The sequence below is a fragment of the Populus trichocarpa genome, chromosome 1, assembly GCF_000002775.5.
Source record: "Populus trichocarpa isolate Nisqually-1 chromosome 1, P.trichocarpa_v4.1, whole genome shotgun sequence".
Lineage (NCBI taxonomy): Eukaryota > Viridiplantae > Streptophyta > Magnoliopsida > Malpighiales > Salicaceae > Populus > Populus trichocarpa.
This window is the reverse complement of record NC_037285.2, coordinates 14,622,165-14,683,577: the sequence shown is the minus strand read 5'-3', so window position 1 is coordinate 14,683,577 and position 61,413 is coordinate 14,622,165. Positions and strand designations below refer to the sequence as shown.

At 32.3% G+C, this 61,413-nt stretch overlaps 3 protein-coding genes across 5 annotated transcripts; all 3 read left to right on the top strand.

Annotated features, from left to right (window-relative positions):
• The first annotated feature begins 1,089 nt into the window (after positions 1-1,089).
• Positions 1,090-7,382, top strand: LOC7490953 (protein Brevis radix-like 2). Of its 2 annotated transcripts, none has more exons than XM_024602949.2 (6): positions 1,090-1,245; positions 1,638-1,800; positions 2,464-2,840; positions 5,537-5,672; positions 5,985-6,376; positions 6,958-7,382. In XM_024602949.2, the coding sequence occupies exons 2-6, from the start codon at positions 1,666-1,668 to the stop codon at positions 7,034-7,036; spliced, it is 1,119 nt and encodes a 372-aa protein (XP_024458717.1). In that variant the 5' UTR covers positions 1,090-1,245; positions 1,638-1,665; the 3' UTR covers positions 7,037-7,382. The 2 variants fall into 2 exon arrangements, with proteins under 2 accessions (XP_024458717.1, XP_024458722.1); XM_024602954.2 differs by lacking the exon at positions 1,090-1,245 and adding an exon at positions 2,073-2,245 and having other exon boundaries at positions 1,652-1,800.
• A 12,330-nt stretch (positions 7,383-19,712) lies between these two features.
• LOC7490952 (uncharacterized) lies at positions 19,713-28,806 on the top strand. 2 transcript variants are annotated; one of them, XM_002299561.4, is made up of 9 exons: positions 19,713-20,151; positions 21,493-21,536; positions 22,349-22,617; positions 24,455-25,017; positions 25,680-26,013; positions 26,461-26,725; positions 26,904-26,996; positions 27,396-27,839; positions 28,339-28,806. In XM_002299561.4, the coding sequence occupies exons 1-9, from the start codon at positions 19,938-19,940 to the stop codon at positions 28,675-28,677; spliced, it is 2,565 nt and encodes an 854-aa protein (XP_002299597.2). In that variant the 5' UTR covers positions 19,713-19,937; the 3' UTR covers positions 28,678-28,806. The 2 variants fall into 2 exon arrangements, with proteins under 2 accessions (XP_002299597.2, XP_024441707.1); XM_024585939.2 differs by having other exon boundaries at positions 24,452-25,017.
• A 13,700-nt stretch (positions 28,807-42,506) lies between these two features.
• Positions 42,507-44,333, top strand: LOC7490951 (protein BIG GRAIN 1-like B). Its single transcript, XM_024599429.2, has one exon. It carries the CDS (start codon positions 42,910-42,912, stop codon positions 44,278-44,280), a length of 1,371 nt encoding a protein of 456 aa, XP_024455197.2. The 5' UTR covers positions 42,507-42,909; the 3' UTR covers positions 44,281-44,333.
• Positions 44,334-61,413: the final 17,080 nt, after the last annotated feature.

Below are 61,413 nucleotides of genomic sequence, written 5' to 3'. Positions count from 1 at the left end.
TATTAGGTCTTAAGATTTCTTATTTTTTATACTTCTCCTTTCTATAGAGTTATCCCAAGTTGTAGGTTTGCTAGGTTAACCCAATGTGACTTGAGTTTTTTTTTTCAAAATTTTGTTTTTGTTTTCATTTAGCTTTGATCATTTTTTCTAGGTCATTTTTTTTAAAAAATAATTTTTTTATTCTAATCTCATGTCATGGGTGGTGGGTTAGTAGAGTGAACCCAAGTTGACTCAGATGGTTTCTTCCTAAAAATTATTTTTTTAAAATTTTATCCTTTAAGATTAGTTTTGTGGGGTCTTGAGTTTTTTTTTTACTTTCCTTCTTCTAATATTATTTCAGGTCATAAGTTAATCAAGTTAACCAAATTCACTCAGATTATCCTCATATAAAAATTTGTTTTTCTATATTAGAAAAAAATTGACCCACATAATGATGCAGCGAGAGCAAAAATATATAATTTTGAGCTGAACTGGGTCAAAATTCTGCTAAACTTTTAACACATTTACTTTATAATACTATCACAAGATAAATAAATAAAAATCAAAGTCTTCCATATATGTTCATGGGCGAGCTTCTAAAATTTTGTCTTTAATGAAGGTAATTGAGTAACTATTTATTTATGTTAACTTGTTCGTGATCTAAATTTTAGCCGAGTCATGAATAAGATCAAGTTTTATAACTTTAATTTGATCAATAGTGAGTTGAGTTTATGTAATTTTTTTTCACCTTTAGAATGTTCTCCTTTGTAGCTTATCGAGGTTCTTTTAGATGGATGGGTATTTTTCCCATCCAAGATATACTTTTTTTTTTTTTTTTAATAAAAGTGAAGGCAGAAGCCAAAACAAAGCTTCAAGGAAAAGGATCCCTAGCATTCATGAATGTCAGTGCAATTATTTGTTTGATTTTGTATTTTAAAAATATTTTTATTTTATTTTAAATTATTTTTATATAATGATGTAAAAAATAAAATAAATATTATTTTAATATATTAAATTGTTTTTTTAAAATACTCCTGCATTAAGAACACAAACAATGAAAGGAAAAGAAACCTTACATCCAAATTACCCAAACCCAAAAAAAATAAAAAAACATAAAACAAAAGCTCGCGCGCACGCATCCAATTCCACACCAGCGGACACACAGCGGCTACCTTTGCTTTGCCTCTTAACTCCCACCCCCTCACATTCAATTACCCACTTGCACATTCAAGGTGGAATGTGCTTTTCTTGTTTCTGTGAGAGAGAGTGAGTGAGAAGGCGTTGTGTGTGTCTTTCTTTCATAGCATTTCTTAGCTGTTACTCATTCTGACTAGCAGTGTAGACTTTGTAGTGCAGTAAAGAGGAATTGTTTTTAAAGAAAGGAGCCCGTTGTTTCTTTTTATTAACACTTCAAAAACCTCCTCTCATTCCTCCATTAATGGTCACCTCTCTCTTTCTCTCTCCCTCGACATTTATTTTGCAAAGCAAACCGCGGGATCTCAAAGAGACTGAACCCATCTGCAATTCAATCTTTCCTTTTTCTCATTTTAAGCATTGCATACATTGATTATATATGGAACATGGTGCTCATTTTGGTGTACAGTTTTTTTTCTTTCTATGTATAGCATGCCTCTGATCTGTGTTTTTGGGTCAAATAGATTGTGGGTGTAGAGGAATCGTGAGGCGATGTTGACTTGTATTGCGTGTTCAAAGCAACTTAACAATGGATCTTTGCAACAAAGGGAGAGAGAAGAGGATGTTGATGTTGCTGCTTTGGAGACACCCAGGACTAAGCAGGCCATCAAGGCTCTCACTGCTCAAGTATGTATAACTCTTCTTGCTCTTCGTTCACCTTTTTATCTTTGATTGCTGCAATAGAGTCAGAGATTTGAGTTTTTTTTTTTTTTTTAACTAAAGCCCAGAAAGCACCGAAGCATACAGTAATGGAAGAAGGTTGAATTATACTGTGTGTTTTGACAATTTGGATTTAAGGGGTTATGTTTTATTTCTTATATTTTTGGAAAAAAATAGTGTGAAAATAAAAAAAAAATCCCATGATTGCTCTTTTTTTTTGTCCTTTTGTTTTTGCCTAGTTTCCGCAAAACCCAAAATTTTGCCCTTTGGCTTTCATCAAGGGGGTAAACGACGTGGAGGGGCTGCCCGGTTTCTTTTGCATTGCCACTTGCCGGAAACAAAAACAGTGAAAGAAGAATTGGAATTAATCACCGTGAGATATGGGTCTGATTTACTACCGTGTAGCACAACGGTACTTCTTTCAAATTTATTTTAAAAAAGAAAATTATAATGATTGATGGACTTGGGTTTCTTTTATGGATTGGAACCAAAGACCAGATCAGCAACATGGGTTTCTTAAATTCATTTTTTCTAGATTTTGGGTGCGAAAGGCTGATGAATAGAATTGGACCTGGAATTGTCTTCGTTTTATTGCAAAATGATGAAGGATTATTGTTATTATTTTTTTAGATAAAGGATATGGCAGTCAAGGCATCAGGAGCATATAGAAACTGCAAGCCATGTTCAGGATCCTCGAACAATAACAGTAACCGGAACTATGCCGAGTCTGATGCTGCCTCAGACTCAGCCAGGTTCCACTGCTCGTATCGTAGAACAGGAAGTTCCAATTCGACCCCGAGAATGTGGGGGAAAGAGATGGAGGCAAGACTAAAAGGGCTATCAGGTGGTGAAGGCACACCTGCTTCAGTAAGTGGCCGGACAGAGTCTGTGGCTTTTATGGAGGAAGATGAGCCTAAGGAGTGGGTTGCACAAGTTGAGCCAGGCGTGCTCATCGCTTTTCATTCATTGCCTGATGGTGGTAATGATCTGAAGCGGATTCGATTCAGGTACTGATGCTGTACATTTATTTTCTGTTGTCTTTTATCTAATTTGTTTGAATGCAATCACTAGTTTTCTGGCTGTGCGTGTGAATGTGTGTGTGTGTGTGTGTGTTGGGGAGGCGGGGTGTTGAGATTGTTGTTTGTAGTCGACCTCTTTCTTGATGCTGAAAGGTTCTTCATTGTTTGGTGGTTGGTGTGAAAGTGGGAATTGGGCCATACCTGGATTGTCCTTTCTCTCTTGTTCCTAGTATGGTGTTGAAGGTTTTGATTTTTATGGGTGTGATCAAATTTCTTTGGTGTGGTGGTGGTGGTGAACTGGTGATTAAGTTGAGAATTGTGGGATTCTCCATTTTCATGATGTAGGTGCGTACAGATGATTTTCTTATTGCATGAACAATATGGTCGGGTGGCTCTAAATATGCAGTGGGTGTCTTGCTAACATTCATTACAGCTTGGTCATCCTGAATGGTATCTGATTCAAATTTAGGGTTAAAAATTAAATTAGGTCCCTTTTCTTGTGTTCTACTCATACACTGATAGATAGGGAAATGGCATCCCATCCTTTATACAGGCATGTCGTGATTTACTTTGGTGTTTGAGATGCTGCAGAGGGCAAAAACTTGTGAGTCAGCTGTATCGTAACAATAGAAAACTACGAACCCGATCAGTGAATTCCAGTGCAGAAAAAGGACCAAAGATGCGTCTGATGTGCTTGTGGGTATGGGTTCCTGAATGCAATGTACTAGCAGAATTACATTGCCTGGTGAAAGGAACCATCCACAACACAAATTGGACTTTATTTTATTACACTTATGCAGGCCTTGTTTGTTTCATTAGTTTACTGAAAACTATTTTATAATCTTTGCCCTGTTTGCTAATCATTTAGAAAAATTAGTTAATAGAAAATATTTTTTAGTTAAAAAAAAATTTAACTTGATTTTAAAAAAGTGTTTTTATTTTATTTTGGATGGAAAATACTTTTCAAAAGTTGGGAAAAATTCAAAAACATTTTGTTATTTTTTGATTATATCAAAATTGATCCTTAATCTTATGATTGTTATATATTTTATTTTGAATATTTTTTTTAATTTTATCATTTCAAATTTTTATATTAACTTTGATCCTCATTCTCTTTATTGTTATTTATTTTTCTCCTATCTTTTTCTTAATTGAAATTTTTTATTTATCAGATTTGATTTCTATTTTTTTATTGCTATTTATTTTATTTTAAAATAATTTATGAATTTTGTTTTCAATTTTATAATCTTTTAATTTTTTTATCTATCAGATTTAGTTTCTATTCTTTTAATTGTTATTTGTTTTATTTAAAATAATTTATGAATTTTTTTTCAATTTTATTCTTTTTTAACTTTTTTATCTGTCAGATTTGATCCCTATTATTTTAATAAACTTGAAAAAAAAATTAAAACATAAATAAATTATTTTTCATGTCATTTTATATCACCATATACTAGAAAGTATTTTCCAATTTATTTTTTTATCAAACTACCAAATATCAAAAAATAATTTTTTTTATAGGAATTCACTTTTTATAGAAATTACTTAAAAAAAAAACTACTTTCCAGCAAACAAGCATGACCTAGGTTTTGCTTGTCTACTTGCTCTTTTTCTGGAATCAAGAACTAGCTTATGCTTTACTATCTGCAATTCTGCATTTGGAATCATCCATCATCCCCCACCTTTCCTAGAAGAAATGAAAAGATAGAAAAGAAAAAAGAAATAGAGAACTTTAAAGAATTATGAATAATGTTCCGTGTTTTAACTTGTGGACTTTCTGGAGAACATCAATGGACTCGTTTAATTCACCTTCTATCCAACAATTATGAGTTAATGAGGAATATTGCCTACGGCTCCAGAAGGCTTGAATAAGCAAGATAATTTTCATTTCTTTCACTCTTGGTTGATTCTTTGTGCTCAACCTATCATTGCTTTGGCACTTGAAAAACAATAATAACTTTTGTAATCTTCTTATGATCAGTGAATGTTAAATTAGCTGACAGACAGATACAATTTTATTTGTCCAAATGCAAATTACAGCAATATAATATATCTTAACACCTGCAAGGATTTCCATGTTTGATGACCCTGGCTTGTGCACAAGATCTATAGAATACTTTGCTGAGGAATCTGTGGCCAAATTACAGTGTCATTGCAACGATTTTGTGCCAGAAGTTATCTCAATTAATTATTTTAGTCTCAATCAGAATTTGCGCTAATTTATTTTCAGTTTGAAATGTTGAATGAAATGAGCAACAATCCACCTGTTTACTGTAATGATAGCCCTGCTACTTTTATGCAGGCCCTTTTTCCTCAAGTTTTTTTTTCCTCTTGACCTAACACTTTTTTCACTTATAACAAGATTCATGTGTTGTCATGCCAACCTAATTACCGTTCATACTTGTGATGTTGTCAATTGTATATGATTTTTCTTCCTGATAAGTATATATGATGTTTTGAATTGTGATAATATGGTCCTTTGGTTCTTGCTGTGGGGACAAACTAGCTTCCCTCATACAATAGCCATGCGAACCTGTTAGATGAGCAACCATCAATAACCAGCTGCTTTAAAGTTTTAACACCAGAAAAAATTGGATGATTCATCCTTCTCCAACATTTTACTAGGGATGCATAGATGTTCACAGGCCCTATTCATCATTTTGACGTTTTGATGTTTTGATTAGTCGTGAAATGTTCAACAAATGGCAAGCTCAAAGGTGGTGGGCTGAGAACTATGACAAGGTCATGGAATTATACAATGTTCGACAGTTCAATCATCAAGCAGTCCCACTTCCAACTCCGCCAAGATCTGAAGATGAGGTGAGTGTGAATTAAATTTTGAAATTTAGCAATATTTGGTTGGGGATAGGAAATGTGTGCTCCTGATTTACTTGGAATGGATCATTTTCTACTCTATAGGAATCAGCATGAATCTTGTTAGACTGTCGATGAGCACTATTGGAGTCCTCTATTCTTTTTGATGAACTTCAGTTTTGTAGGATTTCATTTGATATAGAATGTCGGTGGTATTTAGTGCTCACATTTACTTCACTGTACTTTGAAGAACTTGCGAACTGACATTGATGATAGAACTAGTTACATCGTTTAATTTTACCTCATCTCCTTTTGCAGAGCTCAAAGCCTGAATCTGCCAAAGACAGCCCTGTGATTCCTCCATTGGGCAAAGGATGCCCGCACAATTTCCACCTTCCAACAGGAATGGATTATTCTTCATCAGATTCACTTGACCACCACCCAATGCAATCCCACCAATATTATGATCCAGCTGGTCTTGCTTCAACACCAAAGCTCTCTGGCATTGCTGGGGCTAAAACTGAGACATCATCAATAGATGGTTCTGTGAGGACTAGTATGTCAAGAGAGTCTGATCGCTCAGAAGAACTTTCCATCAGTAATGCAAGCGATATGGAGACTGAATGGGTTGAACAGGATGAACCAGGGGTATACATCACTATCAGAGCTCTGCCTGGAGGCTCTAGGGAGCTTAGACGTGTCAGGTTCAGGTCAGTGGGTTTTAATAATTTAGAGTATGAAACTGCTTATCATTTTAGTTATTTGGCCAATAATTGAACAAGATCATTGCTGACTGAACTGGCTTTTCTAGCACCTGCTTTGCTGGGCTAGAACAACTCAACAAGGCACTTCGTAGTATATGGGGTATATTGATTAGATTTTGGAAGACTTTTAGAGCTAATAAAATATAATTTGATCCTTCCATTTATACGAGTCAAATCCTACCTGCACTACAGGCTCATGCCATCTATCATAATGGCTTAGATAATCTTATTTGCTTGTGAAAATTTGTCATGGAGTCGTGGATTTCTCATGGATGATCTAGAAACCAAGGCTGTCTTTTAGGCATTATTTGTGATTACACTGTTCTCTGATTGATATCATACTGTTAAATGGGCAGTGTTGTATATTTCCAAAGTTTAGTGATCGGGGCTCTCATTTTCCAGTTTTACATTATCCATGAATGAACCAACCACATAGGGATTGATATTTGCTTTGCCCGTAAAATAATCATCAAAATCATCTGTCTCTCGACGTGGATGTAAAATTCATTTTTATATGCTTGATGCAGCCGAGAAAGATTTGAAGAAACGCAAGCAAGGTTGTGGTGGGAAGAGAACCGAGCCAGGATACAAGAACAGTACTTGTAGATTAGCAAACAGATGAGATGGTGGTGCTAGGAAAATGTGTCTACCTTCAACTATACAAGTAGGCATTCCATGGATCTTGTGAGCTGAATAGATGAAGCTTCTTGTATCACATGTGCCCAGTCCCATGTTTTGCTTTAATATTTCTTTCTTGATTCTTTCCTTTCTTCTTCTTCTTTTATCTGGGTGGATAATGTGCCATTATTAGGTGGCTTTGGAGTTTGGTGAATGGGGTGTAGAAATTAGATAGTCCATAGGAAGTGTTAGTTATGGTTATGCTAGATGGTCTTTAGTAATATACACTATCATTTCGCTCATAATTTAAACTGGTCTCATCATTTTAGTACTCTCTTTTGAATTATAACTATAGGAGCCATTGTTGTTCATAAAATTAAAACCCAGTAGTCATTTCATTGCCGCTAAATGTACAAAATCTTGACACCTTGTTTTTCATTGTTTTTGGTTTTCAATGAATCAATGATGAGTAGTTAGCTGATTTCCTAGTACTTCACTTGATTGGCATGAACGAGCAAGAACCTTGAACCTTTCTCTCCCTCTTTCTTTCTCATATTGTTTTCGATAAAGAGTTGATAGATGGATTTACGTGCTGCTCATTTTTACATGCAGACCATGCTGACTCATTTAGTTTTTTTTTTGTTTTATTATTATTAAAACACACATTTGACCATCATCAAATCACTAATTCGAGAATTAACATTTTCATATGAACTTAATTAATAAGATATTATTGGTTACTATTAGTCAATAAAATAATTTTATCGTCTCTAGTTTTATGTAGTGAATCTTGTAGAATCTAATATAGATTTTAAAAAAAAAAAAAATTAGAATTGTTTTTTTTTAAAAAATTAGCAAAATAATACAATTTGAAGTGAATTGGTGAGATAGCACACAATCACGATTGAAAAATATGATATTAAAATTATTGTTGATGGGAAATGCTATATGTCAAAAATGGTTAAATGAGCTACACAAATTATAACAAGGAAAAAGAAAAAAATAAAAAAATAAAAAAAAGATTTCAGAAGTATATCGAAACTCCAATTACAATATTATTTGTACCATTATAAGGATCTCAACGAGACATCCAATGACACCAAAAATGGTCATCGTTGGTAACGTTTCTTGGTATTATTGGATTTGTCTCCTTGAGATCTTTTTTAAAGTAATGATGGTGTCATAATTAAAACTTCGATGTGTTTTCAAGATCTCTATATTTTTCCCCTTCCTTTCTCTTTTCAAAGTAATTGCTCATTTGTCTCTGGACAAAGAGTGTGACTCACTCTAGTCATTGTTATTGATTTTATTTGGTATTATTAGATTTATCTCGTCGAGATCTTTCTGATGATACTGGTGATGTCATGATTAGAGTTTTGATGTGCCAATGAGGTCTCTTTATTTTGTTTTTTTTTTTTCTATATCATCTCTTCTTATTGTAATTTCTTACTTGCTTTTAGGCGGAGAATGTGTCCTATTCCAATCATCATTGGTGACATTTCTTGGTATTGTTGAATTTGTTTCGTTGAAATCTTTTTAATGATATCAGCGATGTTAGAATCAAAGTTTCAGTGTGCCTTGGTCTCTTTCTTTTCGTTTTTTTTTTCTATTATCTCTCCTTGTTATAATTTATACAGTTCATTTAACAATTTTTTTAACCTATTGCATTTCTCATCAACAACTTTAAATGTCATATTTTCAAACCTCAATATATATCAAACTGTGCTATTTCACAAATATTTTTTTTACTTGTGTTATTTGACCATTTTTTTTTTCAAATGGTGTTAATAAGTAAAAATACCCCTTACATAGCTTAGTTATAAAGCTTAACTAGGAAGTTAATCTGGTTCAAGACCAGGGTCACGAGGTAGGCGTTTCGATTTGTGGGTTGGTAAGTAATTTTATGGTGCTTAGAGAGTAACTAGTGACATCTTATTAGTTACTTTTCGAGACTCATTTTAAATTAATAAAGAGATATAATTAGGAAAGGGAAATCATTTTTAGAGATATTTCTAGAACTTTTGATGGATCATTAATTTTATATTCTCTCTCTTTTTTGTATTTCTTTTTCAAAATGAATCCTAATAAATAATTAATAAGATACTACTAACACCATAGAACTTTTTGTGAGTTAGTTTGCAAACTTAATCTATATTTTTTAAAAAAAATATTCATTTTGATAAAAAAAAAAAAGAGAGAGAGAGTTGGATTTACACCTAGAATGCCATGTCCGTGACGCTATCAAAATTAATGGGTCATAATATGTAAATGAGAATTCAAACCTTTAGTGCACATTATACCCCTTTGGGCTAGAATTTTTCGATTTTTTTCCACACCCTTAGTTATGAGATTTAATACCCTTCATAATCATGATGGCTTACATAATTTTCTAGAATTATAAAATCTTGTTTTTTTTTGCATTTAAAATGTAATTTTAAAAAAATTATTTTTTTAGTTTTGTTTTTCAATTAATTTTTTTATATTTTTATATCATTTCAATATACTAATATTAAAAATAAATTTTTTAAAATAATTTTTTTTTTAATATATTTTTAAATAATATAATAAAAAAACGATCGCTTAATTACTCAATATACTCTCCGTGTCTAGCAGTTGATTTTCAACTTTAAATATTTCCATATTTTCCAAACATAACCGGGCTCATAGCATTGTATTACAGATATCCATGTTTAAGTAGATTACCTAAATGACAATGTTATTTTCTCTCAATAATTCTATATAATTATTAGGGGCTATTACCTCAAATTACAAAGAAATTTAAAAGAGATTCGAAAACAATGTATGTTCACTCACAAAACATTTAGATTGCGCCAATGTTTTCCTTTTTTTTTTTTTTTTTTATCCTTGAAGCATTTTCTCCTCTAGTTGCTGAACTTTTTTTTTAATTTTGTTTTTTATATTATATTGATTAAGAATTGAATTTGATAATTTATTTTAATTTTCTTCTTACGAAGTTCTCATGTTATTAAAAAAAATATCTTAATATTAAGTTGATGCTCAACTTAATAAAATCAAATTTGATTTTATTGCTTATGAAAAATTAAAACTACAGAGACCAAAATTGACACTAAAGCAAAAAATAACCCCCTTTTCCTTTTGTTTTCTTAACTGTACATGAGACATGTTTTAAAAAATTTTGGACCTCAAAGTTTTTTTCTTTTTGATCCCTGTTTATTGAGGTTTTGACATGTCGGTCCTCCACTTCATTTGTTTTGCATTATAATCATTGAATTTTATAAGGAGAGAGAGAAAATTAGTGAAAAATGATGGAGAAGAGAGAGAGAGCGGTCGAATGACCAGATTCTAGGAGCAAAAAAGCCGAATTTGGTGTTATTGAGTTCTTTTTTTATGAGGAATGCCATTAGAATGTTTTTGAGCTTCTATATCATCGAAAAACATAAATCAAGGTTGATAAAGAATTGTTTGGGTTTTGTTTTATGTTTTTGGACTAATTTAATAGTATTTTGAGTTAAGAAATTGATTTATAGAGATTCTAAAGGTGTTTATTAGGTGAAAAAAAGTTTAAAATAGTTTTTTTAGTCTAAAATTCCCTAGCTCAACTTTTTGGCCATCTTTTTTATGGTAAAAATTTGGGCAAGCAAACAAAGTATTGTTTGCCATAGCAAGTAGAATGTTGTTTGGATTGTTTGATTTTTTTAAAGAATGGATGACATGTAATCCGTTCTTGAAAAAAAAACTAAAAAAACAAGTTGCACGAGTTTGGCCTTGTACACTCATGCAAGTAAAATCTTTTTTTTGTTGCTCAATGCACGCGAGCCCTATCTCTTTGGCCTAGATGTCTAGCTTTTTTTATGGGTTTTTTTAATAAAAAAATGGATTTTGATTAAAATACACTATAAAAAAATGTTTAACATAATATTTAAGTTATTATTCAATCTAGCCATGATTCTTAAACAATATTATAAGTTTTTATGAGAATGTTAACAATTTCTTTTTCAAGTATTATGTACCTAATAAGAAAAAAAAATTACTTAAGAATATTAAATGAAAATAAAATTTAAGTTCATTAAAGTTTTTAATATATTTTTTACATGATTTTCTCATATTTATTACATACAATTTACCTTCATTCATATACAGAATATTGAAATATTATTTTAATATGTTTTTTAGAACTTGCTTTTGAGACCATGATAGGTTTTTCTTTAAAAAATAGTGAACACAATTAAAAATCATGATTTTGTTAAAATAATAAAGATATGTATTAATAAGAAAATGAAGTTTAAATTGAAGAAATATATTTTTTATACTTCTTTAAAATGGCTGAAATTTTTTTACAGACTTCTATTTTAGTTGTCGTCGTTTCTTTTTATTCAATAAAAAATGCACTTGAAAAAAGAATATGACTTTCTCATTAAAAAAACTGAGACTTTTTTATGATAATATTATTGATTACTACGTGGATAATATGAAGAGTTTTTAAAATAATTTACTCATTATTATTGAATGAAAATAAAATATTTGTTTTCTTAATTTTTTTTGTAGTTCTTGGAATTTATTGTTCTCATTTTTTTTAAGAGAGTTACATATAAATGATCGATTCTTGATTTTATTACTTTTTAATTGATTGTTTTTTACGATCATAATAAGTTTTTGCTTAAAAAATAATACTTGTCATAAATATCAGAAGTTTTAGAAAAAACTAGTAAATAAGAAATTTTAGTTTTTTTTTATTAAAAATATATGCCTTTTCCTTTTTATTTCAAATCATTATAGCTTTTCTCAACTTGGTTTTTTTGGTGTTTCTTTTTATTTAATGAGCTATGCTGCTAATAAAAACAATTATATTGTAAGAAAAATTCACATGAATTAGAAAAGACAATTTTGATTAAAAAAATACATTTCTTCTTGACAAATTTATTCATTGTCTTCCTTTCAAATATATATTTTTATAATAATTTAATTAAATAAAAGTTGTATTCTAAAAAGCAAGGTTGTTAAACCCGGCTAGGGCAACGACCTAGATTAGGGGTTGAAAGAGTCAATCTGGTTTGATCTAAGTTGACATAGTGTGATCCGGATCATTCCAAAACATCGTTATTTCAAAATTTTAAAAAAATATTAAATTAATATTTTTGTTTTTAATTTTTGTGAAAAGTCAAATCAGGTTTTGGCGAGGTTGACCGAGTCGTGGATGCACCTACCAAGTGAGCTAGCCACACTAGGTCAACTCCAATTTATTTTAGTTTGAAACTGAGTCCAGTCTAGAGATTGAGTCAATATCAATTTTTTTTTTCTAAAATGTAAAAAAATATTAAAGTATGGAGAATGTTTTAATAGTGTTATTAAACCTAACCAAGTGGATTAATTTTTAAATCTTCACTCAACTTTTTACCAGACCCAAGACATGTGGGTCTAGCAGTTATACCATCCCAAACGACTTGTGTCTGATAGTCATACTAGACCCAAGAGCCTTGGCTTTGACATATAAGTAATTTGGGCCTGATATAGTGACTAGACCCAAGTAAAAGTGAAAAAACTACCATACCCACGCTCAAACGTTTAATGACCAATTAGCCTATGAAAAATACTGAAATACCCCCACAACCAGGGCTTCAATTTTTTCAAACAGAGGGCATAATGATAATTTAACTTTCTATGAAAAGACAATATTAGCCTCATCATAAGCCTTCAAAGCTTGAAAAATACACTATGCAAGTCTATAGTGAACTATGTCTTGATCCACAATACACTTGCACAGGGGTGCCAGACGCAAGCCGCTTGGGTCTAGCGCCTAGGATATCAAAATACTCAAAATACTATAATTTTCATTAGTCAAACAAAGGTAATGGTTTTGTTGAGTATCAAAATACTCATGTAAATGTGTTGAATGGTCTTAGGATATCAAACTAATAATTCCTTGTGGACTTCTAATGTATTGTTAAGTAAAAAAGCAACAAATACCTTGTCAGACCCAAGCGTTTGGGTCTGGCAACAATGCCAGCCTCGAGCCTGGGTCTGGCAACCATGATAGACTCGTGTTTGGGTCTGGCATGACCCACGCGCCTGGGCATGTCAACCATGCTAGACCAATGCTTCTTTTTTTTTGAAAATATAGGAATACACTTGTAATTGTTCTAAAAACATATTTATTTTATATTTTTTATCTTTGTCTTTTTAACCAAATATTTTTTTTATCTTTTCTATATTTTTTTCTTCTATTTTGGGACATTAACCACATATATCCCTAAAATTTACTCAATTTTTTTTTATTAATCTGTAATTTTAGTGAAGAAATCATCTACAAAATTGCACAAATAAAGATAGTCAAAAGGACAGTAAGTCTTTTATATATACAATATTTTCTTTTCCTACAACATAATGTATAAATTCAAAAGTTCAAAAATTTTCTCTTATGATCATATATTTCAAATTTTCGTATATACTAATAGTTATAATGTAGAATAAACTCTTCTTGTAACAAACTTTGATAATTAGATCATGCAATAACATCTCAAATTTAAAAAAAAACATGAACCCTTTAAAAACTGTCCAACACTTGGATAAAAACATAAAATTAATATTTTCATTCACAATGCATGTAAAAAAAAGAAGTTTTTTTTTTAAGACTTGAAATAAATTACTTATAACTCAACAATTTTTTTCCATTCTTTCCTCTTCGAATATAACAAATTTATAAAATAAGTTGCACAAATAAAAAAGAGTTTAAAGTTAATGTCTACTACATATGAATGAAAAATTCTACTTGAATGAGGCAGTGTTTGTTTTTACAGTTTAATCGTGCATTTGAAAAATTTTAAATTTTTTTACCTAGGTGCGTGGGTCTAACATGGTTGACAAATCCAGGTGCGGGCTGTCAGGCCCAGACTCGTGGGTCTGGCATGGTTGCCAGGTCTAGGTGCTCGGGTCTAGACCCAAACTACTTAGGTTTGGCACAATGTCAAACCCAAACACCTTGGGTTTAGCAATCATGCCTGATTTTAAAAACAATAAACAATTAAGATAATTGTGCACTTTAGCTGTCAGGAGAGAAAAAAAAGAAAGAAAAAAAACACAAACAATTGATCACCGACGATAATCCAACCATTATTTATCTACATGTGTCACACCATGTGGAAGAGGGCACGGTTGTACATTCAGTGAGACAACGGATGACCAAATTTGGCCACCAGAAAGCGTCACATGCACCTTCTTTATGGCACGGGCTCCACCCATTCGCTGTGGAAGAAAAAGAAAGCAAAAGAAACGTCTCACGAAAAGATGAGAAATTGAAAGTGAAACTACTATTACAATCCATAATAAAAGGCCTCTTGATTTACAGTAATTTCCCCACACTATTTAGCTTTTGTTATATTATGCCTTAATGCAATAAGAATCTCATAATTATAACCACTTTATAATTTTCTTTGCAAAGTATTTTTATCTCAAGAACTTTATCTTTATTTTAGATTTATTAATCAAATATAAATAAATAATAAAGATAAAGAAAAATTTTAGGGTATTGATGACAATTTGTTTTATGAAAAACCAAAATGTAAGTCTTCTTTTAAAAGGACCAATGTCAAGATTCAATTTTTTATGAATAACCAAATTGGAAAGTTTCCTATTTTTAGGGATTGGTATCAAATTTTCCATAAAATAATCAAAAATAAATTAAAAACAAACTAAAAATAATTAGGATAATTAAGGGCAACCAAAAAGATTAATGTAAGAGAAAACACATTATAAAGGTAACATTTCATAATAAAAGATGTGGTAACGGTGACATTGTTCTTTTCTTAGGCATAACCAACCCCTCACATGAATAACTGGAACCAATGCTAATTTTTATGATTTTCAGTTCCTTCTAATTACTAGGTGGCAACTTCTAATTTTTCTCGATATATGCTTTTCCTTTCAAATTTGAAAAGTCTCGGTCGACATCACAGTGTGACGCCGATAATTCATTATATATGTTTGATTTAAAAAAAAACTCAAATAACATACATTCAACAACAAAAGTTCATTTCTAAACTTATCTATTTCTCATTTAAAAAGCTAGGCTTATTTATATGAAATAAATAATTTGCATGAATAAAATGAAATATTATCATACAATAAACTAGAAGAACATATTGTTTTACTATTTATTTTATTATTGTCCAACATTCATTTGCAGTTTGGACAAAACAGGGCAAATGAACGGTCCTTTACTTTTTTATTGTCCATGGTTTGCTATTCATTTTCAGTCTTAAACTTTATTTGTTTTACGCTTCAGTCTTTAAAATTTAAGAAAAGAAAGACTTGCTAAAAATTTGGAGAGAAGAGAGAAAGTTATTGGTTGATCATATTTCGCTCATTAAAAAAGTTGATTTTTGTGTGATGAGTTTCTCTCGACGAGAGAAGTGCTATTAAGATTTTTTTTTTAGCTTCCATGTTATCATAAAATGTAGATCATGGTTAAGGGATAGTTTTTTTTATTTAATTTTGTGTTTTTGGAATGACTTAGGGGTGTATTGGGGTTAGAGACTGGTTTATCATGTTTTTTAGGGTGTTTATTAAGTATTTTAAGGTAAAAATAGGTTGATAATTATTTTGAGGCCTCAAAATCCTTGACCTAGCTTTTTAGCTATTTCTTTGGTGCTTTAAAACTAAACTGGAAAATGATGGGTTACCTGCTTCCAGAGACAACATGTTATCTTTTTTTATTTTTTTCATAAACAATAAAAAGATAAATGACATGTTTGTCGTACTTAAACTTAAAAAAAACAAAAAAAACTAGGTATGTAGGCTTGCATGTGCTGAGCCTTTCTCTGTTTGGCAAGATACTCAGGCTCAATTTTTTAGGCCCAGGCACATACCTTTTTCTATTTTTTTTTAATTTTTTTTTTATTGAAATCCACTATAAATAAATTGTTTGTCATGAAATTTTAATTAGTATTCGATGTTGGTATAGTTCTTTAATAATGTTATGTGTTTTTATAGGAATGTTAAAATTTTGTTTTTCAATTATTACATGCATACGTAAAAAAAAATAATTTTAAAATTTTCTTAATGGATACTAAGTGAAGATAAAAGAATTTTAATTTATTTTTAAATAGATTTTTGAAATGGTTTATTAACATTAATTAGTTTTTTTTCCTTCAATCACATGTAAAATATTAATACATTACTTTAATATTTATTATTGAAACTTGTTTTTGGGATCATAATAAGTTTTTGTTTAAAAAACAGTATTTGTAATTAAAAAACATGCTTGCATTTGAACAATAAATGGATTCATTAATAATGGAACGAAGTTTAGATTAGAGAGATACAATTTTGCTCTTTATTTTCAAATGGTTGAACATTTTGCAGTCCTTTATTTTGTCATTGCTGTTTATTTAAAAAATGTGCTGCTAATAACATATTATGTCATTGTTTTTTTTTTTTTAATGATTGTATTATCAATGGTTTGTGGAGAATTATGTATTAGTCTTATATACAAAAATTTTAAAATAATTTGCTCATCAATATTGAATAACAATAAAATATATTTTTGCTTAATTTTTTGTTGTATTTTTTTATGTAATTCTCTCAAATTTATTAATTCATTATTTTTATTTTATTTTTTAGTTGAAAATTTCTTTCAAAATCAAAATAATTTTTTTCTTAAAAAATAATGATTCTTATATAAAAAATATATTTTGTCAAAATAGGAAACAATACGTGAGCTTGAAGATTGAGTTTTTTTTTTATCAAATATATATGCTTTTTCCCTTTTTTTGTTCAATCCATTTTAGTTTTTTTTAAAATATTTTTTCTTATTGCTTTTGCTTTTTATTCAATGAACTTTGTTAGTAATAAAAGAGATTATTTTTTTTGTGAATCATTTTTACAGGAATTAGAAAAAAAATTATGAAAAAAAATACTTTTCTCCTCCATAATTTTATTTGTTGTCTTTCTAGTGAATATTTATTTTTATTAATATAAAATTAAATAAAAAATAAATTTCATAAAATAAATTTATTAAATTTGATAAAGTTCATGAGATCATAAATTAAACGAGTTGACCTTTGTCAAATTAAAAAGTTCTCGTTTTAATATTTCTGTATAAGAAAAAAAATGTTAAAAAGATGAGTATTTGGATTTCTTTTGAAAAAGAGTCAAATTAAGTCCTAATGGTTTGACTAAGTTGCGATTCGCCTACTAGATTAATTGAGTCACAAATTGACCCTCGCCCAATTTAATTCAAGCACAACATAGGTTGAAAGCCAAGTTGATTGCTACATCTCTCTTTCATGATGGAATGAAAATATTATTCATAGTTGGAATTTTGCATTTAAAATGACGATTCTATGATGCGTCAATATAGTAAATTTTGTTTGAGATTTACTATGGTAGTGTTTAGTATGCTATATAATAATGGACTAGATAATATAATTTTTTTTGTGAAGTTGTTTGGTGTATTTTTTAACAGCACAAAAATTATTTTTTATCTCATTAAAAAAGATAGGACAAGTTTGTCCAATTCTTTGCACAAAGATTAAACTAGTTGATTCGGGTCAACGTATAAATAAAAATGGTTGTTATTATAGTTTTAAAACTCAATTAGGAGTTGACCAGAGTCACCGGTCGAGTTGACCATTGACCGATTCAATGTAAGGATAAAAAAATTATTATCATAGTTTTAAAACTTGACTCAAGGGTTGAACTAGGGTCAGACCCGGGTCATGGGTCGAGTTGACCATTGACCTGAGTCAAACATAAAAATGATTGTTATTACAGTTTTAAAACTCGATTCGGGACTTGACCCGAGGTCAGGCCTGAGTCGCGGGTTAGGACCATTAACACAAGTTAACATAAGGATAAAAATAGTTATTATCATAGTTTTAAAAACCTAACTTGGAGGGTCGACTCTAGGCCAGGCCTGAGTCACAGTCCGGGTTGATCATTGATTCAGACAATGTAAGGATAAAAATGATTATTATCATAATTTTAAAACCCGACTTGGGGGTCGACCCGGGTTAGGATTGAGTTACAGGTCGGGTTGACCATTGACTTAGGTCAATATAAGGTTAAAAGTGGTTATTATCATAGTTTTAAAACTCGACTTGGGGTCGATCTAGGGTAAGGTTCGAGTCACGACTTGAAAGGATCAACCTGAGTTGACCCAAATAAAAAAATAATAATCAAAGCAACATTGTTTTGACAAAAAAAAAGTCAATAAATTTTTTACTTGTGTTTTATCTCAGGTTGACCGGGTTGTAGGTTGACCTAAGTTTTTGACCGAGTCAGATCAGATCAATCCTTCCTCTATTTTTATTAAACTCAAAATATTTTAGACCTTGAGTTGACCGACCCTGATGTTTAGCAAACACAAAATAAAATTGTCCAATTCAATCCAAAGCGCACAAAATAGAGGACAAGACAATTATTTGTCCAGTCCAGTCCAGTTCGGTCAATATTATCTAGCATACAAAACATTATCTAAATATAAGAAATTTTTCATTTATTATCAACAGATTTTAACTCACCAATGAATAAATTCTTGATTTCATATTAAGATGGACTACTATGTAAAATACTTTTTGATGAACATGAAAATATTTACACCAAATTGTTAAATTTTAAATAATTAGGAAATAAGGTCAAGAAAAATGATGTACTAGGTTGTGGGAATCAACAAAGTATAGAAATCACTAGATTATTTGCTAGTGTTGAGTTGCGGAATGGTTTGATTTTGTTTTTAATATAATAAAATATCCACACATTACTAATATGTCTTATAATAAAAAAAACTAATAATAAACTTAAAATATGATGCATGTTATATGATATTTTTGTTTAATTATTGATATGGTGACATATTAAATAATATTTATTTTTAAATTTTGAGACAATAATATATTGAATTAATCCTAGTTAACTTTTCAAATTTTTAACTCCAATTTTAAGACCGTCAGAAACCTATAGTTAGAAAATCAAAATAAATTATGAAAATTAATTTCTAATCAATTTAATATTGAATGATAACATTAGAAAAACTAAATAAATAAAAGAAGATTGAGTTGTTAGAGAATGAAATTAAAAAAAAATTAATTAAAAAAATGAACCGAGTCAATCCAGGTTAACTTGCCAAACCCATAACTCGAGTCATGAGATCAGGGTAACCTCATAGAAAGCAAATAAAGAAAAAATATAAAGCCCAATTAAAAAAGGAGTAAAAAAAATAAACAGAGTCAACTTGAGTTAACCAATTAAACTTGTAACTCAAATTATGAAATCGACATAATTCTATTAAAAAAAAATAAAATAAAATCACAAAACTTAATTTTCAACTAACCTAATATTAAATGATGAATTAATTTTTTTTTTAAAAATAGCTAAAAAGGACCTGAATCAATCCAGATTAATTTGTTAAACCAATAATTTAGATCATCAAATTGAAATAAACTCATAGAAAGTACCTACTTAAAAAATTTAATATTAAAAATTGAAATAAAAAAATAAAAAGTTAAATACATAAAACCAACATATAATTGTTAAAGTGGATGTTTTTTTTTCATAAAAAAGAAAAAGCAATAACATAAATTTCGAAAAAGAAAAGAGTAAACAGGGAATAAAAGAAAAAAAAAGGAAGGGCAAATCCGGATTGAAAAAAAGGCATTAAAAGAGAGCTAAAAAAGATTTTCAAAAACCCTCTTCCAAACAAACACGTAACATAACCCCCTCCCCTCTACCCTTTTCTTCATCTAAAGCCGTCTTCTTTTCCACCTTTCCCTTCCCTTCAATAATTAAAAACATAAAACCCTAATCCCAAACCTAACCCTAATCTCTCTCTTTTATTATTATTAAACCCAGCAATTCTGATTACTATCTAATATTTTCGATTTTGATATTTGATTATTGAGAGTGTGTGAGAGAGATGGTTACCACAACTGCTGCTGCTGCTGCTGGTGGTGGTGGTGCTAGTACTAGTAGTGGACAGCAGCAGACGCATACACTGTCAGCGAAAGTGAGGAAAACTATACAATCGATCAAAGAAATTGTGGGTAATTTCTCCGATGCTGATATTTACATGGTCCTTAAAGAGACCAACATGGATCCTAATGAGACCGCTCAAAAACTGCTCAATCAAGGTTTATGCCTTTTCTTTTTCGCTCTTTTTTTTGTGAAAAACATTTTGACTTTGCAAGGTGGAGAATAATGCTAGAGGATATGGTTTTGTTTTTAAATTCTCGCTAGCAAGTTATTTTTTTTTGCCTTGGTTTTGGTGTTTTTGGCATGTTTTGAGTAATCGATGTTTATTTCCTTTTGTTGTTTTTCAGCTTGGTTGTTGAAAATTATGGTTTCTGTTGGGTTTTTCAAAATCACATTATGTTTAGTTTTGCTGCCATTCTCTATGTTTTTGGTGTTCATAATGTGTTCTGAGTAATGGGTATTAGGTGCTTTGTGCTGATATTTTAGTATTGAAGTAAGAAGTTTAATAGTAGTGCATAGTTTTCAATATGCTAAGAGTTGAAAGAAAAATTGTTTATGATATTTTTATTCCCTTGGAAGCAGTTTGTAGTTGTTGGTATGTAATTTGAAAGTAGATTGCTGTAGGGTTCATTCCTAATTTTTTAATTTGCATTTGGGATTTTAGAGTGGATGGGGAAGGGAGGGGAACTATAGAAGGGGGAAAATACCCTCCCATTATTTGGGTTTAGATGTAGTGGAATGAAAGGTTAATATTTTTCCTTTGTTTGGTTAGAGGATGAAAGGGTGAGGCAAAAATAATCTGATTACATAAATGCTATTAAAATAGATGTTTTTTTTCTTACATAAGGTCCTTGATAATTGTAAATATAGCATAAGCCTTCAGCACATCGTTATATAATGTGAGAATACTGAACTATTGTTCTGATGTGCAATTTCTAGAACATGATATTAATGTGTTTGGCATGTTATGTTCATTCTGGTACTTGAGTCACTGCAGTGGTCAAGAACGAGATTCGTCTATTGATTATCATTGCTCTATGATCATCTATTATCCATGCTCTGAGCTGCTTTAATGTGAGACTGCACAACTAGGTGCATTATAGTTCTCTGTTCTTAGTCCATGGTGCATGATCACCGAGCCATGGACATTGGCTTATGGTACCTGTTGTGGAAGTTGGATAAGTAGGTTGGTTGTTGAGCTTCAATTCTTCAACGTTGTGTGTGGTTATCACTTGAGTTGTAGGAAGGTTCGGAAGAATGCTGCAGCTATCCATGATTTCTTTTTGGAAAATCTCTTAGTTTGTTACAAATAAAAATATGGGTTTCTTGAGCCTTTTGATTGGTCCTCTAAGATGGTGTCTTCATGTGCTGTGATTTTTCCCTCTTTGACTTGTGCTGGCTACTTTGTTGGTATGGTCATAATTTAAAGTTTTCTTGTTTTGCGTGTTAGTGGTGTAACTCTCTTATTCAGGTGAATTTTTATTTGGTTTTCTTACCAGATCCGTTTCATGAGGTAAAGAGAAAAAGAGAAAAGAAGAAAGAGGTATGAAATTGTGAACATCTTTCCAAATTGCCTCGTTGAATGCTGTCCTGTTGTTTTGGTCATCTTTTTTCCCTAATTGATAATTTTGCTATTGTTATCGTGATCTTATAAGTGAATTATTACTTATTGTGGTGGAGGGACAATATGCTTTATGCTTGGCATCTGGAAAGTGCTGACCTGCTAAATTCTTGTTAAACATGATTGCCATGATCACTTGACTTTTGATTCTATAAATTCATTAAAGTTGTGGAGCTAACATCTTCCATTACATTATTTTCTGTTTTTTCAGATTGAATTTTGCACCATATAGTTATGGCCAATAAGTCCAATATGTATTTATTGTTTACACATAATTAAGAATTTGCAACTGGTCAAATTTAAGGAATATATCTCTGCTACCTGTAAAATCGATTATGCATGCGAGATTCAAGGAAAATTTGCCTCAATTTAATTTGGAATTTCAAAAATTCAGAGGGTGTTGAAGGCTCTTTTGTTTTGATATGTCATTGTTGTATTCTGCTTGTGGTGAGTTTGTTGTTTGGAGATTGTGTTCTCATCTTTCTCATATTTATGCTCTCTTACATCTCCATTAGTTATTTTTTTTTCTGTCAAAAAGTTTTTAAATACACTAGAGAGAAAAGCTACTAAAACTGAACATAATTTACGGTTTTAGGTCTTTTTTTAAAAGGTACACAGTCCTGTTTCCAGTTGAAGTTCAAGAGTTTTATATTAGAGCTACTGTGTTTATTTCCCTGGCAGTGCTTGTGCTGATCTAACATTTTACTCACGAGTATATATGCTTATGGCTTCAGAATACGAGTTACAGAGGCTCTGTTGATTCAAGAAAACATTCTGAGAATTTTGGTCAAGGGATGAGACCTCATACATTTTCAGATCGTAATGCTCAACGAGGAGGCTATACTCGAACTGCTTCACCTGGTAATAGAGGAATCAACAGAGAATTCCGTGTTGTGAGAGACAACAGAGTTAACCAAAATACAAGTAGAGAACCAAAGCCTGCTTTGCTGCACGGTTCAACATCAGCAAAGGAGCAAGGCAGTGGAGTTGTTACCGAAAAAGGGTATGCCTTTTCAGGTTCTTTCACAAATTTTTAATGCCACCCCTTATCTGTTTGTTTTCACCCTCTTACCCCTATTATCAGCATGGCTGACGCAAAAATGTTTTGTTCTTGTTTGTCAGAGACTGATAAACAATCAAGATTCTTTACTTAGGCAGATCTGATCTGATCATGACCTATTAATAAATCATAATCCTCAGTTTGAGAGGTTCCGTGCTACAAGCAATGGTCATGAAGTCACTGTTAATTAGTTATAAGCATTCTGATGCAGGCCAGCTTAGGGGGGCTGTTCTGGTTCTGACTTTAGGGGCTGTTTAGGGCTGTTTCAGTCTGTATTGATGTGGTTTTGTGCTAGAGTCACACTAATAGGGTTTCTAGGAATCACACTTAGAGGATAGAAAAACCTAAGCTTCACTTCATACCTATTTATAGAGTGCTAATAGTCCAAATCCAATAAGGACTTAGATTCCTAAATAAGAAAATACTAACTCTATGTAGAATAGGGAAAACCTAATAAACTAATTACTTCTTAGGACTAATAAAGTACTAAATAGAAAATAAAACCCAGGCTTGGACAAATTTCCAGATTTTCCAGAAATCAAAGAAATATCCTTGTCTACAAGAAGACACAAGTTTTTCTTCTTTTGCTGTCCACATCACATTTGCTTTTATGCTTACATGCTAGGATAAATTTTAAATTCTACTTTTACTTTTTTGAAAAAGAAAGGTAACAAGCTCCGAAAGCATTTGCTGTCATCCTAGTGTGAAGAAGGGTTCAGTCAATGCAGTTAGTGTTACTGTTATATCATGTGTGTTTTCATCAATTTGAAAGTATCTGCAATCAAGCCAAATTACTAGCTTTCCGAACCTTCAACCTTAGGTTATTAGGAATCGTGTTAAAAAGCCCTCAGAGCCAATTCATTTCTAAGCTCCTAGGCTAGGCACTCTTACCTAGGCTCACCTGAGGTGACCAATGAGCATCTAGGGTGCGAAGCTCTTTAGTTAAATAGGTGGAAAAATGATCAATTCTCTCTCTTTCTCTCTTGTTTCTTTAGGCAAATATTCTCTCTCTATTTTGTTCAGTTCCTGTATCCTCTCTCCCCGCTCTCTTTCTCTCCCTCATGTCCATTTTTTTTTCCTAGGCATAGTTGTGTGTTTTTTTAGCCATTTAGCCTTTTTCTAACATTTGAGCTAATTGGCTATTTTTTTTTTGAAGTAAAGTGTACACCTGTTCTTGTTGCCTAGGTTCTAAGAGCTTCTTGGTGCTTTAGCACACCTGGTTTCTTGTAACAAAACTTAGCTGGTGAAGGGAGGCCAAGCTTTTGCAGTTTCTGGTTTTTAATTGATAATTATTCTGGTTTTCAATGTTCTAAATGATGAATTGTAGATAATGAAGAAACCTTTAATTTCCACATGGGATGTTCTTATGCAAACTTAAGGAAGCTTGGGTAAATAGGACTTTGAATTAGGTATTGTGGAAAGGAATAAAGAAACTGAGGGAGCAGAGGATTTTGGGTATTCTTTCTAATTTTATAAAGGTCATTCTTTCTCCATTTACACTCCACCTAGAAAGTTCTTACGATTTTGAGGAAATCTTTGGTTATTCGGGTTTCTACTTGGAATGTACAGAAGAAAAAAAGAAATCTAGTTTATATTATTAAAGAATTGAATATCATCTTTACTGAAAAAGAAGTGACAAGGGAACTCCACTTTGTGGTTTTGCTTTGCATCATACTAATGATGGATCCTGTGTTTTATGTTGTATCATTATATTTTCAGTTGAAAACCCATCTTACTATTTTTGAGGCATTGAACATGATCCTTATTTTTCTTTTAGCAGTTCAACAGGAATTTCAAGCAACTTAAAGCCTTCCGATGCACGGAGTTCACACCAAGCTTCTAATGGACCTATTGATTCAGAACCTAGACACAACAGAGATGCTAATTCAAGTGTTGGTGATAGGAAAGTGGTATCAGAGGAAAAGCGGTCTGTAGCTTCTAATGCTACTACTTCAAGGGTACAAGTGGCGAAATCCAATAATTCTCAACAACACAATGCATTGCAAGCTTCAAGCAATCCTGTTGTTGGGGTGTACTCCTCCTCGACAGATCCTGTGCACGTGCCATCTCCTGATTCCAGGTCATCCGGTGTTGTTGGGGCGATTAAGCGTGAGGTTGGGGTGGTGGGTGGTCGCCGCCAGTCCTTTGAAAATGCAGTCAAAGATTTGTCATCAAGTAATTCATTTTCAGAATCATTTCGTCCTTTCACTGCAATATCTAAGACTGATCAAGTCAGCCAAACTGCTGCAATTGAACCAATGCCCAGCGTCCCTGTTAACAGATCATTCTTAAACAATCAGTATAACAACAGGCCACATCAACAAGCCGTGGGTCATCCTAAAGGTTTTACTTCTTCCTTAAGTTTTTTTTTGTTAGTTAATTGTCTTTTAAATTGTTCTTGGTGCTCTTTTGATAACAACAGTATGTGATGTCCTTTTCTGGTATGAACAATCCATTTCTGGTTCATTTATTTGACATCTCAAAGGAACTCCTTATTGGCATTTCTCTGTCCACTCATGGTTGTTATGGAGTGATATTTCTCTATCCACAATATTATTATTATTATTATTATTATTATGGCACGTGTTGCATCATTAGGAAGTAGTTATGTCTTGGTAGAAATCCAAAAAATTACACCAGGGCTTTATTGATGCCATTTCTGCGAGGGCTTAATTTATCAAGCATTTAATGTTGTCCAGACTCCAGAGTGTTTTAGTGAGACTCCTTTGCTTTTGACTTGAAAACTGATAGAAATGACCTAATGGATTTCAATATTAACCACTATTTCTCCTGTGCTTAATGTCATTCTATCATATTTAATAATTAATTTTAGTTTATGAAAATTGTTCACCTCTTGTATTTTAGTTGTGCTATTAGCTTCTTTCTATAGTTTGTACACCTACAAGTATGGGGGACATTAATGAGTAAATTGAAATGACTGGCCTGTTCTGCATTTTTTTTTCTAAAATTTCTGGGACATGATTGACCGAAAAGGTTTTTTGCAGCTTCACAACATAACAAAGAGTGGAAACCAAAGTCGAGTCAGAAATCAAGTGTTACTAGCCCTGGAGTGATTGGAACACCTACAAAATCCAGTTCGCCTCCGACAGATAATTCAAAGAACATGGAATTGGATGCAGCTAATTTGCAGGACAAGTTTTCACGAATAAACATCCATGAAAACCAGAATGTAATCATAGCACAACATATTCGAGTCCCTGAGACTGATAGGTGCAAGCTGACCTTTGGGAGTTTTGGAGTGGGATTTGATGCTCCCAGGACACCTGGATTTCAAGCAGTTGGGATTTCAGAAGAATCAAATGGGGAATCTGCCATCAGGTCTGTGTTATATTTTGCATAATTTTATACATAGGTTTTACAAATTCAGATACTAGAATTGGGAAAGCTTTGGAATTTTTTCTCCATATAATTGTCTCAAGATGACCCATGCTGTTTTCCAATGTGAATGGTGGTAAGGTTGTCATTTGCTCTGAACAAATATAGGTAATAAATAGTAATGGTTAGAGTAAGTCTAGTAATGTAATAACATCAGTACTAAGTATAGATATCACCTGAAGAGTAAGGATAGGAGTTTTAAAGTAGAGTGAAAGTACAAGAAAAGTTGAGGAGAATTATGATTAAAGGACAAGAAAAAAAAGTACGATTAAAAAGTTGAAGAAAATTTCATATTAAAAACAGTTGATCAAACATTGTTAACTGAAAATTCCAATGCTAAGTTCAGTGTTCTAATCTGAGCTAAATATTTAATAATACTGGTGATGACAGTTTACCAGCATCTGCTCCGGATTCTTCCAGTGATGATGCTTCTGGTGGAAAGCAGATTGAGTTGCTAGATGATCAAGCAAGAAATTATGGATCTGATTCACCTGCAGCCAGTTTAGAATCAGAACATCCATTGCCTGTGAACTCATCAAGTCCTCCAAACTTGGATAATTATGCTGATATTGGTTTGGTTCGAAACAGCAGTCCATCCTATGCTCCTTCAGAGTCACAGCAGCAGCAAGATCATCCTGAGTTACCAAGCTTTTCGGTGAGTTCACTTGGATTAATGAAATGTTTTATGCCAACTTAAAATGAATGCTTACCAAGTTGCTTGAGTGGTGACAAAGCTTTCATTTCATTTCAAATAAAAAAATAAAATAAAGTCTCATTACATGGGTCTTTTGCACATTTTTGTTTGAAATTCTGATGTGATTGTGTGCAAGCAGGCATATGATCCCCAGACTGGTTATGATATATCATACTTCCGTCCCCAAATTGACGAGACAGTACGAGGTCAGGGTCTACCATCTCCACAAGAGGTAAATTTACCTGCTATAATGTTTTTTAGATGTGCAAAGTAGCATGCCTATATCCCTCCCACATGTTAACATGCATGCTTGCAAAAGTGCACACAACCAGTTTTTTATATATTGATGTGAATGGGTTAGGAGCAGTTGTCGAATTGGTTCTGCAAAAGTACATAGTGTACGTGCTGGTTGAAATTGTCCTTGCAAACTGTGTTATTTGGGAAAACAATTGCCGCGGTGTTTGTATTTTACTTGTTCTCCTCCTTGTGGTGTTTTGAAGAACACTTCCCTTTTTTGGCACTTAGCTTTTTAAAAGTTGGTAAGTGATGTGCGTAAAAGAACACTTCTTTAGGCATTATATTATATTGCATTATGGCTTCAATTAATATTTGTTACCTTTTATGACTTCAGGCCTTAACCACTCATACAGCCAACGTTCCTGCATCAACAATGTCCACGGTGCAACAGCAGCCTCCAATGGCTCAAATGTACCCACAAGTTCATGTCTCACAATTCACAAATCTTGTGCCATATCGTCAGTTCATCTCTCCGGTTTATGTTCCACCAATGCCCATGCCTGGCTACTCCAGCAGCCCCGCATATCCACATCCTTCAAATGGCAATAGTTACTTGCTGATGCCCGGAGGTGGCTCCCATCTCAATGCCAATGGCCTCAAGTATGGAATCCAGCATTATAAACCAGTTCCTGGCAACAATCCTGCTGGTTTTGGAAATTTTGTGAGTCCAAGTGGGTATGCTATTAATGCTCCTGGTGTGGTTGGAAGTGCAACAGGCCTCGAAGACTCATCTCGGATGAAGTACAAAGATGGAAACCTTTATGTTCCTAATCCACAGGTAAACATTATTGATAATAACTATCTAACGTATAGTTCTAATGAGTACACAAGGAGCAATTAGGGACACATCTTGTCTTCTTAAATGTCACTGGTTTGGATCATTGAGTTTGAATATATTGTTGTAACTAAGCAACTTCGCTGAAATTGTTGTGCTCTTTTCCATTTGATGATGTGTGCAACATATTTTCCTGCCATTTGTTTGGCTTGGATGGTCTATCACATGGTATATGACATGCATATCCTTGTACATTACTGGCTAACTATGCAATTATGAATTCATGGCATGCCTATGCATATTGAGGGTGTTCTTGTGGTTTGAATGCCGCTTCATTTATCCAAATAATAAAAGAAGCAGCCCGATGTCATTCTATTCTTTAATTGATTTTCTGGATTTATGTTAACTGCTCAAAGATATGAATTGGTCCATGTTCATTACCTTTGTTGGTTGCGTTATAGTACCCGGAAGATTAATTTGACCTTCAAATTTGCTGTTGCAGGCTGAGGCATCTGAAATTTGGATTCAGAACCCAAGGGAGATCCCGGGCATGCAATCTGCTCCATACTATAACATGCCTGGGCAAACACATACTGCTTATTTGCCATCCCACACTGGTCACGCCTCCTTCAATGCAGCTGCAGCACAATCTTCTCACATGCAATTCCCAGGCTTGTATCCTCCTACTCCACAGCCAACTGCAATGCCAAGTCCACACCATTTGGGTCCCGTTATGGGTGGTAATGTTGGAGTTGGTGTTGCCCCATCTGCTCCTGGGGCACAAGTGGGTGCCTACCAGCAACCTCAATTAGGCCATCTCAACTGGACAACAAACTTCTGAAAGTAGATGTCAAATCTAATCCCGTGCTTCTAAGGGATTCAAGTGGTTATAGAAATTTAGATTTCTTTGTGAAATGTATTACCTTTTTATCTTCTTTTCTTTAATGCAATCAAAGTAAAATTTTAGGCATTCTATTTTGGTCCGAATTAGGCTGCCTTCTGCTTACCACATCGTCGAAACTCAATCCATGCACACCGATAGATATATAGGGAAACAAGGAAAAGAAAGTGTTCCATAAATTTTACACAGGTGGATTATGGCTTTTCTATGGGTGGCTTCTACGCTGACTTATCAAACCCCACTCTGTTCTTGCAAGTCAGCACGATTGGTTTGTTCTGCGTAAATGAAGTCCCTAATAAGTTAAAATTTAGTGCATTAAGTTAAAAGTTTTGGTTGAGTACTATTGAAAAAAATTTAGCAAGGTGAAATAATATATTTTTATCTTGTTATTTTTAAATGCAATAATTATCTTGTTATGATATATAATAGTTATATTTAAACATGTGTGTGTTTTTGAAGTGTTATAACTTAACATGTAGTTTTATTTTCAATTTTCTGGCTTAATTATTCGTCCGGTTGATTTAGTTGTATGAACTAGTCGACTGTTTTATATAAAAACTATAATTTTATGATTTTTTCTAATATATTTTATGAATCGAAATATATATCTTTTCTAATTTGTAGACTAAAAAAAGACTATTTAAAATATAAAAAAGTTATTGTTTTTAATTTTTCAATGTTAATGATGTAGTCGGGCTTATAATGAGTGATTCTGAGTAGTCAGGTGTGAGTTTACCACAACTAGATGAGTGCATGCTCTAAACAGTTTATATGGATGACTTAGTAGGTTCATTTATAAACTAGTAAGACATGTCTAGCTTTAAGAAAAAGTCTGGTCACGCCAGACTAGAATGATGATTAAAAAAAGCTATAACTTTTAATCTGATTGTTTGATTATGTTCAAATCTTTGTAGGAATTTACGGAGGTTGTTTTTCTTAGAATAACTATGGAATTACTGTTTTAGATTTTAAAAATCTTACACTAGTTTCATGTTTTTGATAATTTTTTGATTTTTTTAATGAACTGGTTTATCAATTAATTTTGAATTTAATTGATGTAGAAGTTTAAAATCACAGCATCCAAAAATATGTTATTTCGCCTGGATATTTTGCTACTTTGTTAATTCCATACTTTTTTAAATTCTGAATGATAATTGCCCAATTTATACTAAACTGCTCGAGTATATCAGTGTAACCTTGTTTGTTACCAATGCCTTTGTTTTGCTTTTGATCATTGTTACATAAAGAGTAGACGTGTGCAGTTGCTTACTGTCGTTGTAGTAACGCGGGTGTGGAAGAGAAACATAGGGAATAGGATATAGTTTTGTTCCTCTGGAGAGAAAAAGGGAAGGGAAGGAGGCATTTTTGTACTGTCGTGTCTTTGATTGTCTTCTTTTTAGAGTGAGATCTACTTGCTTTTGTTTCTCGGGATCGCCAATAAATTCCTTTACGTGTTCCATGCTTCTCCACGAGCACAACTCACTGGGCTCATCCCCACTCCCTACTTTAGCCAAAAGCACTCACGCAGAGGAGGACCTTCCTTTATTTGTCTCTCGTATTTTGCATCTTAAGGACATGATAACCTCAATCTGAAATCAAATTCCAACTCATTGGAATGCTACTTTACAAGTTATCTTAAGTACCCTTTGAACCTTTACACCAATATGACACGGACAGCAACTATATATCATGTCAAGAAGAAAGAAATGTAGATCGATATTCGTATCATTATTGATCCAGGTAGTCAAGAATCTGGAATTTTGAGAAAACATCTTAGTTCGAGAAGTACTGCAAGTTGTTAATTTTTGCACGAGGTGTGTTTATAGATCTTCATTTATTAATTAGACGTGCCATTGAGAACTTGTTGAAGAACTTAATGTCCTTGAAGGGTACTTCTTCATTCCAATTGTTGAAATATAAGACTTGTAGTTTACAGGTCTCAGGAATTAGCTGGTTGTGCTGTTACGTAAGTAGTTTACTGCTAATCATAAGGGCCCCAAGATTTTCCTTTATAAAATGGGAAAAAGAAAAAAGAACTGCAGTTGGTGTGCAATCTGGCTGATTTCGAGACAATCACGAGCTACTGCTAGTGGGTTTCCAAGCAATCAAGCTTTGCTTTCTAATGGGAAATCGTAAGTGGATAATTATGGTCACTCGTGCAAATATTTCAATTTGGTGGCCTGCCTGCCTGCCTGTGATTTCTGTCATGGCTTTCCCCTTCTTTTTTATGGGCTACCTTTTACTATGAAGCACCGAGACAAACGGAACATTGTAAAGGCTTGCAATGAATCAGAGAATAAAATATTAAAAAACAAAAAAAAAATCATGTGACGGCAATATTATTATGTTGAGAAATAAGCTAAACTCACCAGAAAGAAAGAAATAATCGTTAGCATGAGAAGCTTTGTTTTGAAACTAATTAGCAATATTCATGCTAATTATAATTAAACTGTTAATTGTGGTTAATGAAGAGCGAAAAGGGACCAATAACGAGTTCCAATTTGGTTTATAAGAAGTCAACTTCTTATATATATATATATATATACAAGAAAAATAGCATTTATTAATCAAATTAAATTTTAGGTTAGGTTGTCATTCTTTGAGGTATCCATGATGAGATCACATCTCCTTCGGCAGTTTGGCAATACGAGGAAAAGTTCAAAGATGGGCCAAAGCGATTTAGGATCTTGAGTGTAGCTAATGCTGGGTGACCCATTGTTGAAATGGAAATCACAAAAATAAAATAAAAATGATGAAGCATGATTTCTAAGCACAGAGGGTTATTGAACCACGGAATGGAGTGGATGCTAGGCAGTAGGGCACTTTTTCAAAATCAAATTCATGATAAAAATTCCCGTCCATTCTGGAAGCCACTATACCAGCATTTCCCAGTGGATTACGAGCTCTGTGACTGAGGATTGAGGGATCAAATCAAGCAACATGCACCCTTTGTCTTTAATTATAAATTGCACCATCGATTTTGATTAGCATGCATGATGCACAGCAATTTCGGTCCAATCTATATTGATAGCTTAGAACTACTGCACTAGCATTAAGATCCCACTAATGTGCTAAAATCTACAAAAGAGAGACAACTTTTGTTTTCTTGGTAAAATTTCCACTTGTGTTCTTGTCGATACCATAATGGAAATTTATGTGCATTTGGACAAATCAACTAATTATACACTATGTGCTAGCAAACAATGGCTTGTGATGTGTCAAATCTAATGTAGGATGGTGGAGGCTGGACTCTACGTCCACCAAGAATGTCTTCAGATTCCTTCTCATATGGGATGATGGTAGTGGGGAAAGGTGGAGAGAGCTTTTTCTTCGTTAGGGCATGTCAAATGGACAATTAGCTGGATTTTGGGTCCCCAGATATGGTCATTCCACGATCTGAATGGAATCTCCTCTTCCATTTTACTTGTATCACTCCCATGATCGGAAAGGAATCTCTCAACCTTCTTAGAAACCCTAATCCCCACTAACTTTACTAGGATAGCCGGAATATTTCCCATTTGCTTCTCTTTGATGTCTTCAACTGATCACTTTGCCATGGACCAAAAGGGAAAGCAAAGCAAGGTTATGAATACGCTCTGGGAGCCTTTCTTTAAGAGAAGAACAAATGATTTACGAAGTGCTTTGTAGCTTTGAATGGACTAATTAACTAGTTCCCTTGGCAAATTCATTAATTAATCTTATTTTGCTACTGGAGATTGGAGACTATAAAATTCTATTGATAGAATGGGATTTATTTATTTTTTGGTTCAAGAGAGTTTCATTTTAGGTCTTGGCCGCTACAATACACAAACCCTAGAGTTTAAATCTTATTGTGTGCTTGAACTTGTGAACTCTAGCTAGCTCCTTGTAAAAGAGAAACATAAACGAAGCACTACTGTACAAGACAACTGAACTTTGACACCATCGATCTGTGCTCATAGTATAATTAATGCATATCGACAACAAAAAATGATGAAGAATTTTCGTGGGCTTGAAGGGAGGTGATTAAAGGGAAAGCCAAAGAAAAGGGAAAGAATAGAAGATCAACATTGCACACGCACATTACTTTTCTGACGTTTCCCTTCTCCTTCTTCTCCTTGTTCTTCCTTTTTTTTTTTTTTTTTATTTAAATTTTTTATAGTAGGAGTACACGCATAGCTTAATCATGCCTTTTCTCTTTTTAGCCCACACTTTCACTTGTTCTAATCCTTTTTTATACTGTTAATCAAATCCCATCAACAGCCTAAATAGATCACCTTTCTTTCTTAAATCAATTCCCTTGTGGCCTAATCCTTTCTTTAAAGTATTAATCAAATCACATCTTCTTTGTTACTTGTTGTAGCTAGCTAGTTTCTTAAAGTTGTTCTTCTCTTGTATAAAGTTTAGGAGCCACGAGTGCAATCATCGTGCAAATAAGCACCATGCACCCACTAAGAACATGCTCTCTCTCCCCTTTTACTTTTCAAAACTAACGTAGACGATTGAACAAACTAATTTCCAAAAAAAATAAGAAATTCGCGACGCCTAAAGCTGAGGGATATTAATTAATTTGTTTTTTTTTTATTCGATAACATCTTTAAAGGATACTGTACGCTGTGAACTCCCTTTTGACGGCAAGCCGAGAACTTTGAATTATTCGTACATACAATCACAAGGGACACTGAATTGCAATGTATAATTTGTCTAAAGAAATTATTAAAGGTCCTTAGATATTTCTCTTTAGTTTAACTGTGGAAAACGTCAAGAATACCTGCGCTACTCACCTTTTAATTACACAAGTAAACATCTTGTCGAAATTATAAAGGAAATCCAACAAAATAACCTGTTTTTTCCCCCCAACAATTATTCAATAGTTTAAGAATGGGTGGGTATAATTTAGAAAACATAGATGAAACGGGGGTTGTGCTCTCAAGATTTTTCAAAAAAAAAAAAAACTTAATTTTAATTAATATACAAGTTGATCCGAAAATACTCTATATTATTGAATAAAGAAATCATTAGACAATATCTCAACAGTGCTTAATGGTATTACAAATATATATCAATCTATAGGCATTCTGAAGTTTAGAGTTTAAAATTTTCTACAAAAAAAAAAAAAATCCATTGAGAAAACACTTCGGAAATATTAATGTGTGCCACATTGATGCTATTATTATTACATGAAGTCTAAGTGAAAATATATTAGAACTTTAAGGTACGGATGAACAACAATAAATTGTTTCCAAATGTTTAAGGGGCGCATTAAAACATCTGTTTTTTTTTTTAAAGACTTAATTCTTCATTAATCGACCAACACATTGATCAATGAACAACCACTCATTCACATTGGGACTATGACTATGAGGGTTCGTTCTCATCCAATACTAATTTACTTGTCACATCGAAAGGATAGATTCTTACGACATTCAAGAAAAAACCTAATAAGAGTTTATGTACAAGAAAAATACCAACTAAACTAAATTCAAGGATGATAAAAAAAATCAATATTTATATATAGCTAAATATTTTTCTTCAAGTAGTTTGCCTTTTTAAGATGTTTGCAACTCCTTAAATTAATTAAAAACCAACTTAAACAAACTAAAAAATCTAAAAATAAAGAAAAAAGTAATAAAAGTCCTAAACAAATTAGAAAAAATAAAATTATTACGCAGATTTTTCAATTTTCTAAACTAAATGGGGAAAAATAAAAATAATTAAGGAAAAATATTTTTTTATTAAAAACCTTACGGATCAGTCTCTCAAGGTGGGAAAAAAAAACTAATTTTCAAGTTTAAATTACTATTGCGTTGATCTTGTGGATATCCAATTAAGACTCCTCAACATCTTTTTTTTTTCCTTCAAGTTTATAATAATTTTAGACATCAACTTTAATCCCTTTATCTTATAATTTATTTAAGAAACAATAATTAGGAAATCATTTTGCTTTCATTGACTTCTAGAATAATAAATTATAAACCTCAAACTTGTTTCATCAATATATGTTATATCCATATAATCCTTCAATATATCACCTTTGTGATAATTATAGACTTGTAATAAAAAGAATCAATATAGTTTAAATCAATATTTTTTTTTGTTGAGTATCTTCTATATTTTCTTTGTATTCAATCTGCAAATTATCAATGAGGACACCATTAATGATATCGTCACTACCATTATTGTCATTGCATATGATATCATTATCAATATAATCATCATCAAAATAAACATCATAAAATAGTGGATAATACCAATCCATATTTGTCTTATCATAGACAAGATCATCAAAATCTCCACGATATTCATCATAATCTAGAACTTGCTTACTACACTTATGCCTCCAAACCATGTTCTCAAAACTGGCCATGAATTTGTGATCGCTATCCTCTAGTCTTCTTTTCTTCATTGCTGTTAATTGACATGATAATTCTTCAACTTGTCTTTGCAACTTTATCACCACTAATCAATAAGTTAATTTTGTAATCTGTCTTTGCATGTCTTCTATCACTAGTTCTTGAACGACCCTTTGCTGAGAGAGAAAGACCCCATCTCCTCCTACGTGAGCACATCATGTTCTTCTACTTCTTTCAGTCATTGTTATTCCAGCACATACAAATAAAATAATCATTGTGATCTTTGTGCTTTAATACTAACTGACATAGAGCTCTGATACTAATTGACATAGATGAAAACAATACAAGAAAGACAACAAGAATAAACATCATAAAATTTTTTTAAATAGGATCACACCACAAACTTTAATTCAAAATTTTTTTGCTAAATATTTCTCTTCAAGTTGTTTGCCTCTCTGAAATGTTTACAACTCCTTAAATAATACAAAACCAACTTAAACAAATTAGAAAACTTGAAAATAAAGAAAAAGGTAATAAAAGTTATTATAAACAAATAATAATAATGGACTAATATGTAAAAAATTTGGGTTAAGTGAAATATTGATTATGCAAAACTAATTCGGGAAAAAGAAAAAAAAGAATTCTTGTCAAGTAAAGGAAATTTTTTTCCAGGTAATGCGAGCAATTTCCCCAAATGTCAATTTTTCACCAGAATGCTAACCACGTTACCTTGTCACATCCTGAAGTAGCTCTAGTCCTAGTTATGGATAAACGATACCCTGATTTTAAAGATTTAAGACATTGTAAGTGGAGAATATTTTATTTATTAATACAACATTTTTGTTTTGATATTAAATAAAAAAAGACTAGCTCCTAGAAAATCGATATAGCGATAATTAATATACATTCTATGGGAAAGTACGACAGGTATATGAAGTTACAAAAAATAAATTAATTTGTAGATTTAAAATTAAATTATATTGTTCATTATTATGATGATTTTGAAAGGATCAATGAAAATTCAATTTTTTCTCTTTCAAATATAATTATTTAATTATCTCTCATTTGATTCAGTATTTTATGATAAATATATAATTTTGTAATAAATTGCTTGTTATAAAAATTCAAAAAAGAAGTACATGTATTTTTTATATTTAAAATATCTCTTGCGGATGTATGGTGGTGCTTTATCAATTATGCTATTACATTAAAAAATATCACCGAATAAAAAAAATGTTGAGGTAAATTTCTTTTTATTTAAAAGTTGTAAGACTGTAGTGAATAGTTAAACTTCTATGAAATCCATTTATTATTTGTTAACAAAAGGCAATGTTCACCATACCTGTTGCATAATCTTACATCTAATTTGCTAACCGAAATGGTTTGATCATAGTCACAAAAGAGAAAGAAAGAAAGAAAGAAATGGTTAGTCCATAATCACAAGCTGCACTTAGCGCGTTTTTAGAATTGTGGTTGTGATTGTTTTTCGAAGTGCTTTTCACTCGAAAATATATCAAAATAATATTTTATTTTATTTTTTAAAAATTATTTTTGACATCAGTGTATCAAAATGATCTAAAAACAAAGAAAAAAATAAAAAAATTTTAAATTTTTCAAAAGCGCTTTTGAAACGCAAAAACAAACAGAGTCTAATCATCTTTGCAAATTACTATATAATATGTTGCTTTCGCATTCATCACTATATCAAGTGCATAATTATATTGTTTGATTTGCGACTCGTGTTTCACATAAGATATTCGTGACTCCTCTAACAAAGATATCCAGAGATAGTTTATTCTGCCATCAACTCTCTGAAAAAAAAACAGCAATTCACACAATCACAAATAACTATTTCTCCACCATTAAAACACAAGTAACATAAGTAGCTCATAATATATTAAATTACAAATAACAAATGTACACTGCAATTAAGACAACATAACATTTTATTGAAAATTAATCTAACTATATATTTATTCACAATTATCATAACATATAATAATATTTAATTATATCTAATAATCTCTTCAGCTTGTTCAACTCGAGGTCGAGTTTGTAATATCCATGCATGTTTGAGGAGGAACAATACCATCCCAACTTATGGATGGACTTGGGTCGCTCGTGGACGGGCCTGGGATGCTCGTAGGCAGGTCAACATCCCTAACACTCCTACGTTAAGCAATCTCATCTTCCACTAATGCTACTTCAAGACGCTCAATCCCCCAACCTCTTGAAGTCCACCACAACATAAATTAAATGTGGTGTTGGTCACAATACGCCTCATCTTATCGACACCTTTACAGATAACCATTGTTGCTTTCTGAGCTTCTCATACCAAGTAATTAATTTGTATACATACATTAATGAGTCATAATCCATAATAAAATTATTTCAGTATTTAATAAATATAAAACAATATTGCATATCAATCGATAATGTAAAATATTAATGAGCCATTGCTACTTTCTGAGCATCGAGTTGCATGGACTTCTCATGAAACGCAACCAGGTCGATGTAATGAAATGACACGTAATGGATTTATACCATGTCATGTATGTATCTATATCAATCGTAGGTTGCCAGTCCTAAAAAACACGATCTCTTCTAGCTTTCCAGAGATTAAGGTAAGATGCATGAATTATCAACTAATTCCCCCGCGCTTATCCTGACGATTAACGCTGTGCGACTCCTCTCTAGTATCAACATAATGCGGTATATATTGAGATAGTCTAAATTGCCGCATTATCTGATCTGGACAATGCATCTCAACAATGTCAAAGCAGTGCAAAAGGACTTGTGCTAACCAAATGTCATATCCCTCACAGCGTATAGGTGAAGCTGAAAGTATCAAGTTCTCTATATATAGAATCCATATAACCAATCAGAGCATATAAAATAGTCATCTCAAATAATCAATTAAACTAAATAATTAACATTAAAATAACAAAAAATTACATACTTTTGTAATATATACTTGATATGGCTGCTATGCGTCCAACTCATCTCAATAAACTAGTGGACATGAGTGAAATTTACTATGAAATGTCTAGCTCCACACCATCTGACAAGACAAGCCACTATATCCTTTTACATTCAATTTATATAAATAACATGTTGACTACAATCAATTATATTTTATTATTACCTCAAAGCAATGAAGAGTGGCACCTGAGTAACAGTGTCAATCATGTTATTACCTTAGCTCTTTGGCTGCCTGATATGAATATGCTCTTATGACCAGAGCTATATTAATGAACATTGAAAATTATAAGTTAGTATTTAAAATGTCATTAATTCTAGTAATCAAATAATTTAAAATACATATACCTAAAGAAATAGAAGACACCCGATAATTTATCTTATATTATTTAGACATGTTTTGCATAGTTGCCGGTATAGATATGCAAGCATGACTCCTCCCCAGCTGTAATTATGAATGGACTAAAAATCATCAAGTATCGTAAAAAAGTACAATGAAAGTGTTTAATATATCTTTAGGAGTGAAATGCAGGTGATGAGAGTGATCAGTGGTGAGTGGTTTAGTTGAAAGATCCAACACCCGCTACTGGTAGAGAGAGAAAGTGTGGCTGCCGCAGGTAGAGCTAGAGAGAGAGAGAGAGAAAAATGAGTGTTTTAGATAGAGAGATGAGTGTTTTAGATCTGGTAGGGGGTGATTTTGGTGAGAAGGGAGGAGGGGGGAAAGAGAGGAGGAAAGAAGAGAGAGGAAAAAGATGCTTGGTTTTTAATTCGAAACAAGTCGCATATACCATCTGCGACTCGTTCAAGTATGTTAGTTTTCTAATTATTTTTTTAATTGTGTTACTTTACTAAATTTTTTAATATATTAAAAAACAAAAAAACCTCATTAAAATGCGCAACAAAACAAGTTTATAATCTATAAATGACACATTAATCAACTTGTTAAATTACAGAATAACCTTTTGTTCTATAACTAATTAACACCCCTACGTGGCCTATAGCTTTCCACCCTAAATTGATTTTGAATTCATGATTATTAAAGACATGAATTCTTTTTCAAAAACTCTTAGTTTCTGGAAATTAATTAAAATTTTGTAGAAAGACAGAAGAATTTTGTTAAGAGAAATTTAAGCAAACACTTGAAAAATATAAATGCTCAAAACATATCTATATATACATGAGATTTTATACCTTACAACTTGCTAAAAACATTGCAGAAAATACCTTAGTAATTTTTTGATAATTGAGGAATAAACACCTTAGTAACATTTAGAGGATTAGTTTTGATAAAAAGAAAGCTGGCATGGCAAAATATTTTGAGAGGACAGAGAAAGACACGGTAATTATTACTTATTACGTAAGCACAGGAGGTGGCAAAGTACATATTATTATTATTATTATTATTATTATATACATTTCTTTTCTTCATCCGAATTACGATCTTGTTCCCTGTTTCCCATGAGATGTATTATCACCCTTCATTAATTATGACATGTTCGGCAACGCCGCGTGGCTGGGTCTTTGAAAACAAATATTTTTTTTTGTTTTAATTATTTTTATATTGTTTTGTTATAATAATATTAAAAAATAAATTTAAAATTTAAAAATTTATTTTAATTTATTTTTAAATGAAAAATAATTTGAAAAACAAGTATTATGTTAATATTGAAGTCTTTATTTGGCATTGCGGTTCAACCATGTTTTTTAAAATTTTTGAATTTTTTTAAATATTTTCTTTTATATATTTTAATTGTTTTAATGTGTTGATATAAAAAATAAAATTAAAAAATTAAAAAATATATTATTTTAATATATTTTTAAGTAAACAATACTTAAAAAAATATTACATTTTATTAAAAATATCCTAATTCAACGCAATCGAACGTTAACTTATGTTTTAACTTCAAAAGAAAATATAAAAAAACAAGAAAAAAACTTTGAAGAATTTAATACAAAAGGCAGCATTATTTCTGTTCACTTCATTGCTTGAGGGCATTGTAAGTCAAAGCATCCAATGAGCCGCCCGCGTTAGTTGACTGTGCAAAAATAGGCAAAGTTGCTTAGGCAATAATTCTTCACAGTAGAAGTCAGTACGAAGTGTGCAATCTCCATAGTTCCCACTAGATTTGTTACCCGCAGTTCACCGCGGGCAGAGCAAATTTATTTTTGATATAAAAAATTATTAGGGTAAAAAAATCTAAGTCTCAGGTTATTAATTTAAATGGTAATTTAAATAATATAAAAAATAATAACAACAAATAAACTAATAAAAAAACAATAAAAAATATAAAAAGAACAGACATGAATCTATTCGGACTATTAAACAACATAATGCTAGCCTAATAGAAGGCAAGCCTAAAAGAATATCAAAGCAAAACTAAAAAAATAAAGAAAACATAAGTTTTTTTTTAAAAATAACAAGTAAACTCAGATAAATATCCTAAACTTGGTCTAGTCTTTAAAATTTGCAACTTAAACCAAGTTTCAATTAAGAAGCTTAACTCTTAATAAATTTAATTTTAACCAATGAAATCGTTGAAAAATATTAATAAAAAAACTTGCAAAAGCCCAAAAAAATAGAAATAAAAAGAATGATGATAAAATTTAAAAGAAAAAAACTTATGGAGGGTGAAATTAAAAAAAAAAATTTAAAATGATTCAAAACAAAATAAATAGTAATTAAAAGAATGAGGAAAAAATTTGAAAGATTAAAAACTCATAAGGGATGAAATTAAAAAAAAATTATAATTTGATAGATTATTTATAGATTAAAAAATAATAAGAGGCTAGCCTAATAGAATCAAATCAAAAAAATAAAAAAACAAAACAAAAAAAGATAAAAAATAAGAAAACATCAACTTTAAAAAAGAGAAAAAAACCAAGCAATCCCGGGTGAATCTCCTAAACCTGGTCTAATATCTAAAACCTATAATTTGTGAAATCCTAAACCTTGGTTCAACCAAGAATCTTAACTCTTAGCAAATTTAATTTTATGGAATAATAATAATAAAAACTTACAAAAGAAAAAAAAAATAAAAACAATAGAGATAAAATTTGATAGAAAAAAACCCAAGTATGATGAAATTTGTAAAAAAGAAAAACAATTAAAAAAATGATCCCAAACAAAATAAATAGCAACTAAAAGAATGAGGACCGAATTTGAAAGATAAAAGAATTATAGGGGGTGAAATTGAAAAATATTTATAATTTGATAGATTATCTGTATATTTAAAAATGATATGGGGTGAAATTGATTTTTTTTCTTCTAATTTCATAGATTATTTATATATTAAAAAATAATAGAAGGTGAAATTGAAAAACACTTGTAATTTCATAGCTTATTTTAAAATACAAAAATAGTTATCAAAATGAACTAAATGTAAAGGAAAAAGAAATTGAAGAGACTACTCTGAAATTTTGCATGGGCTATGCAAATTCAAGGTTGATTGAGAGAGAGAAGAAGGGGAAAAAAAGGTTTCTAGAGCCAAACTAGCAGTACTTCTGATACACGCACCACACCACCATGTAGGGAGCCTTGAGATCTTCTAAATACCTCCTTGGAAGGCCATATTTGGTGGTCAAACGACTCTTTATGCGTCGTTTGAATAGCATGGGGGCTGCTCACACAATGACACATGCGCATTGTAAGCACCGACAGTTCTTTTTAAAAAATAATATTTAATATATTTCAATTACAACAATACCTTTGAACAACCTCAAAATCTACAACCAAAACCAATATAAAATGACCAAAATACTGTTATGTGAAAGTTATATTGTTTTTGTCTTAAAAGGCATCAAAGTAATTTAACTAAAAAAAAAATAAAAGGACAAAAACATCTTTGAGGGAAAAAGCATAAGAGTTTTTTTTTTATTTCAAAGCCAAAGTAATATTTTTACGACGCAAAAAATTTGAAAATGACAAATATAACCCCAAAAGATTACTTCATTATTTTTTTTAAGAGTAAATTCATAATTATACTATTATAATAAATAATAATCCATGTCTTGAGGAGTTTTAGTTTTTTTTTTTAATTTATAATTTCTCATCCCCCATGAGTGGAAAATCTCTTTCCTTTATTCAAGAGAAGAAAAGAAAATAATTCAAGTTGTTTAAAAAAGAATGCTCCAACGGTTTAAGCTTATGTAATAAAAATTAAAAAAAGAACATGTATGCCTAATCACGCACATTAAGAAGTTAATCCCCTTTCTTTTCTTTCTAGCAAATGCAAGAAAAAAGCAAGGATCTTATGTCACTTCATGTGAGAAGAAACAAAGTGTAGACACACAGTAAACAAAAGTGTTGTAGTAATTACAATCGTAATTAATTTCTTGCTATCTCGTTAATTAATAATTGATATTCCACGTCACCACTTCCAACCAAGCATTGGCCCCACCTGGAAGAGAGAGAGTGTGCGTGGCCTTATAAGAGCATGAGAAAGAAAAGAAAGCACAGAAACTCTCTGCAACCAATTCTCAATCATCTCCCCCTATCCTCCTCCTTCATAGGCGTGGCTTTTGGCTTTCATTACACTCTCTCTCTCTACTCTCTACTCTCTTCTCTCTTTAAGCCATCGAGCATACAACAATGAATATGTCCGCTTTGTTCGTTTGTCTTTTATATTTCTCATAGTGAGAGAGCAAAAGGACCAGAGTTCCAGTCTGTTTTGTCTTGGTTTTCTCTTTCACATAATCATTCTGGCTTCCATTATCATCTCCTTTACTTTCTTTACCTCTCTCTCCCCCAGCTTTTAACACTATTTGAAGCAGACAACAAAGATAAAACAATATCATTCAATTTGCTACTATTTCTTGTGTAGTACTACTGTACTTCAAACAACATTCTCTATAAAGATATAACATGGATAGATGGGAGAAACCACTAAGAGATGATAGGTATAGACACCAAAGGCAGAACCCATCTTTCTCCTCTACTCTTCTTGATGTTATCTACCGTTCCATAGATGAGTCTGGCAATGGCAAAGGAGAAGAAGAGCAGCTGATTTTCTACAGAGAAACCATGAGAAAGAAACATGAGATCAATCATGGCTTTAAAGGTGAAGAAATGACAAGTTTGCAAAGAGCATGCATGATAGAGAAGTGGATGGAGAAGAAAGTTAGCCATGAGAAGGTCTCCGTTAGGAGAAAATCCATGGCTGATTTCGACAAGAAATCTCGAAAAGATCTAGATTCTGTGCTGTTAAATTCAAGCTCGAGTTCCTCAGAATCTAGCTGTGGTGGTGTTTTTTCATCTTCAGAATCCGAATCAATTTATGGTGTCAACTCATCAAGATCATCAACAACTAGTTACACCATGCAAAGGCCTAAGCCTGTCAGAACCAGCATTTCTGCTAGGCCAGAGAAATACCAAAGACGTGAAGATCTTCATCAAACCGATACGTTTCAACATCATGAGAGGAATTACGCACCAAACCAGAAGGCAAAACCTGAAGGCAGTTTTGTCAAGACAAAATCAAAGGCCTTAAAGATTTATGGTGATCTCAAGAAGGTCAAGCAGCCTATATCGCCTGGCCGCAGGCTTGCGAGCTTTCTTAACTCTCTTTTCACTACAGGCAATGCAAAGAAGGCCAAGATTACGACGCCGGGTGGAAGTTACGAAGAGCGGAAGTTAAAGTCTGAGCAAGCATCTACATGCTCTTCAGCCTCTTCATTTTCAAGGTCTTGCTTGAGCAAAACCCCTTCTTCAAGAGGTGGGAAATTGAGTAGCAACAATGGAGCCAAAAGGTCAGTGAGGTTCTATCCTGTTAGTGTGATTGTTGATGAAGATTGTAGGCCTTGTGGGCATAAGAATCTATATGGAAGTGATCGTCAAGAGATGAGTAGTACTTTAGTGGCAGCTGCAGTTACAACTGCTACAAGAAACAACTGTCCCACAAGTGATGAAGAGCTTAAGTTGCATGTCATGAATGAAAATCGCCGAATCGAGGAAGTTGCAAGGGATCTCTTAAAGAACTATCAAAAGAAGAAGGAAGAGCAGTTTGATCATATGAGTACTGATCTTTGCAATGACAATACTCATCAAGTGTGTAGTGAGGAAGAGGAAGAAGAATCTGATGACGATGATGATATAGCAAGTTGTGCAAGTTCTGATTTGTTTGAATTAGATAATCTTTCTGTTGTTGGAATAGAGAGGTATAGAGAAGAATTGCCTGTGTATGAAACAACTCATCTGGGTACTAATCGAGCCATTGCTAATGGCTTATTCCTGTAATTCTAAAAAAAAAAAGAAACTTTTTTAATGAATGGTGCGGGGGTTTACATCAAGGAATAAGATTTCTCTTTGTTTTTTCTTTTTATTATTAAAGAGAATCAAATTAGATAGATTTTCAAAGAGAAACTAAGATATTAATATGTGCACAAAAGACCGTGATCATTATATTCATATAAAGAGAGATGAAGAAAGTAAAGCAGGAAGTGGCTCCAGTTTCTACAAGCTTGTTCCCACTTGAGATGGGAAAAATCAAACAAAAGGGTAAAGATGGCGAAGTCAAAAGCATAGGCAGATTTTCTAACTCTGTCATCCACTGCAAGGGAGAAGGATCAGCTACCTTTTTTCCTTCCTGAATATTAAGTGGGTCCTTTTTTTCCCTTCAAAATAACACTACCTCACCCAATTCGTTATTAGCCATGATCCTCCATCCGTTAAAACTTGGATTATTTTCTAAAAATTCTTGATCAAAACTCTAAAGGAATAAATAGGTAATCGAGGAAGAACTGTCCGTCTTATGTGCATGCAACATGATATATATCTATTGAGTTTTCCAGTTAAAAAAAAATAAAAAACAAGTTATGGGAGCTTTGATTTTCTATTGAGTTATTTCCATTCGAGTTAATGGCCGGGATGTAATTTTCCGGTGGAGGTAGTAGTTAATGGTTCTGAGACTAAAAGACAAGGTATATTGATGAAGTTAGTGGGGGAAAAAGAAGAGGAAGATCGATCCATGTATGGTCTCCAAAGATGTAGACATAGGATCTAATATTTGATCCTTTAAGCCTGGATGTCAATTTTGATTGCTTGTAAGCTAATAAGCATGGTTTTCAAGTTTTTGACGTGTTTTTCTCCACAATTAGCTAAACGATGCAGCAGCCGCCTCGCAAATTTCATTTTCAAATCAGTACTCCATTTGTGTTTTATTTAATATTTAATCCTGTCTCGTGCACATGAGATATAGTAAAAGAACTAGTTTATAGACCCACGCTTTCCTGCGGGGATCAAAATTTTTATAGATCTAAAACAACAATCATAAAATTATTTGGTATTATTAATAAACTCGCCGATATAATCTCTTTGAATTTTGTTTCCCTTCAAGATACTTATTTTAGCTAATATAATGTTTTTAACTGTAATCATTGGTTCTCTTAAAAGAAAAATATTTTATGGTTGTTAAAAAAATCTTTTTTAAAAATCAAAATAGTATGTCAATATTTTAAGTGTGATTGAAAACTAAAAACAAATCATAAATGTGATAAAATCATGTTAAACATATTTTTGAAATTTCTAGGAATAAGAAAACACTTTGAATCAGATTTTTATGAATAATTTATTATTAGTATTATTATTTTCATATTAGATATATAATAATTGAAAAAAATATTAAAATTTAAATAAAAAATTATAATAGTATTCAAAAATCATGTTAAAACTGAAGAGTAAGTGAATCTGTTAAATTTTTTTATGAGGGTAAAAACAAAACCAAAAACAATTAAAAAAAACAAAGAAAAAGACTATCCCAACGATTGGCTTGCTAGTAATAGGCTAAGCGTGCGTGAGCTTGGCCTAATTTTTTTGAAAAAAAAAAAGCATAAATGATTGGTGTTTGTACTTGCTGCAAAGAAAATGGAGCACACCTCCCTCAACTCGATCTTACAACCTCTAAATTGCGTTGCACATTATTATGGAATGTTATTATGTATATTTATACTTATCTTATATTTACCTTATATAGGTTTCTAATCATATGTAGTATACTACATGGTTAGTATTATGTACAACCTTACATCCATATATATATATATATATATATATATATATATATATATATATATATATAAAAGGGGAGTGCTCCACACAACACATTACAGCCTCCAAAATATATTCTAAGACTCCTTCTCCTTTAAACTTCAACTTGGTATCAGAGCATTATACTTTCGAAAGGGCTTCCATCTACAATCGGCGCCTCCCTCTTATCCTCATGGACCCTACCGCAGCTCAATCCTCTCCTCTTCTTACAGCAAACACGCTAGCTGCATCACTTCCTGTTCCCTGCTAATTCTTCAATTATGCAACCCGCGTCAGGTTTTTCAATGGCACCTCCACCTGTATTTTTTGCGTCATCACCTGTTCATTCTCTTGGATGTAGTTTCCCTCTAACAATGGTAGCAATATCTATAGGGAACTCCGACCGGTGATGTTCTGATATTTGCCCATTGGAGGCTAAGCACACTGACACAATATTTAAAGTGATTCGACAAACCGCCTACATCCACGGAAGAAGCCATTGCATTATATAGGGAGAGAACAAGATTTACAACAATAGAGGAGGAGGAATCATCCCCTCTTTGGCAACTATCAACCTCACTCTATTTTTCTCTTCTCAGTGCTGCAATGACAGCTACTCCTGGCAGCCCTTGGCAGCCCACTCTCTCCTATATTTCTCACATCTTTGGCTGCACTCTCAATCTCATTTTGCTCTCTAAGGTATGCCTTTATTTATAGGCATCCATGGCAGCTTCTCTTGCTCTTTTGTCAACAATGGTGGCCACGAACTCCAACTCATCTTCAACAATGGTGGTTGCACTAGCAGCCCTCTTTGACTCTATGACAATGGCAGCCATCCTCTTCTAGAAGATAGGCTGTAGATGCTCTATGATTGCTGCATATTAATGGCAACAATCCTAACAATTACCCCCTTTGCCATTTATATGGGCAATTATCCTCTTGCTTCTTCAGCACATGCTTGTATTCTGCAGCTCTTCCAAGCTTACAATTCTAAGAGCATCCGTGGCCAAGTTTACAGGTACTTGCCAAACCTTTCAATCACTAGAGTCACCAAGCACCCCTTTGCTCACTCCAAAGGATCACTTCAACCAGATGGTTTGTCACATCTCATCTGAATATTGTTTAACGCTTGTCTCTGGAACAACATCCCCTTTCAAGCATATCAACCATGCTTGGCCCGAAATGATTTATCAAGCCTTACATCAAGGCTTACAACACCCCCTCAAACGGATATTCCCAAGTGCGACAGTCATTGAGTATTTCAATGTGATCACTAGCTCACCACTCTTTCAAGAGTTTACTCATCCCGGAGTTGCGTCTGCCTTCTGTTCCTCCCTAGGAACCACGCCTTACTTCTCCGTGAGTCTCCTGCTCTTAGTCTCAAGAGTCCAGGTAGCTCTCCACCTTTAACCATGGGGGCAGCCCATTAAAGGTTGATCCATCTCTATCTTCATACTCTGAATATTACAATGTCATTACTGAGCTTACCACCTCGACAAGAGTCAACTTGTTCCCGGAACCTGCGCATGCCCTCTGCTCCTTCATAGCAGTCGCGTCTTAATGCTCCACAAGTCATCCACTTATTATCCAAGGCAAATGTCTTCTAGCTCATTGATCTTTAGCATGGGGGCAATATCCATGAAAGTCAATCTTGCATTTGTCTTCATACTCATCATCGCCTCTTCATTGGCTATACACTTATCCACTTATATCCAGCCATCACATAGGCTTTAGGGCATTCTGAAATTAGGCTCCTATCATGGCCCTCACACCTTCTCCTGAGGTGTCTCTGCTCATCGTGGAGCGGTCACATCCTCCTTCATTGGGGATGTATCCAGTGACTCTAAGATTCTCTACGACTATGTGGACTTGGGAGAGATCAGTGCCACTGATCACATAGAAAGAGAGAGTTGCAGTGCACTCTTCGCAATCTTCCATCTTATTTTCTATGTCTGGAGCTTCTATGCTTTTCTGTTTGATAGCTCCACCCACACCAACTATCTTTGATGTCTTCGCCTTTCATCGGCGGTTGCACCCCTTTAATTAGGTGCTTCTGCAACAGCTCATCTTTCCATCCTTGCATGCATTGGAAATGTCCTCGCTTGTTGCCTTTATCAAGAGCACAAGAGACTTCCTGTTGTACAACTTTTTCACATAGTCTCTACTCTGAGCTTCATCTGGGAACTCTTCTTCTCCTTGCACCTATCGTCTCATTACAATACCTCGTTGGATCCTACGGGTACTCCTGCACAATCTCCGTGTGCTCTCGTGCAATTTCAGTTCTCTAGATTTCTCCCTATTCTTTGCTTTTATGTTTGACAGCAGCTTATCCTGTCACAACACTTATCCAAGTCAAAATAGGGTGCCAATCTTTATCCCCTTGTGTATTTCTCTTCCATGATAAGGGTCTTCATTAATTCTCCCTTTGAGAAATTACAGTCACCGAATCTAACTTCTTTGGAGAAATCACCACTCCATCAGATCCTTGAAGATACGGAACCCAACTGTTCCTTTATGCCGTCATCTTGCTAGTCTTCAACAGTTTCATTACAAATCATTACATATATAAAAATAGTACTGTGTGGATGATCCTTCAACTAAGCAAGTTCCCAAGAAAGATTTGGAGGGGTCACACTGGTCCCGCTTAAAACCCAATCTCCTAGACAGAACTTCTTAGAACGTATCTATCCACCGTACTGCCTTTTCGTATATACAACCATTTGCTAGCTTTGTTGCGGCTTTCCTTTATAAGTGATCTGGAGTATCCTGGTTTTATACCTGATTTCTCAACATCTGGCGAGACTACCAGTGCTTAGATTCGTCAAGATTGGTCTTCATCAATTTCCACTCTCCACCTCAAATCGTCCACATGATAGGGTGTCCAGAGTATCCTAATTTTGCCTTCCCTCAAGGCAATTAAAATTCCCCACTTAGCAGTTCGACACATGTAATTGGGCAAACATGTGCACTTTCTCCTTCTTCATCTCCATCGACCACCATGATGACCTTCAGATGCCTCCTCATCGGGCAATCTCTCTTTAATAATTCACCACCACCATTTTCGGTCTCAATCTTAATGATCGGACCATACCATTGCATCAGGAACAACCAAATTAGCTAGAAACAAGTCTGAAATCATCCAAATCGCATTTCAGACGGCTAAGATTTGATCAAAACAATTCTGGCTTGATTAACGGCCCAGATTCAATCTCAGATCCGGTTGCAAGTAGGATCAGCTACACTGGATCCTTATCCCCTCAACTCGCGGCTCGGCTCAAACTCGGCTCTACTCGCGGTTGATGACATGGCAGGTGGGTCCCACTGTGCTGACGTGTCGGCTGACTGGGTGCTGATATGGCATGTCAACTGTACATTCTGATGTCATAATTACGTTATGCTGACATCATCCTTATCCGGGTCAGTAACATGGGTCGGGTTATCTGGTATTTAGTTGGGTCAGCCTATCCGGTCGAAGAAGACGCGTGGGGCGCGTTTGCGCGCGTGGACTGCCACTTCGTCGGCGAGTTGGGGCGCGTGCAGGCATGTTCGACGTCCGATTTTGACGCCGTTTTCACCAGTGGCTTTGTCTTTTCCTCCTTTACACAATGGTATGGTCAAAACACATTTTTGACAACTTTTATTTTTGGGCAAAAAATCAAACACCACTTTAAACCATCAGCTCTGATACTAATTGTAGGGAACTCCGACCGGTGATGTTCTGATATTTGCCCATTGGAGGCTAAGCACACTGACATAATATTTAACGTGGTTTGGCAAACCGCCTACATCCACGGGAGAAGCCATTGCATTATATAGGGAGAGAACAAGATTTACAACAATAGAGGAGTAGGAATCATCCCCTCTTTGGCAACTCTCAACCTCACTCTATTTCTCTCTTCTCAGTGCTGCAATGACAGCTACTGCTGGCTGCCCTTGGCAGCCACTCTCTCCTATATTTCTCACATCTTTGACTGCACTCTCAATCTCATTTTGCTCTCTAACGTATGCCTCTATTTATAGGCATTCATGACAGCTTCTCTTGCTCTTTTGTCAACAATGGTGGCCACCAACTCCAGCTCATCTTCAACAATGGTGGCTGCACCAGCAACCCTCTTTGACTCTATGACAATGACAACCATCCTCTTCTAGAAGATAGGCTGTAGATGCTCTATGATTGCTGCACATTAATGGCAATAATCCTAACAATATCTTCCTCTACACTGATTGTTTCGACACTTTCTGGACTCCCCTCTACAGTGTCAATTGTTCCCAACACACATCTTCATGGTGCTGTGGTAGTTCCTCTCTCAAATACTCATCAGGTTATCTCCTTGAAACTGACCAACAATAACTACCTATTAGAGAATGCAAATGAAACCATATTTGTTGGGTGAAGGTGTGTATGCTTTTGTTGACAGGTACTATCCTTGTCCTGCACTCTATATTACTGCCACCGATACAGCAACTCCTGGTATCAATCCATTTTTTCTTTCATGGAAGCAACAAGACTAATTAATTATGAGTGCTCTCCTCTCCTCTTTATCTACTGAAATTCTATATCTTGTGGTTGACTGTAACACATCTCATAGCATCTGGCAAACACTTGAAAAAACTTTTGCCCCACCGTCACATTCAAGGATTATGCAATTACATGGTTCCTTTCAGGATTTGTGTTAGGGGGATGATTTAGTTAGCGCTTATCTGCAGTGAGCCAAGGTCCTCTTTGATGAGTTGGCTGCTGCTAGTTGGCCTATTTCCTTAGAGGATTTTAATCTTTATGTATTTCGGGGCTTACACAGTGATTTCAAGAAGAAAGAGGCAGGAGTATCAATAGGCTTTAAGAAGAGATAATCATTTCAAGCCATACAAAGACTTATAAAGACGACAAATAAGGGAAGAAAGAGTAGAGTGAACAAAACTAGATGGGTGCTCTATATACACTTCTTCTTAAAGTATCATATTTAAGAAGGAATTATGAACATCTAGTTAACTAATTTTCCAACCTCGAGAAACAACAATAATAAAAACCAAATGTTTAATAGTTGGCTTAACTACTAGATTAAAAGTCCTAAAATAATCAATCTTCTCCTGTTGAGTGAACCCTTTAACAACTAAATGAGTTGTGTATCTCTTAACACTACCATTAGCTTGCATTTTAATTTTATACACACAACAACTACCAACAACATTCATAGATTAGTGAAAGGCAATTAAAGTCCATGTACTATTAGAGTGTAGAGCCTGGATTTTCTCTTGCATGGCTTGATGCCATGTCAAATAACAGTTGACGTTCTAAAAATTAATCGGTTTCTTCTCATGTAAAGTAACACATGAAGCATAAAAAAAAGAGTGGTATTTGCTATTCTGGGCTTACTTATATGAAGAACCATAAAGTGTTGTTGTGGAACCTAAGTATGAGAAATCCTGTTAGAATTCAAAATCTACTTAAGAGAGAAGTTAGAGAGATCAACCACTAAAGCCAAGCTAGGAGGTGACAAGTCATAGGTGGATGGTGAAGAATAACCCAAGGCTGAATCATGTCGTGTAAGTACATAAGAAGCTAAAGAACCATGTGGACATTAAGAGAAAGAACCTGTACCTTAATAATGATCAGTAAAAGAGGAAGCACACAAAGATAAATCATTAGGAATATTACTCATTGAAATAGGTTGATTATGTAAAGTATGTGCAGGTGTTGGGTTGAGAGATGAAAATGGAGAAGGTGTCAAGGTAGGAATAAAAGTACTTATGGATATTGCAGACAATGTTTCTATCTATTCAAATTTTTAAATAGGAAAAACATTTTCATGAAACCTAATATGATGAGAAATGTATATTCATTTAGAAAAAAAAATCAAGACACTGATAACCCAAGTAAAAGGATCTATATTCGAGAGACATAAGGAGTAGAGCAAAAATCTAACTTATGAATATTATATGGATAAAGGAAGGGAAAACATATAAAGAAAACTATAATTTGGTGTAGACTTAAAAAGAAATTTAAAAGGCATTTTATTATTTAACACAAGTGTTGGCATGCAATTTATTAAATAAATAGATGTTTCAAATGCATAAGTTCAAAGTTTTAAGGGTGTTTTATATTGACCAGGAAGGGTAAGACCAATTTAAATAATATGTCTGTGCGAACATTTATCTATGCCATTTTGTTCATGATTATATGGACAAATCAATCTATGTTGAATACTAATAGTTTTAAAATAAATTCTTAATTTTTTTATACTCACCACCTTAGTCCATTTGTATAGATTTAGTTTTAGTAAAAAACTATCTTTCAACTTGAACTTGAAATGGTTGAAAAACAATAAAAACATCAGACTTAGTAACTAAAGGAAAAAACCTAATATATTTAGTATAAACATCCATAAAAATAATAAAATAGTGAAAACCATCAGCAGAAAAACATAGGAGAATGTCCCCAAGCATTACTAAATACTAATTTAAGAGGATTAGGGGTTTTGTGACCTGTAGGTTCTAAAGACAAACATGATGCTTTTCTTAAAGAACATGTTGAACAATTAAAATTAAAATGTTTTGAAATACATGACACATTTTTATTTGACACTAAAAGACTCAAAATTCATGGATTAAGAAACACATGCAAACAAGAAAGGCTTAAGGTAAAGACATTATAGAAGACTCGGAGATAATATAAAGACCATCCCTACATATATTAAAGTTCTCCACAGAGCTCAGTCTCCTTGCAACAATAATTCATCAAAGAAAGACTTTGCCTTCTGTAAATAAGCATTGACTGTATCATCGCCTTGTCATATATCTTGAAAAGAACTATGAATTTGCATAATTCTAGAATTAAATAGAGAAGCAAGTGCCTTTTCAAGAGTATACTATATACTATATGATGTATGACAATCAATAACAAGGTGTAAGACTTCAGTAGATAGCGAAGACAAAATAACACTCATGATTAGATTATCTTATTGTTTCCTTGAAAGAAAAGAGAGGTTGATAACGGGGGCAGCCATATTTGTAGAGATGATATGAGAGGGAGGACAAGAGCAGGAGCTATCAAAAAAAAAAAAAAAACCCACGGACCTTGTAGATGGGGCTTTATATGCATCCACCATTATAGAAAATTGGTATTGGTTAACTTTAGATAGATAACTTCTTGTGTTTTAGAAAGAAGAGTGACGACTACACCCTAAGAAACCATGGCCATTGAATTATAATTTCCAGCGGCAGTTAATGGAAGAGAAACAGGGATTGATGCGGCAATAGTGAATGAAAAGAAGACAACAGTTGGTTTAACAATATGAAGGGAGGGGGAAGCCATCAGTGCAACAACAAAAACTGAAGGAGCAATTAGCATAGCAGAGGGATTAGTGGAAGCCACAATTTGATTGTTTATAGAATTCATTAAAAGCAATTACGCAAATGAGACTCTAATACCAAGTTAAAAAAAAATATGAGAAATAAGTTTTAAGAATAATAGGTGGCTTAATCAGAATGATTTAGAATATGCTTTTGTTCAGAATCTACTATCGAACTTAGCCCCTCACCATCTGATTGTTAGAATAATGTATAGCATGCATCAGAATGCATGTTTCGACGCTTTGTTAATTAAACACCAACAAATCTCTCTCTAATAAAAACAAAACGTTGTTATCAGTAATTTTGATATAATATATATTTGTGGGCAAGCCTTGGAATGGCATATGATGGTCACCAATCATGCATGATTTACTACTGGTGTATCTCATATATCATCAAGGGCGCATGCAACAAGTTTAATTATATGTGGCTATTTTGTCGCAGACCAATTTGGATTAGGGCTTAAGTGTATACCACAAATGAATTGATCATTGACCCAACCAGCTTTTTGGGTGTCTGGGTAGAAAGGGGCATGGTGGGTCAATGTAAAATCAATAATTTATATGATGTAGAATATTTTGTCTCGTGAAATGAGAGATTTGAGCCTCAATTTTGAGTTATCTACATGTTAGCTAGATGCTTACTAATCTTTCTTGTCCATTCTTCTTCTGATCAATTATTTGTTGGTAATTAATTAAGTTGTTCTTGAAGGAAGTTGATAGCTAGGATGAAGGTTTTAAGTGATGAATTAGTTGTCAAATTCTTTTGTTCATCACGAAATCTTTTTTCAATCCATATGAACATGAATATGGTGTATAATGTACTTTTGTGTCCCTATTTTCATATAGTTTCCAAGGTAACCACGTTTTAGCTCCTCATTTTATTGGGTAATGCGAGAGAAAATTAATTATATAAATTAGAGAGGTTAAATAAGTTAATTTTACCGTTTCTTACCAGAAGAAAGTCTTTTATATTGAAAGTTTAGAATAAAATATTAATTGTCATAACCTAAATTTTCACCTTTTATTTTATTTTATATGGTAGAAAGAAACATCATGAGCATTAATTAAAACAATTTTTTTCCAATAAAAGTAGAAATTTTCAATTAATTTCTCTTTAAAGGAAAAATATCTTCAAATAACTTTTCATTAACAAAAAAATCTTCAATTAATTCTTTCCTAATTGATTTTGCTATTATATTTAGAAGGCAATTAACATAAAAAGAAAAGAGAGAGGAGGTTTTTGTGAGAAGAACAAAAAAAGAAGAAGAAGAGAAACACGAGAGAGACACGCAGAGAAAGAGAGAGGACAATAAAGAAAAAAAAAAGAAATTGTCCTTTTAGGTTTTTCTTCGTTAGGAGAGTTACCCTCTCTCCCTCATGATTTCTCTAATATTTTTTTCATCAAGTTCATTGTTTTTGCAGCATCAGACTCTCTCATTTTCCAACCCCCAAACCAAACCAATTTCATCCATTAAAACATCATCTAAACAACCACCTCCCATCCTACAAAAATCAATTTGCAACCACCACATAATAGCCTAAAAACCCCAGTTGCAAAACCCCCATAAAAAGCTTGGAAACTTTGTGTGAACCAGAAAATTGTTTAGTTTTTAATTTATAATAGGAGCCATGCATCTCGTTTTTAGTTGTTTTTTAGGTTGATGGAAAACTAAGACTTTTATAAAGAATTTAAAACCTAGTTATGCTGTTTGGAAGCCTAGGAAATAGCCAAAACAAAGAAGTCAGAATTTGTTTAGAAGTTCATAGCAACTTAGATGTATTTTAGTTTTCAGCCTTTATTTGAAGTTACAGAAGTCATAATAATGCAAACTTAGATGCATTGAAAAGTTTAGAAAAATGTTTAAAACTTTTTTGAAGGGTCTAACTCCAAACTGTGTCATTTTAACACTTGGAATCAAGTTGGAAGTTCCAAAAGAAACAACAACAGTACTTCACTATAGCATCAATGTGCCACCATTTTTCTGACTGCCTCTGCACGTTCTGATAGTTCCTAGACTGCCTTGGAATGTTGATATCTAATCTTAAATCATTTATTTATATGAAATGTTAATATTTAGGACCAAACATTAGTTGTGTATGTGATTTTGGACATTTTGGTGATAAGTCATGATGATATGGGTTTGTATTATAATAGAAAATAAAAACATTTATCCTTATCAAAGTATTTTTTTTTTAAAAAAAAAAGCACCACTTGATAATGGTTTGACAAGTCTCATTTTTATAGGGACCGGTGTCAAAAAAAAAAAGTCTCCTTTTTAGAGGGGCAGCGACAAAAAACCTTTTGTGAATAACCAAAATAACAAGTTTTCTTTTAAAAGGGACCAATGTCAAGATTTTATTATTTGTGAATAACCAAATCGTCGAGTCTTTTATTTTTAAAGACTGGGGTCAATTTTTTCACAAAAAAATTAGAAATTAAAATTGAAAATAAGCTAAAAACAATAAGGATAATTAATGGCAATCATAAAGATAAATTTAGATAAAAACATATAGTAAAGGAAATTTTTCGTAAGAAATGATGTGCTAAGGGTGACGTCACTCTTTCTTTAGACATAACTAACTCCATACTCGAATATCTAGAACCAGTGCTAATATGAGGATTCCTAGTTTCCTTAAAATACTAGATGATGACTCTAAATTTTCCATGATATATACTTTTCCACTTAATTTCAAGTCTTGGTCGACGTCGAGGTGCACACAACAATTAGAAGGTGCGCTCCTCCATCTCCTCGCCCATATCCTCCATAGATCCGTTTCTTTTTCTCGACTACACAATGAAAAAAAAAAAAATAAAGAGATAACAAACACTCCTAATTGGTTTGTTTTTTTTTAACACTGGAGTAAAGATGAAACCAATTTATAATTTATTTTTTCACTGATTACCTAGCTAAGTTCTTATTAATGACTCATTTGATATTTAAAAGTTTTATATCAATTTCAAATAATTTTGTCAACAACATAATTATAATTAGCATCAACTAGCAAGTTGTTTCGCGCGCTACTCCGAAACACAACCTTTTCTTTTCTTTTGTAACTATAAAAAAAGTATTACTTTGTATCGTTAATGATGGCAACAAATTTTTAAAAAATAAGTTTAAATAAATGTTGCTCATGCTCCTCTGTGAGTATGAATTTGAGATGTTAATAGTGTTTTCATGAGTTTTTTTCATCAAAAGTATAAAAGAATAACATACTAAATTAAATTAGTCCAAACCTGAGATGACTACAAAATATTATAAAGCGATGATGTTCGAAATTTTTTTGTTGAAAAAATAGCAGCATTATTTTATTGAACACAAAAAAAAAAAAAGGTCATCCGAAAATAATATGCATGCATTGATAGTGCTTGATGCAACAATTAAAAAGCAAAAAATAAATGTGTGTTTGCTAAAATAAGTCGAGAAGCATATGCGTTAAAAATCTGAATTTTTTATGAGAATTTATTCATATAATTAAGATTGAATACGATCCAATTTTAAGGTGATATTTTTTTTTTAATATCGAGACAATAAAAAATTGAATTGACAATGGGTAACCCAGTTTAACCGCAACATTCACGACCCAAGTCATGGACATGATTACGATATACTAACAATGTGGGGCATCTATCTCTTTCTTTTCCATTTTCATTATTCCCTCCCAATAATGGGCTTTTATTGGACTCGTGTTGGATGAAATTCTAGACTCAATTGAAGAGTTATTAGTGAAATATAGACTAAATTGAAATAAGATGGCTTGGGTTCAAGTGGAATTTAAATCGGGACTCAATTGAGAAGTTTTAATAGATTCAGAAACCAAAATAAAAGTGAAGAAAAAAAAGTTATAATGTAAAAGACATGCGTCAACATGTGGGAAATGACCACAATCTTTAAAAAGCGCGTGAGACATCATACATCCTCTAAAAACAATTTTTTTTGGTGTTATTGGAATTATCTCACCGTCTCATTCTGTCAAGACAACGCACGCATGAAATGAAAATATGGTATGTCTCCAACAACCATTTCTCTTTCTTTCTTTGATAGACAAAAAAAAATGCCTTCTTGTTTTGCTAAGATTCAATTGTAGTCCTTCTAGTTCTAATTATTTGAAAAACAAAAAGTTAGAATATTTTTTGGTAAAATTAAGTGTGAACCTAAAACCAGATTTTCTTTTTACACAACAATAACCCTACATTAAGTTAAGTGAATCAAGATATCAAGCCCATATCTCAAACCAGCAAAATGTGAAAGTACCTAATAAAAAATAAGGATGAAAAAACAAGCAAACAGTGGGTCCAAATTAGTTTTTAGCTAATTAATTAATAATAATGTGTTTGTATATAACTTTTTAATAGATAGGAAAACAAAAACAAAATATACTAATATTGGGATCTGGGACCTCTTTATAGTTAGTTTTGCCCCCTTATTGCCGCGCAAAAATCAACATGATTCATCACTTGATGCCTATTCTTCCCACCACTCGACACATCACCTTTCATCAGTTAAAATTACTGAAATGCCAGTGGTGGTTGTTTTGAAGTTTTCTTTAGGCATGGATGTAGAGAGGTAGAAGAGGAGGCTTAATGTTTTTCTCATCCTTGAATTCTTTATTTTGTATTTACATGGTTAATCTACTATTTTTTTTTAATCTTAATATCAACTATGTATTTTATATTTATTATTTTTACATTATATCGATAGATAGTGTCATTAACGCCGTTTTTTTGCTAATATACATTTTCATCCTTGGAATTATTGAAAATTCTATTTTGGTCTCATATTATATTTTTTTACAAATAAGTCCATATTTGAAATCTTTCTCACCATATTTTACACTCGAATACAATTTAGTCCATAAACGATTTTTTTTAATAAAGTTAAGTCCTTATATGTCAAATCATAAACTTAGTCCAACTTTGTCAAATAATTAAAAATACATTGATGAGTATGAATTATGTGGATTTAAATAGTTGTGTTATTAAAAAAAATATTTCATATGATATCATATATCTATTGTTATAAAAAGGTTTTTATCTTTTTTAATCCATTTACTTGATTTAAACCTAAAATAAATATGATATGGAATTCTTCTTTACTTATAATTTTATTATTAATTCACTAACCCTTACCTTATCTTCCAATACATTTAAATTATTTAACTAATTTTTGATAAGTTTATATTAGACATGCATGGACTTAATAATAAAAAAAATCATCTAAGGACTAGATTGCATATGATTGTAAAATATGATGATAAACAAAATTTCAATTAAGGACATATTGATAAGAAAAATGTAGGGACTAAAATAAATATACAAAAAATTCTAAGGATCAAAATGCACATTAATAAAAAAAATGCCTTTGGATTGTCAGTTTTTAATAGTGTTAATGATACTAACCGATGAAATGATGTAAAAATAACAAAATATAAAGTACATAGTTGATATTAAAACAAAAAAAAATTAATAGTAATAATTAAGACCTTTAAAATACAAAACAAAGAATATAAAGAATGTTTTTTTTTTTGAATAGTTACCATGTATGATTATATTTTTTTAATATAATATAATATCACACACAACATATATATATATATATATCACTATTTTATAGTATTTAAATAATTGATATTTATATATATATATATTTGAAACTCAATAAATAAGATATTGATATTTAATTTTCTTTGCCCATTAAATAATGATTATGACATGAATATAATAAAACTCGACATCCATTATTGTAGTTGAACCTAAAGAAGGATTCTGTGGATGCATGCTAGTAAATATTAGTTATGTATCCTGCACTCCGTCACAGGTTAAATATTTATATCTCCTATAAAAAAGTTATATATATAGGTTTTTTTTGATGTATTTTTGTAGTTAAAACATTTTTAAAGAAAATAAAAAAGTTTATGCATATATATAATCAAATAAATCAAGAATTATATGTGATAATAAATTAAAAAAAATTAACGATAACTAAAAATAAAACTAGAAAAATTAAAAAACATGTATAGATCAAGATACTTAATCTCGCAAGATAAAACATTTACCCGATTGTGTTTGCTAATTTTTTTTTATTAAAATAATTTATATTCAATCAAACGATAATAAAAATAAATGCACACTTTAAATTGATTGAATAAAAAAAAAGAATACAATGTAAAGCTACACATATTAGAAATATTATTTTAAAATAAAATTTTTTATTTTAAAAAATAAATTTCATTTGTACAAAAGATAGAAAAAAAAAAGTTATAGATGAATTAGAAAAGGCACTTCAAAAATTAAATACATACAAAATAAAAATCTATATCTAAAAAAGGTTAAATAAGCAAAAAAAATTTAAAAATCATACATGAGTAATATTAATTGAAACATAAATTTAAAAACTATTTTAAAAAAAAGACATATTAAAAAAGGTATCAACAAAAAAACAAAATTAAAAAAAAAACTAAAAGCATGAGTTATGGTTTAACTTGTCAAACCTGTGATCTGGGTCATAGACTCAACTAGGTTAAACAATTGTTTTCTCTTAAATTTATAATTAAGTTATATATATTAAAAAAAACAAAAAAAAGACCAAAAAAGAGCCCAGGCGCGGGGGTGGCCCTTTAAACTCAGTCCTGCGTGTCTAAGATTTTTTTTATTTTACTTTTCAAAGGGGTGGACGATATTTTTCTGAAAAAAAATATGCAGGCGACACGTCGCCTAAGAACCCAAATTCCAGCCACCACTGTGGTGCCTGGAAAATCAGAGCAACGCCTCTTTTGCCATAAGAACCTAAATATTAAGTCATTTCAACCCAAAAACACCTCATTAACACCCCCTGGAACAATCACAAATCAATCCATCAACTCAAAACACTTAAAAAATTAATCCAAAAACTTGTAATCAAACCCAGCTAGATTCATCTTTCTTGAGTTAGATTTTTTTTTCCAAGTAACATTGAGACTCTAAACAATCATCATCTACCTTCTCTCATCTTATGGAACATGTGAACACCAAAAAAATTCATTTTGGTGGCCATAAATAGTTTGAATGACTTTCTCTCTCATCTTTGGAGTCCAGAGACCCCTCTCTCTCTCATCTCTTTAACCAAAAATTTAAAAATAATACAAATAATCTTTTATACAAAGACTTATTTAAAAAAAAAAGGACCTAAATTGTATAATTTGGGTTATTTTTAAAGTTTGAGGATCTATGTATATTTTTCATAAAGTCTCTGCCACGCCACTCATGTTTGGCACCTTTATTTTGGTCCCTCTTCTTTCAATTCCATTATTGCTTAAGAAATCAAAAGTAATTGGCCTTCAATTAGGATTAAATTACCCAAAATAAGACTTTAAGGACCAAAATAAATTATTAAAAAAATACACAATATGTCTAATGTGTTTTGTGAATGTGTGAACAGTGCGGTAAAAAACTCACACCCTTCCCTTTTGAAATTGCATTCTAAACGGTATTTTTTTAAAAAAATAATTTTTCTTATTTAAAAATAATATTTTTATATTTTTAAATTGTTTTGATATATTGCAATAAAAAATAATTTTTTAGAATTAAAAAATTATTATTTTAATATATTTTTAAATAAATGTTTTTTAAAAAAACAACTAGTTGATACATCTCAAACTTTCCCAAAATGTTTTTATAAAATAAAAGGTGAGGCTAGAAGAGAAATTTTGATGATCCCGAGAAGATTATCGTGGGAACTATTTAATCAGAGTTGCAGCTTTTCTTTTTTTCTTTATCTTCAGAAAGAGACCAAGGTGAGATAATGACATTTGAACTGTCACTTGTGAACTGTCTACTGATTCCTTCGTCAAGTCCTCTCCTTTGTGTACTTTATGCCATACATGAAAACTTTAATCTAATGGACAAGCTTTCACTGAATATAATTTAATTTTCGAGTTTAAATGGAAACCATTCGTGTTTTTTTCAAGGGCTTCGTTTTCAGGTGGCCATTGGGTGGTCATCGTCTCAGCCGGCCGG

Coding starts and splice junctions, on each gene's coding strand:
- LOC7490953 (XM_024602949.2), top strand. CDS start 1,666: ATGTTGACTTGTATTGCGTGTTCAAAGCAACTTAACAATGGATCTTTG. Junction 1,801..2,463: donor TCAAGGCTCTCACTGCTCAA/GTATGTATAACT, acceptor TTATTTTTTTAG/ATAAAGGATATGGCAGTCAA. Junction 2,841..5,536: donor CTGAAGCGGATTCGATTCAG/GTACTGATGCTG, acceptor TGTTTTGATTAG/TCGTGAAATGTTCAACAAAT.
- LOC7490951 (XM_024599429.2), top strand. CDS start 42,910: ATGGATAGATGGGAGAAACCACTAAGAGATGATAGGTATAGACACCAA.
- LOC7490952 (XM_024585939.2), top strand. CDS start 19,938: ATGGTTACCACAACTGCTGCTGCTGCTGCTGGTGGTGGTGGTGCTAGT. Junction 21,537..22,348: donor AAAGAGAAAAGAAGAAAGAG/GTATGAAATTGT, acceptor TTATGGCTTCAG/AATACGAGTTACAGAGGCTC. Junction 26,997..27,395: donor GTCTACCATCTCCACAAGAG/GTAAATTTACCT, acceptor TTATGACTTCAG/GCCTTAACCACTCATACAGC.